General features: G+C 40.4%; 2 protein-coding genes, 1 long non-coding RNA gene and 1 pseudogene across 4 annotated transcripts; 1 reads left to right on the top strand and 3 right to left on the bottom strand.

Annotated features, from left to right (window-relative positions):
* Nucleotides 1-26,193: 26,193 nt before the first annotated feature.
* Nucleotides 26,194-27,342, top strand: LOC134617530 (uncharacterized). 2 transcript variants are annotated; one of them, XR_010091537.1, is made up of 5 exons: nucleotides 26,194-26,434; nucleotides 26,700-26,761; nucleotides 26,837-26,896; nucleotides 26,981-27,040; nucleotides 27,123-27,342. It is a non-coding gene; the product is annotated as an uncharacterized LOC134617530 (long non-coding RNA). The 2 variants fall into 2 exon arrangements; XR_010091538.1 differs by lacking the exon at nucleotides 26,837-26,896.
* Nucleotides 27,343-27,411: 69 nt separating this feature from the next.
* Nucleotides 27,412-28,803, bottom strand: LOC134616182 (putative nuclease HARBI1). The gene is made up of 4 exons (XM_063460913.1): nucleotides 28,261-28,803; nucleotides 28,072-28,184; nucleotides 27,875-27,986; nucleotides 27,412-27,794 (listed from the first exon to the last, which is right to left on the bottom strand). Exons 1-4 carry the CDS (start codon nucleotides 28,691-28,693, stop codon nucleotides 27,412-27,414), a joined length of 1,041 nt encoding a protein of 346 aa, XP_063316983.1. The 5' UTR covers nucleotides 28,694-28,803.
* An 8,926-nt stretch (nucleotides 28,804-37,729) lies between these two features.
* Nucleotides 37,730-39,418, bottom strand: LOC134616526 (tripartite motif-containing protein 16-like). Its single transcript, XM_063461376.2, has one exon. The coding sequence runs from the start codon at nucleotides 39,416-39,418 to the stop codon at nucleotides 37,730-37,732; it is 1,689 nt and encodes a 562-aa protein (XP_063317446.1).
* Nucleotides 39,419-70,136: 30,718 nt separating this feature from the next.
* Nucleotides 70,137-72,044, bottom strand: LOC134617175 (tripartite motif-containing protein 16-like; annotated as a pseudogene).
* Nucleotides 72,045-72,089: the final 45 nt, after the last annotated feature.

Raw genomic sequence — 72,089 nt, 5'->3', positions numbered from 1 at the left:
AGCAAACTAATTCCATTAGTAGAAATATATCTAGCTTATAATTAAAATTGTGGGGAAAAAAACAACAGCCAGTTTCCTAACAAAAACATTTCTGCTCTGAACTGGAAGAAAAAACCCTGAGAAGAAGCTCACATCAAGACAATAGCTCCTTGGTTCACAGTAGCATCGTTCAGCTAGCATGCTAACAGCACATTTGAGTTACTGAGCTGAATCATGGCGTAAGGCGAATCACTCACTCACTCACCCCCTCCCTCCTGGCTCACAGCTTCTTCTTCTTGGTTGGCAACCAATGTTAAGTCGCTTCACCGCCTCCTGGGTCACAGCTCAGTGGACATTTAGATGAGAAAATATATATTTGACACATTTAAGGAAAATACCAATAAAATAAAATAAAAATAAATAAATGTTCCCTTTAGAATTGTTTTGCTCTTTTTTGCTCTAAAAAATAGTTGTTTTCTTTTACAATCATTCATCTTAGCAGTAGGATTTATATTAAAAGAGAAACAAATTAAGTTTGAGTGAAAATATACATTTTTGCACTCTCTGGTCAACTGACTCAGTGACTCAAATGACTCAAGAAACCCGATTCACTTTGGTGAGTGACTCATTAAAACTCGATTCAGTAAAAATAATCGAATTTACCATCACTATTTAATTCAAGGTTTTATTAAAATGTTATATGAATTGTTTAGTAATTTTTTACTAAGTGTCCATGTCAGTAATTCATTTAAATGTATTTTGGTCTTAAACTGATCCAGTAAATTTAATTTTGCCTCACCTTCTTAATCAAGTATTTTAGTAAAGATCAGTATTTTTTTTTTTTTTATTTCGATATGGGTAAAATTCTTAAGAGTACACACTCCAGGACCATTAAAATGAAGGTGGTGAGGAGATGTACTGAAATAATCCCTGGCCAAAGGTATCAATCTTAATTCAGACTACTGGACGAGCTCCATCAGCCTTTTGTGAGGTCTGTTTAAAGTAGACTAAAAAAAAAACTGACTGCAGCTTCCTCAGAAGTGGACTTTATGCACAGAAAGACATGGTCATACATGCAGCTGTAGCAAACTTGCAGTCATTTTAAACAGACTTGTTACTCTAATGTCTGTCTCTCTGTTAGTGCTGCCACAGACTGGCGACCTGTCCAGGTGTACTCTACCTGTAATTACTGGGACAGGCCCTAGCCCCCCACCCACCCACCAACCCTCCCACTGTGACCCTGAATTAAATATAAAGAAGAAAATGGATCGATAGGCTGACGTTTTTTAAAATTGTTCTAGAAATCTGAGCTGTTGCTGTGTCCTTGGATTTTGTGGTATTAATATTAGAGCAACCTTTCTCACAGAATTCCTTTATAAGCCATGTTACCTGAGATTATTCCTGTATTTACCTGAAGGCCCTGACAAATATGCTGTGTACATGAAGGATGGGAATCAAATCACATCTTAACTTCTTACAGTTAAGGAACCTGTTCATATTTATTTGATGAACCAATGATTTTCTATAAGTTTGTGATCCATCTTTTATTACTGATTCCAAGATGGTCTTTATGGAAATCCTATTTGGTTTTTAAAATTTTATTTCCCTTTTTCAGTTTGCCAGGGCAGCTCTCCACAGTCACTGTCCACATGGGTCAGTGGGAACATGAAGCACTCTGCTAATGTGTGTGACCAGCAAAATCCAGCATCCACCCAGTCAGCGTTTTCCATCGCCCTGCTGGAGTTTTTTGTTTGTCTGTGACTGGAGAGTCAGATTTTTGTTGAGGCTGGAGGAACAGCCTCACACTTGCAGAGGTGAGTCAGTTTTCAGAGGTCAACTAAAATCCTCCCACCCTGGTTTTTATGAAGTAGATCTTATTATGTGAAACATTAATATTTCAGTGACTGCTGCTTATACCACAGGTTAATCCACTGCAGGGCCGTGCAGAGACGTTTAAATGGGTGGGTGCTCAAAGTTAAAAAAGGGGCAGATAGCACAGGCTGAATAACAACAACTCACATTCATGGCGAATCTAAAATGGAATTGCATCATACTATATGACTGACATCAGGTGGGGACAATACAAAGTAAATGTAGCCTTTGTTTTACCTGATGGCGTACAATGTTGCTGTTGAGGGATTACCGCTGTTCCTGCTGCTGATAGTGCTGGAGGGCAGGGCTGTGTTGTTTTGAGACTGTAGACATTAAAAAGTCCATAGGTAGCTGATTAAACAAGTGCTTTGAGATAAAAATAAAATGTAAAAAGATTGGTGACAGCGCTTGGAACCATAAGGCAACAGATTTAAAAAACTGGGAAATAAACTGAAACCAGGATATTAATAGTACAAAAGACAGGGGTCATGGTAGGGTGAGAATTTATTAAAAAAAATCTATACAGACAGTGTGTGTGTGTCCTGTTAGCACCTTTTAAACATCAAAGAGCACAAAACATCACAGCATCAACTTTACATGGGAGGGATTAGATTCTAGAACTGTAAAATCTTCTTTCTTTCTTTCAAATATTAAAATACAGTAAAAAAAAATAAACCAATAGGAGCAAACATTTTATTAATCAGAAAACAAAAACAACACAGGGTATGTTTTGGAAAGAGCAGGAAGGAATAAGATGCTCTTCATGTCCTGTCCCTAATTATAACAGTAACTTTCTGTTTGCCATGTCCCGAAAAATGTCAATGACATCACTGTGGTTGACTGGAACATCCTTCTCAACTGCCAATAAAAGAAGGTCTGACAACCTCTCCTCTGAGCAAAGGGTGCGAAGTTTGTTTTTAACTAGTTTTAGTTTTGAGAAAGAACGCTCCACAGTTGCTGTGGACACTGGGAGTGTTCCATATGTCTTCAGCAGCTCAGTCATGTTGGGGAAGATCAGATGTGCATTGTTTTCTTTGACCACTGAAAGAATGGATGCCACACTAACTGGTGGGGGGCATGTGTATGAAGCATGAAAGACCTTAAGTTCTGTCTGTAATTTGTATTCCTCCTCAATGTCATAGAACTGGCAGAGTTTCTTCACAGCTTGGAGTGCCTTTGTTGAGATTATTTTCCAGTTCTCTGGGACTGTCAGGGTATGTAAGGCATTCAAGATTTCCCATGTGGAATTATCTCCTCCTTTAAAGCGTCTCAGAAGCTCCTGTGTCATTGTGTCAACAAAAACATAGAACACTTTAACACGGTAGTATTCTTGGGGAGTTGTGAAAGCATGGTCATCAGCAGTAGCTGTTGTGGCAGCAAACTTAAACTTTGCTGGCACTTTCCCCCTCCGAGCTTGTCCCGGGACCTCAGATGGGGGGTCCAGACCCACTGATGCAGCCTTCTCTCTAGCCTGTTCATAAATTTTTTCAAACTCTTCCTCTGTTCTGGTGTGGTCCAGGCTCTGCAAAACACCATCAACAATCTTGTATGCTGCAGCCAGGTCAATGTCTTTCTTCTGCAATGCATCAGATGCAGTAGCAGTCACTTGGAAGATGGGACAGGTGATCTCCAGACACAGGATGAATTCAAAATTGATGCTTTTCAGAAGGATCATTGCATCACCTGCTGAAGAGTCTGGAGGATCTTGCTGTAGTATTTCCTCCAGAAACTGCATGACAGCTGGAAGGATCTTCCTCATTGTCTTGAGGGCAGCTTCTCTGCAGGCCCACCTAGTGTCTGACAGCTTCTGCAGCTCCAGTGGGCGCTGCTCAGGGTACAACTTCTCCTGCATTTTAATAAATGCAGAGTGTCGTTTAGATGAATTGGCCACAAAAGTGTAAAGCTTTTCGATTAGGTTGAAAAAGCTGACAAAACACATGTTTGACTTTGCGCTCTCTACTAAAACCAGATTAAGGCAATGTGCCTGACAGTGGACATATAAGGTCTTTGGATTTTTTTTTTGTATTCTTGACTGAAGTCCCTTAAAGCGTCGGCTCATGTTTGCAGCCCCATCATAACCTTGACCCCGGATGTTGTCAATCTTCAGATTATTTTCTTTCAGTAGAGCTATTACTAGCTTTTCAAGAGCATCTCCAGTTGTTGACTCCACATTACACACCTGAAGGAAGCGCTCCTTGATTTCCATGTTGTGCACATATCTGACAACAAAGGAAACCTGCTCTGTGTGCGACACATCTGTGGTTTCATCCATCATGATAGAAAAGGTTTCACATTCTTGAATTTCTGCTTGGATGACACGTCTTACTGATGTGGCCAAAGCTTTAATTATGTTGTTCTGACTTCTGTTTGAGAGGAGCGAGACGAGAGGTCTTTTTCCAGGTCCCTGTCGCTCTTTTATGGCATCAAGGTGTAATTTAATTACGCTGTCATACTTGCTGAACAACTCAACTAACTCTAAAAAATTTCCTCGATTTTGGCTAGACAAGGTCTCATCATCTCCCCTGAAAGGCATACCCTGTCTTGCCAGGTAAAGAGTGATGTCTATCAAACGAGACAAAATTTCTCTGTTTCTCTCTCTTTCTTTGTCTTTTGCAGCTTGTGACACTTGGTCAGCTACTTCAAAAGCTGCCTCCAAGGTTTTTTTTTTAAATGAGTTCCACCTCACCATACCACACATGTGAGACTCTGATGAACTGTGCTCTTTAATCTTTTCTAGAGCCGTTCTCCACCGACTGAACCCTTCCGTTTTCCAGGTTTTGCGACTTGTGTACTTTTCATCATTTAAGAAAAGACGGCAGCTGAAACAAAACATGGCATCAGCAGTTGGAGAATACTCTAGCCATGGATTTTTCTCATACCACTTCTTTTGAAATGATCGTCCCTCTTCATTCTTTGGATATGATGACAGTACTGGTTGGCAGGGTCCAATATTATCACACATTTGAATAAAGGCCTGATCATATTGTATGTGGAATTGCATGACATGGGCAGGATCAGTTGGGTGTGCAAGTCCAAGTAGGTTTGAGAATGTCCTCTCTATGGCTTCACTAGCTTCACTCACCTCCTCTCTGGGCTCTGACTCACTCTCTGACTTTCTCACTCCAGTCTCTTTCTCCTGGCTTGTCCTTTCCTCTACATTCTCTCTAGGCTCTGCCTGTGACTCAGTCTTTGCCTCGCTTCCTCCTTCCATCTCCTCATCTGAACTATCACCCTCCACTTGCTGTTTATCTGAGAACAACGCACAATTTTATATCTCATTAATCTATTACTTAATTATCTACACTTAACAACTTTTGCACCTAGTCCATGATAAAGTCATGATAGAAAATGTTATAGAACCAAAACATTGCAACTGTTTTAATTACTGTTATTATCCTTGAATACCTCTACAATGCAACAACTGGTACATGTGCTATTGTTACCTGTGCTCTTTTTAATCCAGCTGGTGAGGGATCCACTGCCATTAGCAGCCTCACACAGCTCCTTTTGTAGCCGTTTCTTCCTCCTCTCCTTACGAGGCATTTCTGGAATATTTGTTATATTATTAGTAATAATTTTTAAAAATCTATACACATAAAACACACACACACATGCTGTGCTTATTTAATGTTTAAACTGTAGAGATACAATAATTTTACTGCCGTAAAATCAGCATTTTATCTAATTTGATATATAAACCTAATATCATCTGTTACTTAATATATTTTCTTTAAAAACAGTGGGGGGAGGGGGAGGGGGGGTGAATATCATAAATATAATAATCCATAATTATGTGGATATCCATATTAGATCGTTTTTAGTGAAATAAAAGCCCTCCAGAAAAGAAGGGAAAAGTCCTGTAACTTACTTTAAAACAAAACATGTTCCCTAAAACTGTGGACAGAGCTACAGGCCCCCTTGTAACACCCTTACCCAGTTAGCTAGCAGTTAATGACCACCACTACTTGTGCAGTTCATAAAAGGACATGTAATGTTTGTCGCGCTGTTGCACAAACAGCACGTTCATTTATTTCAATTTATTTGTTGCTATAGACTATAGTGTGCGCTGTACACCCTACTTACTGTTTTGTTGCAGTCAGCAGCACCTTCCAATTAATTTGCCTCGTCCAGCTCCGCACCAACCAGCTTGCAGAAAATGCGCGTGCACTTTGCAAGCTCGTACCCGGCTCGTAACGAGCGCGCTCTGCCCTCAATGGCGACCATTGGTCAATGGTAGTCATGTGACTGATGCAAGCCAGATTATTTAGCAAAATTGAGATTAACAGTTACATTTTATTGTTGAGGGGCAAAGACAGGGCTCCATACGCACATAAACATAAAAAAAAAAAAAAAAAAAAAAAACCCTTCAAGGAAGGGGCACTTGAGGCATCCTGGAGGAAAGGGGCAGGTGCTCAAGCACCCTCCGCCCCCCCCTCTGCACGTGCCTGATCCACTGTACAGATCCCTGATGGGAGAATCAGCCCTATTTTAGGCATTACCTGTAGTATCAGGTAAATGTTAAGAGGTAGGAACGTTCTGCTGGGTTGTTGTTGTGGGGGGGGGGATGAAAAATAATAAAGGACACTCATTGGAGTAATGGCGCGTCTCGTGTGTCTGTGAGTTATGCCTCCAGTCAAATAACATCCATAACCTCAAATAACGGAACATGGTGTCAGAAGACAACTGGAAACGTTAGTTGGGCATAAGTGAAAGGTTTCGGCGTCGGTGCCAGGTTAAAGGTCAGCCACAGAGGAGCTGCGCGAACAGAGACGTGACGTCATGAGTCAGTTTCAAGTCACCCCGCCGGAGAAGTTCACTTTTCGGTCCGACGACTGGACCAAATGGATAAAGCGTTTTGACAGATTTCGCATCACGTCTGGATTGGAGACACAAGCGGACGAAAATCAAGTGAACGCCCTTATCTACACTATGGGCGAGGAGGCAGAGGACATATTGGTATCCCTGCACCTGACTCCCGAAGAGGCGAGCGATTATGAGACCGTTAAAAGGAGGTTGGATGCTCACTTCGTAGCCCGCAGAAACATCATATTTGAGCGAGCGAAGTTTAACCAGCATCAACAAAAGACGGGTGAGCCAGTCGACAGCTTCCATACTGCACTGCATTGTCTGGCAAAACATTGTGGATACGGGACTTTGCATGACGAAATGGTGCGAGACAGATTTGTAGTAGGTCTGAAAGACAAACGATTGTCAGAACTGCTACAAATGGATCCAGAACTAACGCTAGAGAAAGCGCTTAACAGAGCCCGACAAAGTGAGCTTGTAAAGAAGCAACAAGAGATGCTAAACACTAACTTTAAAATGGATATTACCAACTCACAACTGAACCGCGTCCATGCTAAACGGCAAGAAGGGGCACGTCCCAAGCAGCTGACACCGCTACATAAACAAACCACCGCCAAAACACAGAAAGAAAAAAAGACACAATGCAGAAGATGTGGAGACATAAAAGGTCACAATCTTCAACAATGCCCCGCGAGAGAAGCTGCATGTAATTACTGTAAGAAAAAAGGACATTTTGCCAGGATGTGCAGAAACAAAAAACTGTGTGTGGTCAATGCTGCAACAGTTTCAGAGAACAGCGATACAGATGATGAGGTCGCTTTCTTGGGTTCCCTCTCTGCGGAAACGAAAGAGAGTCCATGGGTAACAGAGATAAATGTGGACAAATGCAACACACTCTTTAAAATCGACACCGGAGCAGATGTCACAGCAGTCCCAGAGACTTTCTACACACAGCATCAGTTGGGGAGATTGGATAAGCCCAAGAGGGTTCTGCAGGGCCCAGGAGGAACACGTCTGAAGGTAAAAGGCATGTTCACAGCCACTCTCAGCAAGAACAACCACAAAACCAAAGAAGACATTTATGTCGTACAGGGTTTATGCACACCACTGCTGAGCGGGCATGCTGCAGTGGCACTACAGCTGGTTGCCAGAGTGAATCATATTAGCTTAGACTCTATTGATGCTGTCAAACAAGAATTCCCCAAGCTTTTCAGCGGCTTAGGCAAAATGGAAGGGGAGTACAATATTGTTCTGAAGCCAGGGGCACAGCCGTTTTCCTTCTCGACCCCTAGGCGAATCTCTCTTCCACTCTTACCAAAGGTTAAAGAAGAGCTGAACCGGATGGAGCAGCAGGGAGTCATTTCCAAGGTGGAGGAGCCCACTGATTGGTGCGCGCCTATGGTGGTGGTTCCTAAGCGCACAGGCAAGGTGAGAATTTGCAGCGATCTCACTGAACTAAACAAATATGTCATGAGAGAGAAACATCCACTCCCTTCAGTCGAACACACACTAGGACAGCTTGCAGGAGCAAAAGTGTTTTCAAAGCTGGATGCCAATGCAGGATTTTGGCAGATTCCCTTATCCAGGGACTCTTCTTTGCTCACGACCTTTATTACACCTTTTGGTCAGTATTGTTATAATTGTCTGTGCTTTGGAATCTCATCAGCCCCAGAACACTTCCAGAAACGGATGGCACGCATTCTTGAGGGCTTAGAAGGAGTCCTCTGCCAGATGGATGATGTGCTCATCTGGGGGACGTCACAGGCAGAGCATGATGAGAGACTGCGGAAAGCACTGGTTCGACTGCAGGAGGCTGGAGTAACATTGAACGACAAGTGTGAGTTCTCCAAGAACAGGATAAAGTTCCTGGGGCAGGTCATTGAGGCATCGGGGGTTAGCGCAGATCCTGACAAGGTCCATGCCGTGAGTTCCATGGATGAGCCCAGCAACATAAGTGAGGTGAGACGCTTCCTGGGCATGGTGAATCACCTAGGAAAGTTCCTTCCTCACCTGGCGGAAAAAACGCGCCCCCTAAGAGATCTGCTGAAGAAGTCCAACCTGTGGTCATGGGGGCCACAGCAGCAGCAGGCTTTCGACGGCATCAAAAAAGAACTGACAACACCCCCAGTGCTTGCCCTGTATGATCCAAATGCTGAAACGTGCGTATCAGCTGATTCATCTTCGTATGGCTTAGGAGCAGTGCTTCTCCAGCGGCACGCTGATTTAGGGTGGAAACCAGTAGCATACGCTTCAAGAGCTCTCAGCGCGACAGAGCAGCGATATGCTCAAATTGAGAAAGAGGCCCTCGCTTCAACATGGGCCTGTGAGAGGTTTGCAGAGTTCCTAATTGGGAAAACATTCCACATTGAAACAGACCACAAACCTCTGGTCTCGTTGCTTGGCTCCAAGGGCCTGGACGAGCTTCCACCTCGTATACAACGTCTACGCATGCGATTGATGAGGTTCTCTTATGCCATATCTCATGTTCCTGGTAGAGACATTGCAACAGCAGATGTACTGTCCAGAGCTCCTGTAGGTGACACAACTGAGGGTTTGCCGGAGGAAGAAATCAACTTGTATGTGGAGTCCGTCATAGCCAGTCTGCCAGCCACAGAGCCACGACTCAGAGAAATCCAGACACATCAGGACAATGGCAGCATTCTAAGCCAGCTGAAGAAGTTCTGTGTGGAAGGATGGCCAGATAAGTATTCCATTGAAAGGGTTTTCCAGCCTTATCTGCCATTTTCAGGTGACCTCACAGTCACAGTGGTTTGCTTCTTTATGGGAGCAGAATAGTGATTCCCACATCACTCTAGACATTCTGTCTAAACTACATGAGGGACACCTAGGAATAACGAAATGCAGAGAGAGAGCTAAACAATCTGTTTGGTGGCCAGGCCGGAGCAGTGAGCTGATAAAAGTGATCGAGACCTGTGGCACTTGCTGCCGTGAGCGGACTAACCACAAAGAAACCATGCTACCTACCGAGTTCCCACAAAGACCGTGGGCCATGGTTGGAACTGATCTGTTCCAGATAGAGAATAAACAGTACCTGGTGTAATATTTAAAGAAATTAGGTCACTGCTGAACTGTATCTAACCATCATCCTTAACATTACATTAATTATCATTTCATCAAAGTGTTTATTGAAGCTGCTGGCATTATGTTATAAGTTATATTATAGGGGTTATCATAATCAAATATTAACATGTTTATTACAGGTGCAGTTATAACTACTTTAAAATGATTGAGTTAATATATATATATATCATAACTCAGAGCCTGAGTATATTGTTACAGTAAAATAGTAGCTGAGCAAAGGCCTGAATGTATTCAGCTTCTTGTGGTATTTGAGTTTGCTTAGTTACAGGTGACGAAAGGATGTCCAGTCCATGGGGACCTCAAAGGCCTGTGATCTTCACCATATTTGGATGGATGGGGAACTTCTGTGTCTGCAGTTATCTCTTAAAATACATGAATGTTCTGTACATGCAAATTATGTGCTTGTAAACGCAAGAGGGGGCGTTACAATACCCTGATGTTATAAAAGCAATCTAGAGTGTATTTTGGGTAGAGATGTACAACTGATGTTTTGCAGTTTGCACCTCTCCACGCTGCGTGCATTCATTAAAATCAATTGTTTGACCGACCTCTTCTGGACCATCATTGTTTTACTCTCGTCCTCAATTTCGAACCCGTAACATTTGGTGCATTGGCCGAGGGTTGAGAGAGGGAGAAAGTTGGAGATTGAGACCGAGAGGGTCCGAGGTACTCAAACAGGCAGACACGAGTCAGTGGTCGAAGTGAGTTGACATAAGCCGGCTTATCTAAAGGTAAGGCACTACCTGTTGAATTATTTCCAAACTGTGCCAGATTGACGATTACAAAATTGAAAGTCTACTCACTGAAAATTACTGGTAAAGGTCTGTTTTGATTTTGGTGAAAATCTCATGAGAATGGAAGTTGAAGTAATGATAATGAAGAATAAAATAAGTAAAGAGTAAAGAGAATAAGAGAAAATAGGATTAAGTGTAGTTGAAATGGTTGTGAAGAAGTAATAAGTGTATGGAAAAGTGAATTGAAATAAGGTTAAGGAATTACAGTGGTAAGTGAATATAGTAGGACAGGGAATTAGTGAATTTTGTGACATTAATGTCTCCATTGATTATAAAGCCGGGCTTGGACACCGATTTGGTTGGTTTTGTGGTTTTGTGGGGTGTCTTCAAAAGTAATTAAATTTCTGTAGAACGGAACTCTGGGAGTTCTAAGAAGTGCATTTCTCGGAGGTGACGCTCCAAATTTCCTGGGGACGCTTGGGATTTTCCTTTGGAAGGGATAGTCCGATTAGCGATCGTGGAGAACTTGGGAACCTCCAAAATAGCTAGTGGTTGGACCACTTTACCGTCCGGGACGGTACTTTGCACTTTTTTGGTCGATAGAAACCGGGTTTCGGGCGTGTAACATTACAATTATAACTTCGGGGAGGCCTACCATAGCTTTCCGACAGGGGTTTAGTTGGTTGCCGCTTTTAAATTGTGATAGGGTCTTAGCTATTTTGACCACGGCCCGGGGCCGAGACTGGTTATAATTGGTTACAAAAAACTCAGGGAGTTTATCGGTTGGACCGTTAAGGTTAAATTTTTTCTAAATTCGGTAGGTTGTTCGCTTTGAGGCCTTGTACATATTTGTATATTTTATAAGACGTCTCGGTGTTATAATTGGTTGTTATAATTTCTATGTTTGTATATAGGCTCTGTCTGCCACGGGTACTGCAGCAAGCCGGTTATTTTGAGAGTGTGTGTCTGTGTGTATGTAAATGAGATGCCTGTGACTTATTTAGAGTGACGTTTCCTGTTTACTAATGAGTGACTAACGACTGACTGCCGGGACTGGGTTCTGGGTGACTTACGTGTGTGTTTTAAGGCAAGAAATGTGTTTGTGCATATTAAATTTGCATTATTGTTGTTGATTATGAGGTTAAGTACATGAAAAACGTAAGTTGGAAGTAAGATTATTGTTTTATACATCTGCGAAATACGTAATAATTGTTGAAATTGATAGGAATCCTGTTTTACTGACGACTTGAACTGACATGGTGTTTGTGCATGAAGTTTGGTATTGATTTGCGTACGTACAAATGTTTGATAACGGTTCGTGTGTAGTTGAATATACATGGACAGGAGATGTTTATGATGTAACCTGTCGATGTCACGCTGTGGTTTCAGATACTCATTACGGCTTTTTAGTAACTTCAGTAATAAGGCGATCAGAAGAAGCATTATTAGATTTTGCATGGAGTAGTATTGTTATATTTCGGGCCCTGGAATTATACTGTAGGCAGGATAGAAATCTAAATCCCACTGACGCTGATTGAAAACACATAAGTATATGCACTTAGTACACCCACTCAAGAAATGATTGTGTGACTGATGCTGCAAAACTGACCTAAAGAATGGTGATGTGTGTGGATAATGTTAGTTGTCCTGATGTGTGAAAGAGCGCTATTAAAATGTGTGTGAGTGAAATGAAGGCATATTGCTTTTAAATAAAGATTTAGTAGAATTACTGATTATTTGTAGACTGTGAAATTAAAAGAAGTCTCTGCAGAAGCTGTAGGAACAGGAAACCGTGTGTGTGTCTGGGACAGGAAATGCATGCCCATAAAAGGGAAGCTCACGGTGACAAGTGTGCACCCAGAGTCGAGAGAGAGAGTTAACTGTGGGCAGATGAAGCAAAAGGGAGGTTTTAAGATAAATAATGATTATGATACTAATTATATGCTTTAGTGTGTTAATACAGGTGAACGTCTCTAAACCTGGAACCCTTGAGCACAGCAGCAAAAGCATACATTAACACAATTGGGAAAAACAGGCCACTCTTTGGCTTCAAATTATAGCTTCACCTGGCACTTTGTCCTTGACTCTGAGAAGAAGCTCAAAGGCCAGCTAATCTCCTGATGAAGACCGACAGAACATCGTGGATCAACAGCAGACAAAAGGAACCGAACTATTAACACCGACGACGCCAGCAGCAGCATGTATGCAACATGTACTGTGAATTACAGGCTGGGCAGTTGAACAGTGGGATAAAGAACTGTGGAAAAGCATTGGGCACTGAGTTTCATGTTTGCCATGCTTGAAAGAGAAGACTGAAAGATGGCTGGAGAAGAGCAAGACAGCATATGAAAATAAGATTGACTGACGACTCCAGAAACAGAAGGGAGGAAACCCCATGATAAAATATGCAGGGGGAACTGGAGGCTGGTCAAGAACAGTGTCAAATGACTGGGGGGCACTGAGGCGAAGGAACTGAATGTGGTATTTTGCCAGACTGGAACTTAACGTAAAAGAAGACGACGGAAAGATCAAGACAGAGAAGAAACAGACTGTGTTTGCTTTGAAGGCCGAACAGGACAGTGGGAAGAGAGGGACCAAGGTCAGGTGAACCAGGACAAGTTTGACTGCGAGCATATAGGATATGATTGGGCTGAAGTTGAACGCTGGACTCTTGAGGTTTAGGGATGTCCACCACATCACAACAAAGAGGTAAACAATACAAAAGGTAAAGATAATCAAAATAACTGACAATTATATTAATGAATAGAAAACACACATATACAAACTGTTACATGTGAGATTATTTTCGAAACGAATCAGAAGTGAGATAGCTTGAATGTAGAGCTCAGTGAAAAGATGCATAAATTAAATATGAATACATGAAAATGCAATGAATACATAAGGATGCAATGAAGAAGCAGCTTACACTCATGCAATGAAGAAACTGCTTACACTTAATTAAGATGATCACCTGGCATGCAATGAAGAAAACAGCTTACACTGCATTTACATGACAACATAACGCAAGGAAGAACACGCTTACATACATGACATAATTGGTATTTTTGACTAGAAAAAGAGAAATGGGTGGTTTAGTGGGTCGTTTAGGCACCCGTGATAATAATGCAAATGTCTTAGTTTGTTATTTTTAGGAGCAAAGCAGACCCGGACCAACTCTCCAGATCCAGCAGTTGGAAGAAAATTGTAGGTTAACGCCAATGGATATGTTAAGGCAAGTCTCTGGTTGAATTGTTCACAAAATCATGTGTCCATGAACCTGGAAAACAGGCCCTAGCTCCTGGCTGAAGATTAGGAGTGCTTATTTAAGGTGGGAAATTAAAATAGAGGGTTAGTAATTCGGGGAAAGAAAAAACGGACTGCTTAACTGGAGAATTGGGAAGGAGTTTGAAAGACTGCGAAGCCATAGATGCATAAATAACACACACAAACAGAAAATGCATTAACTCTAAAAAAAATAAGCTCATGAAGTTTAATGCATAGAGACATTGAATAAGCCTGACTAAGAACATAAGCATATGCAATGAAGATCTGCTTGCTGCTTGTATGAGTGAGAGAATGGTGTGAATGGTTAATAAAATTGATGGAAAGATTTAAAAAGATGGAAAAACACAAGAAAAGTATTAAAGCAGTTTTAAAAGGGTGACTTAGGAGCGCTGTTGCACTGATTGATAAAAACAAGCGATTAGTATAGAAAGAAAATGAAAATAATTGAATAATGTGATAAGGTTTAAACATGCATTTATCTTGTGACTGAGTATGAAAATTAGTTGGAGAGCTAATGTGAGTGATGACAGAGGAGCTTGCTGTGTGTGTGATTAAGGCCTTGAGGAAAGGAAGCAAAGTAGACAGTTGAGAGGTGAAAATTTGATTAAGAGGTTTATAAATTAGTGTTGACATATTGTGAGAACGTGCTTATATGTTAGGTTGAATGTGAGTTTGGTAAAGTGCTTAAAGGGGGATATTGTGTACGAAACGGTGTAGCTTTTTACGTTTTGGGTGTGTTCTATGGGTGAAATTTAAGATTGTTGAAGATTTTTGAGGTTGTTGTTTTATTTTTAAAGAGGGAGTTTTAATAAACATGGACATGTTTAAGGGGTTTTGTAACAGTGCACTTATAAAGAAAAAACCTGTCAGGTGATTTTGTTTTGTACTTTGATGAGCTAATACTCAGCTCTCTTTTTTCTCATTTTTGTTCTAAGCAGGCCTGCAAAAGACAACAATGAATAACGGCGCCGACAATAGTCTCAGGAAAACAAAAAGTAAGGTGACCTTTTCCGAATTACAATGGGTCAGATTGTGGGTCCCTGTCTAAGAGGATTGCAGCGAGCCAATCCAGTCTAAAAGTATAAAGAACTATTTTCTTAAGAAACGAGTAAAAAGAAAATAAATGATTATATAAATAAACTGAGTTTGCTGAAGGTGGTAAATCTGATTATTTGTGTGGAAGTCTACCAACACCCGATGTTAATGCGTGTGAGTGAATGTGTGGGTGAATGGACGGACCAGGAAGACCATAGGTTGGACCGACTGGACACTGACAAAAGACTGGACTAAGGTTGGACACATGACTGATAATTGTTCTGTTTTAACTTTTCCTTTATAACACAGGTTGGATCATAAGTGGAGAAAGTGAGTATAAAAGGTGATGTTCTAGTTAACATACAGGCTTTTGTTTATAGGACGTTTCAAGGATGCAGGCTGTGGATGGAGCCAAGAAGGGATTTTGACATGATGATTAATTTGATTTCATTCCTTAAACACAGGTTTGAAGGCCCGGAGCAACTATACCTAATATGATATGATTAACTTTTCTTTTAATTCCCTAACCTGAGTGAAGGATTTTGAGTTTGTAACACATGAGATGTGTCACAAAAAGGGGGGTCTTAATATATGCGATTAGCTACATGAAATGTGCTCTTTTAGGGTTACTAAGCAAATGTCTACGTGACCTTTACCTAATAACCTTTGTGATGATAAACTTGTTTACCGACTTGCTCTCTTGTAGAACATACAGACTTAGGAAAGGGGAACCTTAGCTCTGAGTGTATTAGAGCTTGTAATTAAATGTGGGACTTGAAAAGAGGAAGCAAATTTGGTACAGGACGTACTTGAGATGATTAGATGAGAGAAGGAGAAGGTCAGGAATAGTTTAAAGTAAGATTGAGAAATTAAATGGGGTAAAAGGGGGTGTAGCTTCAGGGCAGCTCACAGCCTGGCGTAAACGCACGGTGCTGTCGCACAGCTTAAGTTATTTGGTTGATTTATTTTATGACAAAATAATAAGGAAACATTAAAAATATACAACACGTTGAGGAGATCTCTTTTGTTATATTTTAGTGTTTAACATGGAAGATGCCTCTCTGGAGCTTCTCTCCTGATGCTACTCCACCAAAAGACGCTTATCCATAGAGACTATGTCAGCTCCCAAACAGACAACAACAAACCAAGACTAGCAAAAAACAATCTGAATATAAATAATAACAAATAAAGAACAATACAGAATAAAAATTTGAACCGAAGAATAAAATAGTGAAATGTGGATTATTAAATATTAAGTATTTCTCTTCAAAAGTCTCTGTTAGCTGACGCCGAGCGGTCGCAGCAGATGGCTGCCCGTACCTGAGCATGGTTCTGCTGGAGGTTTCTTCCTGTTAAAAGGGAGTTTTTCCTTCACACTGTTGCCAAAGTGCTGGCTCAATAGGGGGTCACAAGATTGTTGGGTTTTTTTTCTGTATATATGAAGCACCTTGAGGCAATTTTTGTTGTGATTTGGCGCTATATAAATAAAATTAAATGGGAATGTATTGAAGTAAAGTTAAATGTGATAAAGTAGGAATTAGTTCATTTCTCAGGGGAGAAATGAAAAAACGGGGACTGGTGTTAGGAATAAAAGCTATATTTTTAATATGAACCTGCCCATTATCTTGTTTTATGTACTTTAATAATGAAGGCTGGCTTGTAGAGCAAGGCCACCTTTTACTCACAAACAAGTGCTCAGCCAGACTGAAAAACAGGAAGTTTTAGTGCACAAGGCATATTAATAAATATAGACACAAAAAGAGGAACTCCCCATATAAACAACATTCAAAATGTGTGAAGTATAAAGTACCGAAATAACACTATATAAGTCACAGCTGATGATTCTAATGTTAGAGAGCTCTTGCAACTGGCGTCTGAGCTGTGCAGAGGTCGCTCTTAAGACAGGTACTTATGTAGGTTAACATAAGGTTGAGTCCAACAGAAGCAAGGCACCCTAAATGTGCACAGCATACAGCAGGGGTGGCCAAAATAATATAGGAAACAGCACATGTAGGGAGAGAACACTCACTAAAAGTTCTGACTACACATAGTGTGGTGGCTTATGTGAACTTGCAGGCGTTCACTATGACATCATTAGCACAACAGAGACTGAGTAAAGTTTTAGATGCTCGAAATCTGACACTTACACATGAAGGAATGAATATGGCAGATTTAATGGGATTAGGAGGACCTAATTACTGTACTAAGAAAGCAGAACTTGAAGGGAAGGTCAGGGAAGATTTAAAAACAGGACCTGTTGGGATTTGGGATTTAGAGATTCTTTTATTGCTATTATATAATCTGTCTTATGATGACTGCATTAATAACATGTTGTATAGTATTATTTTAATAGTATTGAATATGTTGGTCATAACAGTGATGTCTCTATTTACAGGTTGAGTTTATTTCAGACACAATGCATAACTGTGCTTGTTTAGAGTTGATGTTCCGTCCAAAGGGTTTTAAGCTTCACGGGTGAGAGTGTCCAGGTGATACATGTTGAGGGAAGATGAGAACATAGTAGGTTAATTGCATGCACGCTTACAAACACACATGATTTAAATATAGGCCAGGCCGAAGGCCTGGACTTTATGTAGCTTTTAAATTTACAGCTCCTAACTTGCAGGAATGGCGTGGAGTGTAATGAATGAATGGAAAACATGTTTACAGACACAAACATGAAATAGATTTATTTTGGAGGGTAAAGGTGGAATACATGGTGCTTTGTTTCTGCTTAGCCAGTATTGAGGTAAAAGGTGTTAAAGATACATATGCAATAAGTGAACAGGAAATGTGTGAGGGTGAGCCGGGTGAAACAAAATGTTGTAGATAATAGAAACTTGTCTAACTGGTATTAACAGTAACTTTTGCATGTTATGTATATGCTTGAAGCAAAAAGAGGAGTAAATGATGATAGAAAATTTTGAAGTGTGTTTTCTAGCAGAGATTTAGGCTGACATAGGGCTGGTGTATATTTTACCCGGGGTGTTTTTTAATAAAGCTAAAAGCGTTGCTCACACACATAAAGAGTATTGAGATTAGGTAAAGTTAATATAATGGATAGAGCCCAGAACATGATATTGTCAACCAACTTTGAATAATTAAAGGAACATTAGATGAACAAAGTAGGTTAGTGAGGTGTAGCAGAGAAAGGCTGTTTGTTTTTATCCCTTACAGGAGAAGATTTCCACTAGAGAGGGACCCAGGAAAGGAGCAGAGACCACTTAAGCATGAAGTGTTTTCAAGTGGGAGCTGGTGTTTTATTACTGGACCACCTAGAGGATATGAGGTGGTTTTCTGATTTGCTGAGTCAGAGGACGGCTAGAGAGGGTCAGAGCGAAGGAAGTGGACCTGGGAATGGTGGTTTTGGGGCCCATGATGCCATTAATGGATGTAGAGGTGACAGAGTGGGTCGAGGAGTGACCCAAGGAAATGGTGTGGTGATGTCTCTGGAGAGACATCAAGAGAGGGAATTGTAATATTTAAAGAAATTAGGTCACTGCTGAACTGTATCTAACCATCATCCTTAACATTACATTAATTATCATTTCATCAAAGTGTTTATTGAAGCTGCTGGCATTATGTTATAAGTTATATTATAGGGGTTATCATAATCAAATATTAACATGTTTATTACAGGTGCAGTTATAACTACTTTAAAATGATTGAGTTAATATATATATATATCATAACTCAGAGCCTGAGTATATTGTTACAGTAAAATAGTAGCTGAGCAAAGGCCTGAATGTATTCAGCTTCTTGTGGTATTTGAGTTTGCTTAGTTACAGGTGACGAAAGGATGTCCAGTCCATGGGGACCTCAAAGGCCTGAGATCTTTACCATATTTGGATGGATGGGGAACTTCTGTGTCTGCAGTTATCTCTTAAAATACATGAATGTTCTGTACATGCAAATTATGTGCTTGTAAACGCAAGAGGGGGCGTTACAATACCCTGATGTTATAAAAGCAATCTAGAGTGTATTTTGGGTAGAGATGTACAACTGATGTTTTGCAGTTTGCACCTCTCCACGCTGCGTGCATTCATTAAAATCAATTGTTTGACCGACCTCTTCTGGACCATCATTGTTTTACTCTCGTCCTCAATTTCGAACCCGTAACACTGGTCATTGTGGATTACTTTTCCAGATTCTTCGAAGTTGCCAAACTGACATCTACAACATCAGAGGCAGTGATCGAGCACTGTAAATCAATCTTTGCACGTCATGGCATACCAGAGCAGGTTCGCTCTGATAATGGACCTCAGTTTTCGTCTGATTCCTTCAAAAGATTTGCACAAGAATGGGGTTTTAGCCATGAGACATCCAGTCCCCACTTCCCTCAGAGCAACGGGGAGGCCGAGAGGGCAGTCAGGACCATCAAAAGTCTTCTTAAAAAGTCTGGCGATCCCTATCTCGCCCTTATGGCATACCGGGCCACTCCATTGGCAAATGGCTACAGCCCGACTGAGCTTCTCATGGGTAGAAGGATAAGGACAACTATTCCTGTCATCCCATCACAGCTAAATCCAAGAGGTGCGGACACAGACAAGCTCAAAGCTATAGAACAATTGTACAGACAAAAACAAAGACAAAACTACAACCGCAGACACAGAGCACATGATATGCTACAGCTCAATCCCGGAGACAAAGTGTGGGTCTCAGACATGGATACTAGAGGGACAGTCGTGTCCATGGCAGGCTCACCAAGGTCCTACATCGTAGAGACAGCAAAGGGCACGCTGAGAAGAAACCGTTACCATCTTACACGGACACCTGGGGCACCGGAGATTTCTGTCGGTCCACCAGAGGCTTCACCTGAGAACTCTGTTCCAGCTGCACACAGTGTGTCGGTTCCAGACACTATCTCACAGGAGGCCAGCCAGCAGACTCCTGAACCTGGGAGCCAAATCCCACCCAGGTCTAGGAGGCCTCCAGCATATCTGAAAGACTATGTTTGCTCATAGGGCTAGGAACTGAGTGAGCTATGGGGCAGAATAATCCCCACACTCAGGTAGAGGGTTGGGTAGTCTACCCCATCCCTCATAGAGACAATGAGAAATAAAGCAAATGGTTGCACTGTTTAAACATGTTGTTTGTAGCTGCACCAAATAGTTCAGAAATGTGCACTTATGCTTAGTGTTCAGAGTTGTATACTTTGAGAGGTTATTTTTGGACATTCTGAGTAGTCTGGGTTTGAAACCAAACGAGTTTAGTAAACAGGTTGTTACCAGATAAAACACAAGGAAATAGTATACTTTAAAGCACGCAGGTCTAATCTGTTTTCTTAGTTATATCCCAGCATCACATCCTATTTAGTAGGGGGGACGTAGTATCAGGTAAATGTTAAGAGGTAGGAACGTTCTGCTGGGTTGTTGTTGTGGGGGGGGGGGATGAAAAATAATAAAGGACACTCATTGGAGTAATGGCGCGTCTCGTGTGTCTGTGAGTTATGCCTCCAGTCAAATAACATCCATAACCTCAAATAACGGAACATTACCTGTTCCAACAAAGAAGTCTGGTAGATGTTTGTTTGCAGTCTGATGATGGGACCAGTGGCGGAGCGGGGGGTGGCTTACTGGGCTTAAGCCCGGGTTGTTTTTTCAGAAGCCCGGGGTCTTTTGGAGTGTAATTTTTTTTATAGTTAGTTGCCTGGCTGACAACTGTATAAAACAAAAAACTACACACAATATTCGAAGCACATAGTGCACACTGTGGGGAATTTACGACTGTGCGTAAATCCCCCCTAATATTGGTATGATCCGAGCTCAGACACTGAGCAAGGGGGCGGGGCAGCTGCTGCCTGAGCCAGTGCGCTGTTGGAGAAACGGAGCCAGGCAGACAGAGGAGACTGAAGTTCGACCAGGTACCAAAGCAAATCATTCTTACTGTACAAATAATGTAAATATGAGGGTGTATCACGAAAGATTGATGTCAAACTGATCACTTGACCCATGTTACGTTACTTGCTCTTCAAGTGAATCAACAAATGGCGAAATGAAAAGCCAAACAACAACAATGCTGTTTCTTTAGAGAGTCTTAGCTTACATGTGTGTTTATTTCATATTTTCAGTTGTTACCCTCCACGGCTAAATAAATCGGTTTCAGTAATGTACTGATATACAAGAATGGACATAAGGAGCTTCTTCCAAAGAAAAAACTCAGGTAGATGTTATTTTGTATATTATGCTTTGTATGTTGCTCAGTATATTTCTATGCAAAACAAGAGGAATTTCAATACACAGCAGTATATTCACAGTTTAAACCAGATATTTACATACACTTTATGGAAAACATAAGAACATTTTTTTTTACTGTACAACATCAATTTAGAGTAAACTTGTTTTGTTTTGGATAAATAAATATTGAAATATCGTTTGAATTAGTTAAATGTCAGAATAAAGAGAGACAGAGCTGTCTATTTTTTATCACTTTCATCAAATGTAGGAGTACATATACACTAAGTTTATTGTTAATTAATAAGAAAACTCCAGACGATTCCATTCTGAGCTGAAGAAGCTTCTGATAGGTTAGTAGAGTCCATGTGAGTAAATTGGTGGCACAGCTGTGGATGCATATAAGGCACCCCCAAAACACAGAGCCTGTTTCTTTGACATGGGAAAATCAAGAGATGTCAACCAAAACACCAGGAAAAGAATTGTGGAGCTCCATAAGTGTGGCTCAATTTTGAATACAATTTGGTGCCATTTACAATTAAGAAATACAGATAGTTTCTCTCTTTACTCTTAAAGTTAACAAATATGTTTTTATATTTATCAATCTAAAAAAAATAAACATTTAGTCTGATTTGATGTTACAATTAAAAAAGTGTTTGTGTTTTTATCTGAAGAGTATGTAAATATCTGGTTTCAACTGTATATTTGATGATTGTCAGCACAAAGAGGGAGAGAGAGGAGCAGAGATGGAGAGAGAGGAGCAGAGAGGGAGAGAGAGGAGCAGAGAGGGGGAGAGAGGAACAGAGAGGGAGAGAGAGGAGCAGAGAGGGGGAGAGAGGAGCAGAGAGGGGGAGAGAGGAGCAGAGAGGGGGAGAGAGGAACAGAGAGGGAGAGAGAGGAGCAGAGAGGGGGAGAGAGGAACAGAGAGGGAGAGAGAGGAGCAGAGAGGGGGAGAGAGGAACAGAGAGGGAGAGAGAGGAGCAGAGAGGGGGAGAGAGGAGCAGAGAGGGAGAGAGAGGAACAGAGAGAGAGAAGGAGAATGAGGACAGAACAGAGATGGAACAAGAGCAGGTGAGACAGACATGTTAGTCAAATGGTTGTTTACCAAAAGTATCACCGTATCAGAGGTACTCATGTATCTCGTACCTAGTGTTTCTTTTTAGGTTTGTTATTTTTCAAGTTATATATTTATTAAGTTATTCAGGCTTGTTTGCACAACAAGGCTAAATAATTATATAAACTTTTCTGAATCTAAATAGTGGACTTTGGTAGAATTAAAAAATAAGTGTAGTGCAGGTCTGTGATGATTTTTAGTGCTACTATCATCTAGTTCTGATTCTGGTTCTGTCTTGGTTAAGTCCTAAGTAGTCCTGATTTTGAACTGTTGTAGTCCTGTTTTAATTCTGGATCAGTTCTGGGTCTGGTTGAATTGGGGTTTAGTCTTCGTGTCTTGATACAGCTCCGACTTTGTTCTGCCTCGCTGCTTAATTAAAAAACTAGTTTAAGGTGTCCTGCAGATGTGATGTATATTTTTCCCTATATGAAGTCATTCTTTTTTGAACAAAACTCAAAACAGAGCCAATTAATCTTTCAGTCATTTAACCCCCCCCACCCCCACCCCCCCCACCCAAAAAAAAAAAAATCCCACATGCATACTACCCTTTAGGGATAAGCCCCGGGTGTTTCAAATGTCTGGCTCCGCCTCTGGATGGGACCACATGCTCAGCATCTCAGTTTGTTTCTTGGTTATTATTCATACACAGTCATGTGATGTATGGTGATATCTATAATTGGACCAACCTGGTGCTCTTCATTGATGAAGGCTGTTTGAGTCTGAATGTTTGACCTTGTGTGTCTTGTGTTCTCTGGGCTTTGCTGACCTCAGTCTTTTTACAAGATCAGAAAACAAAACCAGGATTACTGTAAATGTTTCTTCTCCAGGTGGATGATGATAAAGCTGTGTGACACGGGATGCCACCTTTAGTCTTGTGGAAAGCAAAGCTCAGAAACAAGTGTGATTGAGATGTTATATGGTACCCAAATGTGTGCTGCTGAGAAGGATATTCAGGGACACCTGCAGCCAAATCCAAGCCTCCTCAGGTTAATCATAGTTGCTATAGAAGGACTCAGACAGCTGAGGATTAAAATGTTTGATTAACGGATGAAAAAGAGAATTTCTTCACTATAATTATCACTTTTTAAATTTTGGCAACTTCAACTTTGCCAAATTACTTTGACACCTGAATTGAAAATGATATCATACTGTATTCATTAAGAATCAGGAGATGCTCCACCATGAATCATCTCATTGGCTGTAATTTTGAAATATAACACCAACCTGTCCTCTAATCTCCTGTCTGTTCACTGGATTGCTGAAATTAAGAGCGAGTTTGATCTTTTTAGATCTAAATGATCCAAACTTGAGCTGTAGTGTTTAATAGTAGTAATACTCTTAACCTCTGTATGTGGTTTTCACTATTAGGATATCACTATTAGACTTTTCAATCAGCCAACTTCAACAAAAGAACACAGCAGCACTCAGTGATCACCACAGATGAGTGTGTTTCTGTAACATTCATCATCTGATCCCTGTTGGTCTGTGTGCTTCTGCTTTTGGTAACTATAGTAACCATAACGCAGTCACTCTAAACATATAGCATCCACTTTCCAATTACTGGTTACTGGTTACTTCCTGTCAGTGTATTGGGATGTTTCACCAACATGTGGCAAACGATGTTCCTGCCATTCATGGTGACATCACCAGAGAAAGCCCCGCCCACCTCAGGACCTCCCCCTGTCATATGTTGATCATGATGATTATGAAGATGACAGCGAGCGCAACTCAGACTGTAAAAATCCACGACCAGGATGTTTAGATGTTTTCTAATTATTAATGAATATTAAGAGCCTGTTCGTGTTGTTTATCTTTGTTTTTGTGTCATTTGTTAATAACAAAGTTCACAAATTCAGACAGTTTACATTCTGCATGTGTTTTCATCTTTACCAGCTACACTCTAACTGCAATTAAGAAAACAAACATTAGAAACTGCTGACTCAGTGACTTTGTAAAATATTTAAGTGGGTCAGGTAGAGCCAGCTGTTGAATTCCCATGAACACTTACCATATTGTACCTGTACAGCATGTTTTTGTATGAGACAGATTAGTAACAGAGGCCTTGTTCTCAGTAAGTTTGAAGTCATTTCCTGATTTGTTTGGTAATCTCTGCTCTTTCTGTATTCTGCTCAGTTTGAATGCTTTGTCAACAAAACAGACAACAACGGAACAATTTTGAATAACAAACTGTAACATGCGCTAATATTACACATCTCCAAACAACTATCCATATTTCAAAGTTTTTCATCAGTGTCTTGATTGTTGCTGTGAAGAGACATGTTGCTTTTAAAACCACATGCAGTGTGTGACCATGACTGGCACACGGTCCACTGAGACCATGAACGCCACTTCTTTGAAGCGTTCTTCTTCTTCTTGGCATCAAAAAGAAAGCAGAAACAGCACGAGCTGCTTTGATCTACCAAAAGGAAAAAACAAGATATCTGAGGTGAAATCAATCAGGTGAAATAATTAAGATATAAACAATAATTCAATGCAATGTCTCAGGTAGCTTAGTCTGCTACAACTGTTCATAAAAACTAAACAAATGAACACTGTGTCAGGGAACTCTTGTGTGGGAACTAGTGGCTTTTATGTTTTTATGTTTGTAGTCATTTAATTTCCATCTATTCATTTAACTTAGGGGGAAGAAATGTCAGGTTGGTGCTCTGTTGTTGTAACTAAATGAGTTGGTTCACTTTGTGGCTCAGCTGTATGTGGGGTTATATCTCGAGCTGGGTATCGATTTTGATTTTTACAATCGATTTGATTCCAGTTCACAAGGTCCTGATTCGACTCGATCCAATTTTGACTCAGACAGTCAGAAATATTATAATTCTGATCATTTATCAGTACATTTCCATATTTTAATATCTATGTATAAAAACAAAGCTGACACTTGTGAGGCTTTATCAAAGGTGTAAGCATCACATCCAGGGCTGGACTGGGACAAAAAATCGGGCATTTTGACTAGAGACCGGCCCACCAGGTATTAAAGCCATAAAGCCTTTGAATGAAAATGAACGCTGTTGTGACAGTGATGTACACTGTCTTGTTGGTATATGTATGATTTCCATACATTTTACGTCAGATAAAAACTTTGGTTGTAAGATTCAGATAATTATTTAATAAAAGCTGGACATTTTAAATGACAATAAGAAAGTATTTCTTTGTGCCCCCCTTTCCCTGTTAATGCCCTACCTGGCCCCCTGGCATAACTTTGCTAGACCCGCCCCTGCACAGTTACCAGCTGTCAGCTACTTAGAAAAGGATCCTGGTGTTATTTGTCTCTCAGAAACAGTTCATAACTTCCCTTCAACTCATTCATGTCACCTAAAAGGTAAACCTGTTTCTCCATCACCTGTTCAACTCTGATACTAGAAGTTAATATTAAATAAATTCTAATAACAGCTGGGCCCTGTTTCAGAAAGCCGGTTTAGAAAACTCAGAGTTAAAAATGATACTCAGGGTTGAGTAACCCCGAACTGTCCAACTCGGAATATTCGGTTTCAGAAAGGCTGATAACAATTAGTTCAATCAACGCGGAGTTGCTTTAACCCCAAGTTAAGCGCGCGCACGAGGATACATAAAGCCCTGATTAGTGGAGCACAGATTAAGCGAGTCACCATGGAGACAGAGGGAAAGAAGGCGCGGTCAATGTATTTTACAGCGCTTGAGGCCGAAATTCTGATGGCAGCATATGCCGATAACATGCATATTTTGCAGAAAAAAAGTAACACAGCCTCAGCTGCAAAAGAAAGGGAGCATGCATGGCAAAACATAGCCGACAGAGTCAATGCGTGAGTGTTAATTTAAATATTGATCTAGGGATTTCCACCCATTTAACACGTTATTTTATTATATTTAATTTTAGTGTTTATTTCATACATTTTATTTTGTGATGTGATGTGAGCGCAGGTGCAACCCAACAGGCCCCAAACGTTCCTGGCAGCAAGTAAAAATGAAATATAAAAATATAGTCCAAACAGGTAAGGTGTAATTGTATTATGAGCCATAGTGCTTGGTCTGTTTGTCCTATGTAGATCAATTGCAGTTAGAGGCTACATTATTTTTCTTTCTGTAAGCACTTATTGAAATTATCTGAGCACATTACAAGTACATATTTGCTTACTCAGTATGCTCAAATGTGACCCGTTATAGCCAACAGAAAAAAAGCGGAGGCCCGAAAAACAGGTGGGGGTCCTCCACCACCACCACTCACAGAGGCTGAGCAGTTGGCCCCAGCCAAAACAGTGGGCGCCCTGTGGCTGAAGGCATCTCTGCGGGGACATCCTCTGAGTCAATAACCCCGCAAGACACAAGTGCCTACATAAGAGGTAAATTCAAAATAATACATGATGTGCATACATCCTTTCTTCACAGTCACCTTTGCAGTGCTACTCATTCATTTGATAAACTCTTTACCATAATGAATTATTTTGTAGTGAAGTTATCTTCCTACTGATTTTGCCTTCCCTCAGTCTTGGTTGTCTTTGAGAGCATAATGACAATGAAGTGTAAGGTGATTGGTATATGTTTGTTAATTGCCATTTGGTTCCTTGTAAGTTATAAGTGACCTGTATAAACCTCATATTTTATCAGTTGATGGTGATGGTGTACTGCATCTGGTGCAGCCTCCTGTTGAGCCAGACCAACATGCAGTTGTGAGTACTCTTAATACTCCACAGATCATATGAGTTTACAGTAGAACAGCAATGTTGTTAATTTCTCTACTACAGGAACTTGAAGAAACATTGACAGCTGTCACAGAGGAGGAAGCAACAGAGACACTTTATGAGGTTTACATCTTACAATGCAAAATATAACAATTGAATAAAATGTGGTACTATAATAAAACCATGGACTTTCTATGTCTCTAACAGAGTGATGATGGAAATGCAGAGGAAGAGGGTCCAGCCACTTCTCCAACAAACCTTTCCTCAGTAAGATGTTCAGCACTGATTTACAACCAACCTAAGTAGGCATGTACTATGAATGTCAATGCTATTTCCCGTGTTTCCATAGCTCCCTGTAAAGCAGCTGTATAAGAAATATTTGATCAAGAAAATAGAAAAATGCGACTTGGAAATGGAACACTTCAAGCAGCAGATCCAAAAGACCAAGATTGAGATTTTACTCCTGGAACATCAGTTAAGGGTGGGTGAAGTGGTCAGAGATGGACGAATTAATTCAGTGTTTGAACAACATACTAATATACTTATTAATACTTTGTGTACAGGAAATACAGGCGACCAATAAAGCCAGTTGAACAAAAAATCTGTTTATTCATCTTTCAACATGTTGAGGTGATGGGTCACAGGAAATGATTGTGACATATGGTGTCTCTGACTGCTCTTCCATCTTGTATGTCCGTGGGAGGGTCAGGATGTTCATGGTTTGGATCACTGCTGATGTTTGGTTCAGAAGGACAGTGTTCTCCTCTAATTGTGGCAATGTTGTGAAGAATCACACATGCCACAATAATGTCACATGCCCTTTCTGGGGTGACCCTGAGTCTTTGAAGGCACTGGAACCGGGCCTTAAGCATTCCGATAGTCATTTCAACTCTGGCTCTTGTCCTGCAATGAGCCAGATTATATCGCTGCTGTGGGCCCGGTTCAGGGTCAGGGTAAGGGGTAAGCAAATAGGGTAAACATGGATACCCCCTATCACCAAGCAAGTAGCCAGTGAACTCTCCTAAGACAGAAGGATACACTTCAGTTCAAATGTCCCTGTAGCAATTGGTCTTTATATATTTTAAAGTGTTTTCAACTCACCATGTCCAAATTTTGTGCTCAGTGTACATTCACGAAAAATTTGTGAGTCATGAACAGAGCCTGGCCACTTGGCTTCCACATTTGTGATAATGTTGGCAGCATCACATATGATCTTCACAGTGCAGAGAACACAAATTAGCATCCATTACTATAATGAAATAATTTGTTAGTTTGAAATGCTACAGGGAACTATGTACCTGTACATTAATGCTGTGGAAAGACTTCCTGTTCACATAGTCTCCTTCATTTACTGAAGGAGCAATGATTGGAATGTGAGTGCCATCTATACAGCCAATCACGCCTGGGAACCCTGAAAATAAATGTAAATTTTAAGTAGTAGTTCAAGTATCACCACATCATGAATTAGGTTTTGTTCATCCTGATACCTGCAATTTTGTGGAATCCCTCTTTGATAAATCTTGTGGGTCTATGACCGGGGAACACCACAAACGAGTACAGGAGACGTTTCAGTGCAACTGTAACATTCCTGACTGCCCGACAGACAGTAGCCTTGGAAACGTGCTCAGCGTCACCAATATTATACAGAAAGCTCCCGTTTGCAAAAAAACGAAGTGCAATACAAATAATATGTACAAAACTGAGAGAATGTCCGCGATGTGTCACATGAGCAATATAAGGCCTGACGATGTTATTCAAATAAATTATAGATTGTGCTGAAAAACGGTAACGTTCACACAGAAAATCATCAGGAAATGATAAAATGTCCAAACGCGCTCTAATCACTCTCTCCCGGCGGAGAGCTCTGCGGAGAATTTGGGCTTCAACATCTACTGGCTCTTCAAGGAAGGGGCACGCCATGTCTGACACTTCCTACAGTCAGATTTCCGACAAAGAGGCGGAGACAGTCAGGGTTAGTTGAAGTAAACCTGCTAGGGGGCAGGTTAGCTTCACGGAGTGTGTCGTCATAGTAACTCACTCAGAATTAATCTAAACTCGTTTTGTGAAACCGAAAACCCAGAGTTTTCGTTAACTCAGGGTATACTTACTCAGAGTTTGCACTAAACCGGCTTTCTGAAACAGGGCCCTGATCAAGCTTAAATGTGCTGCTGTTGTTTAGCGCGACATCCTCCGGTTTCCGCTTTCTGGAGCAAAGTGGGCGATAAACAAACGAGAGAGAAAAGCCAATCAGCTGTATAGAAACTCCGTCATGCTAGCTAGTACGCAGTATGAGTTATTGTAACTGACTGTAAAAAGTCAGCACAACGAAAATAAACTACACCTTAACTTGGTTTATATCTGACCCAGATAGACTGCAGGTCATAACTTCTTACCTGAAGTTCAGTTCACCTGACACTCGGACCGGCGGCCACCTAGGGTCTCTCCCTCATCCACCTGCTGGCCTCTGTGGAAGCTCCGCCATAGCCACCACCAAACAACTGAGTTATTTTTACACATCGGCCAGCATCTGGCCAATCCACCACCTCTCATTGTTCATGCCGTTACAACAAAAAAACAAAAAAAAAGTAATCGGCCCACCTGGTAAATGCCCGGTATGCCCGATGGCCAGTCCAGCTATGATCACAGCAGATGCCTTTGTGTCAAAGTAACTGAGGATAAAACACAGAAAAACATGGAGGAGATTTACCTGGCCTGGCTTTTTATAGCAGATAACCTTAAAAATATTCTGCAGTAGAACAAAAACTGAAGAAAACCATAAATCAGTATATGAAGATTACGTGATGCTGCTGAAGTGAAGCAGAGCAAAGTTACAGAGATTTTATTAGAGACACAGCTAAGTGTTTTGCAATTTGGCATCATTTTAAAAATTTCTTCAGTATTGAACAGCAGAAATGAGGCTTTCTTGTCAGAGGTCACTTAAAAAAAAAAAAAACAGGAGCCGACAGCGCTGTACACAACGTTAGACTGGTGCATAATAAGCAAGTGAATGATGCAGAAAACAAATTTGAGCTGGGAAACTGTTCTTGAAGTACACTGAGAGAGAGAGAGAGAGAGCTGTGCAGGAAGTGAGATTTTAACGTGGTGGAACCAAAACAGCAAAGGTAGGAGGGATTTTATGAGGATGTTTATCAAATGTGAAGCGTAGTTTTGATCTTCTTTTGCTGCTCGTTCAGTGAATTTTGGTCAGAGAGTGACATAAACTGCAGCTTCAGAATATGTGAGATGTCAGCATTCAGTCCCGACAGCGTGTCTGTGTACATGCCATCAGGTGAACGATCCACACTTTGTGTTTACATCTTTGTGTGGAATCTGTTTACCTGCTCTCGCTTGCTGTAGGTTGCCTCCCCAAGTGGCCGGTCTCCACCATCACTGCAGTGAAGCCTGTTCATTTAATTAATGTTTGCTAATAAAGTGTCTTCATTCACGGTTCTGTGTTGACAGCCCTGCTATCTAAGGAGTTTCTTTTCTGCAGTTCTACATTTGCAGTTTGTTTGTCTAAACTTTGTTTTATGAAATTGACCTTCCTCACCTCTGCTTGTTAATCCTTTCACACATAGTGGTCACGACAGTGGACAGCTATTCAAAGGCTGTTTTCTTGTTTTTGTGTCAGTGTTGATGGTATACTTGCACATAAACACAACACACAGTGTCAAATTCATGAGTCATGTAAAAAAACCTCTTTGACAAGTACATGTTTAAAAAAATGAAGTTCAAAAATCTTTTTTTCATGCCTAAAGATGAATAAAAATACTTAAGAAAAAAATCCTGACTGAGGTTGTCATAATTCATGCATGAAAGGGTTAATAATGAGCCCGTGTGCCTTTTGTAACTGTTACATTTGCACTGGCTATTGTAACCTCTCCTGGGGCGTAACTTTCTCCCCAGGTGGCGCTGTCAACACCATCTAGTTGCCTTTACCTGTTTTCCGCCTTTGTGTCGCCACATTTGCATATATCTCTATCAATTAAATCTGGTTTGAGGTCTGCCATATTTAAAATTCAGTTATTTCTCTCAGAAATTTGGGATCTAAATGACAAATCTGTTATACTGTCACTGTTTAGTGTAAATGACTCATTGGGAGAAAATTAAAAATGTTAAAATTTGAATTAAATCCCATCACCTGATATCGTGTGTTAAAGAATATCAAACTTGTAAAAGTTGTTTAGAATTTATAAAAACTAATTGTAAGTAAATTCAAACACGTGAGCTTTTCTTTGTGTTGAATATCAACACTGTGGCTTAAGACTGTGAACTTTACTTCAGCACAACTAACAACTGAGTTGAGTTTGCTTTATGTTACATTGTAAATATGTTAGGTTCTGATGTTTATTATTAGTTAGGGTTTAGTTGAGTTTTAACCTAGTTTATGTTTCTCCTTCGTCTCCTTGTTTGAGTCTCTTTCTGTTTTTTTCCATGTGTTATTGCCTCGTCTGTAGGTTCCCTTTGTGTCTTGCTCCCTCTCTGTCTTGTGTCAAGCTTGTGTGTCCCAGTTCATGTCTCAGTGTTTCCTGTTTTATTGTGGATTACCCTTCTGTGTATTCATGTCCTCTGCCTTCCCCTGTTCTTTGTCAGGTTGTGTGTTTTCTCCATGTCAAGTCACGTCTGGCCACAGCGTTTTATTTCTACTTCTCAGGTTCATGCTCATGTTTTTTTTTTCATTACCTGTTCAGTATAATGTTTCAGTCATCATAGTAATTTAGCTGCTCCCAGTTTACTTTCTAGTTTAGTTTGTCCCAGTACGTTTTGCCTTGTTTTCCAATTTTGACTTCAGCCCAAAATAAACAGCTCACCTTTTTTTCTTACTTTGGTTTTCTCCTTTGTCTGCATTTTCGGTCGGCATGGTCCAAATGTCTTATGATAAGAAGAAAAACTTTTTTTTTACTAAATGACCTAAATTTCTCCCCAACTTCTGAATTCTATCAGCTTTGTCTGCTGGTCTGAAGTTAATAAAGGACAAGAAAGATGATTTTAGTCATTTTATTTGCCTCATGCAGTTTGACTGTGTCGTGTACTGATGTTGAACAGCCATATTTATCCCTCTGCTGTGTCAGTAGGATTGTATTGTACAGCATATGACTGATATGTGAGGACTGCTTATGTAATATGATAACAGACATCTGGTCTTAGATCATTAAACTATAAATAGCAGTACTGATAGATACTGAATTTACTAAATAACTGGATGAACATGAAAAATGTCCGTCGTAAATGATGATAAGAGTAACTAGAATAAATTCAGCTAGTCACTTAAAAGACGTTCTTAAATGTCCTTTAAGAGGTAGAACAAATGAACAAACTGTTAATCACTTACCCGAGATGAAATCTGCTCAGCTACTTTGAAAACAGCTTCTAACTGGTTCCTCCTTTAACAGGATGGCTTCTCGGGGTTAGGCCATCATGCAGTCCAGCAACCTTTATGGTTCTGCTTTGATTCAACAAGAACTGGTAGGAGAGCCTTTCAGTGCCTCCAGCCTCCTCTGACAGACACAGGCATAAACACAAGCATGCATTCACATGTTTATGTCTTCCAGTTTGATCATTTTGATTTTCTCATCCTGTGGACAACAACATACATGGATGCAGGTTTATTGTTAACTTTTAAAGGTTTATTTATTGAACATATCCAGCTGCAGCCACATTGTGATCCTGAACTGGATAAGCACTTAAGAAAATGTGTCAAGAAATGGACATAGATCAACTTACTATATTTCTCCAAACAGACTGGACCAAATATGGTTCACTGAGTTCGAGACTTTAACAATCTCTTCTATGTAAGAATGTCTCGTGCTGATAAACCTGCAAATTTGACAAAACTGCTGTTTCTCAGACTACATGTAGCAGTCCTCGTATGTCAGGTTTATTCAACATATTTACATTTATGTCACACTTTTGTCTGCTTTCTCATTTTCATAATCATTACTTACATTTTGATGATATACTTTGAGTTTGTAAATGATCAGATTACATAATTGGAGTACAGTTTATCCAATTCATGGTCGCAGATGGTTGAAGCCGATCCCAGCTGCCACAGGGCAAAAGCAGGACAGGCTGCCAGTTTATCACAGGGGTAACGCAGTACACGTGACAGAAAATCCACTGAAATGTTTGATATCTATAATAATAATCATAAATATATTATTTCAAAATATTACTAAAAAAACAAAACAAAACACCCATCTCGCCCCTGTGGGCGGTTTATCCTTCAAGCTCGGGTCCTCTACCAGAGGCCTGGGAGCTTGAGGGTCCTGCGCAGTATTTTAGCTGTTCCCAGGACTGCGCTCTTCTGGACAGAGATCTCCGATGTTGTTCACAGGATCTGCTGGAGCCACTCGCCTAGCATGGGAGTTACTGCACCTAGTGCTCCGATTACCACGGGGACCACCGTTACCTTCACCCTCCACATCCTCTGAAGCTCTTCTCTGAGCCCTTGGTATTTCTCCAGCTTCTCGTGTTCCTTCTTCCTGATATTGCTGTCATTCGGAACCGCTACATCAATCACTACGGCCGTCTTCTCCTGTTTGTCTACCACCACTATGTCCGGTTGGTTAGCCACCACCATTTTGTCCGTCTGTATCTGGAAGTCCCACAGGATCTTAGCTCGGTCATTCTCCACCACCCTTGGGGGCGTCTCCCATTTTGACCTCGGATCTTCCAGGCCATACTCGGCACAGATGTTCCTGTTCACTATGTCGGCCACTTGGTTATGGCGTTCCATGTATGCCCTGCCTGCTAGCATCTTGCACCCTGCTGTTATGTGCTGGATTGTTTCTGGGGCATCTTTACACAGCCTGCACCTGGGGTCTTGCCTGGTGTGATAGACCCCAGCCTCTATGGATCTTGTACTCAGAGCTTGTTCATGTGCTGACATGATTCGTGCCTCTGTGCTGTCTTTCAGTCCAGCTTTGTCCAGCCACTGGTAGGATTTCTGGATATCAGCCACCTCCTCTATCTGCCGGTGGTACATACCGTGCAGGGGCCTGTCCTTCCATGATGGTTCCTCGTCTCCCTCCTCTTTCTTGGGTTTCTGCTGCCTGAGGTATTCACGGAGCACTCGATCAGTTGGGGCCATCTTCCCAATGTATTCTTGGATGTTCGTTGTCTCATCCTGGACTGTGGTGCTGACACTCACCAGTCCCCGGCCCCCTTCCTTCCGCTTAGCATACAGCCTCAGGGTGCTGGACTTGGGGTGAAACCCTCCATGCATGGTAAGGAGCTTTCTTGTCTTTATGTCAGTGGCTTCTAGCTCCTCCTTTGGCCAACTTATTATACCAGCTGGGTACCTGATCACGGGCAGGGCGTAGGTGTTGATAGCCTGGATCTTGTTCTTACCGTTCAGCTGACTCCTCAGGACTTGCCTGACCCTCTGCAGGTACTTGGTGGTTGCAGCTTTCCTAGTGGCCTCTTCATGGTTCCCATTCGCCTGCGGGATCCCCAGGTACTTGTAACTGTCCTCTATGTCTGCAATGTTGCCTTCTTGCAGCTCGATCCCCTCAGTTCTGACTACCTTCCCTCTCTTTGTTACCATCCGACTACACTTCTCCAGCCCAAATGACATCCCGATGTCATTGCTGTATAGCCTGGTAGTGTGGATCAGTGAATCGATGTCTCGTTCACTCTTGGCATACAGCTTGATGTCATCCATGTACAGGAGGTGGCTGACAACTGCTCCGTTTCGTAGTCGGTATCCATAGCCAGTCTTGTTAATGATCTCACTGAGGGGGTTCAGGCCTATGCAGAACAGCAGTGGGGACAGAGCATCTCCTTGGTAGATCCCGCACTTGATGGTGACTTGTGCTATGGGCTTGGAGTTGGCCTCTAGTGTTGTACGCCACATCCCCATTGAGTTCCTGATGAAGGCTCTTAGGGTCCTGTTGATCTTGTACAATTCTAGGCATTCCAGTATCCAGCTGTGGGGCATTGAGTCATAGGCCTTCTTGTAATCAATCCAGGCTGTGCACAGGTTGGTCAGTCTGGTCTTGCAGTCTCGGCTGACTGTTCTGTCTACCAGTAGCTGGTGTTTTGCGCCCCTGGTATTCTTGCCAATCCCTTTCTGTGCCCCGCTCATGTATTGACCCATGTGCCTGTTCATCTTAGCCGATATGTTGCCTGACAGGAGCTTCCATGTAGTACTGAGGCAGGTTATTGGTCGGTAGTTGGATGGGACCGGTCCCTTCTTAGGGTCTTTGGGGATCAGGACCGTCCGACCTTTGGTTAGCCATTCCGGGTGTCTCTCGTTAACTAGCAGCTGGTTCATGTGTGCTGCCAGACGCTCGTGGAGTGCAGTCAGCTTCTTCAGCCAGTAGGCGTGAACCATGTTGGGGCCTGTTCTCTTATTGTTCCCTTGCCACTGAGAGTACACCTTTGCTGATTCTGTGGAGAACAGCTGGTTTATTCTCCTGCCTTCTATCTCTCTGGTATACCTCCTCAAGCGGCTGGCCAAGGTTGTCAGTCTTTGCTTGGCAGTTTCCAAAGCCTCAGGTATGGACAGCTTGCTGTATTTCTTATGCACCTTCTTTGTCGCACCTTTCTGCAACTCCGTTAGTTGGCTAACCTCCCTCCGTGCTACTTTGATCTTGCCCTCTAGCCTCCTTCTCCATGGAAGGTACTGCTCCTTGTGGCTGTTCAACTTATAGACAAGGATCTCACTGATCACTGCTGCCGTATTGTAGATCAGCTTGTTAGTCTCGGTAAGTGTGGCTGTAGGTATCATCCGTAGTGCTGCATTAACATCATCTAGCAGACCTTCTGAGGGTACTTCACTGCTACGGGGGATCCAGGTTTCAAGCTTGGCCATGATCCTATTTTTCAGGTCAGTTCCTCTCGCACTCAATGATCCTTCTCCTATCGCACTTGGGGCTTTGTACCCAATCTCGGGTGGGGGTGATGATATCTCCCCCCTGACCTGGCATCCTGGCTCCCCCTTGCCGTAGCATTTATGTTGTACCTCGTCAATCATGCTATATATATATATATTTATATATATATACTTGCTGACTTTTTCTAATCACTCTATAAATGCTCTCCATTATGATGGTCTTACCTGTAAACATTGCTGTATACACCTGAATCTAGCGAGAGTGGATTCTGGAGTCTTCCCATCCTCCTGTTAGTGATCCTCCATCTGAATGGATGATAACAACCTTCTGAACAAATGAGCAGGTGTAGAAGGCTCTACTGGCCCAGATCTATGGACTAATTTCTGCTAATAACACCCATTAAATGGGGATTGTGAATGTATAATAAGTAGTACAGACATCTCAGGACACATCTTACGATTCAGCATATCAGTGATATCAGTATTATAGCAGGAGCAGCTTGGAGTCCAGTCTTCTTCAGGTGATCTACTAAATCTGTAAACATGGTTGTTATTATAGGGCAGCAGGGTGGTTAGCACTGTTGCTTCGCAGCAAGAACGTCCTGAGTTTAATTCCACCACCAGGCCGGGATCTTTCATGTTCTCCAGGTGTTTGCGTGGGTTCTCTGCAGGTATTCCGGCTTCCTCCCACAGTCCAAAAACATGCAGTTAGTGGGGTTAGGTTAATTTGAAAAACTAAACTGCCCATAGGTGTGAATGTGAGTGCGAAAGGTTGTCTGTGTCTATGTGTTAGACCTGCGACAGACTGGCAAACCTGTCCAAGGTGTACACTGACTCTCACCCTAAGAGAGCTGGGATAGGCTCCAGCGCCCCCCACAGCCCTGAAAAGGATAAGAAATAGATGGTTGGTTTTTCTTATATACAAAACTGAGATTCTCCTGTAAGTAATCACCTAAACTACATATGCATGTTTTGTGTGCTTTTAATGAAGGAATGGCCTGTAACTAAACAGAGAAACAGGTTAATAAAGAAAAAGAAATTTTTATGCAAAATTAGGCAAAGTGTTTCTAAAAATACATAAATCAATAAAGGACACACTTCTATGTGAACTAAAAATACGTTTACAAGATTCTTGTCACTTTCATATCACAAAGTTTTTAGATTGTGGACAAACTGAGCTGAGGTGCTTTAACCTCCTCTACATCCCTGTTAGCAGGATGAAGGCGCCCTCTTGTGTTGTGCATCACTTTCAGATTTCACTTGTTAACCTGCAGTAAGACAAAACTTCACTGAGCCTTCAGCAGCTTCAACATCATCAGTAAAGACAAATTTAAATATGTGTAATATCACACTGTGTCAGTTTGTTCACAGGAGTCACAACCTGTAACACTGATGCTGCATTCAAGGACCATTACAAACATCTGAAAGGACTTAAGAACATCAAGAAAATGTGACTTGTTTCTCTGTAATGAAGCTGTTTTAGTGAAGAAAGTTGAAAGGTCACAGAGCGACTGCTGAATCTTCTGCTCTAAACATGAACTCTGAACTTTGTGATGCTTCAGGAGGAAAACTGCTTCAGTTATTCTCTCAGATTAGTTTCATATTTTCTGCATCAGATTTGAGTGAGATCCTGGAATGAAGACAGAAGAAAAGACTTTGTTCAAAGTTTGATTTATAGTTAAACCTTCCAGTTTATTCACACAATAAAACATCAACACAATATATGAATTCATTCATTAAAATCACAGTTTTTCTCATTTGTTTGATTTTGACAAAAACAAACACAAACACACACACATGGTCTGCCATACTCATAAAGAGAAATGTCGACATTTTTCAATACAAATATTCCAGAAACATTTAGAGGGTAGAGAAGTTTACATTTTCATGTGGAGAAATATTTTAGTAAATGAAAATGATGCTGAGCAGTGATAGCCTCCATAAACAGTCACAGGAAAGATCTCCTTTAAAAACTCAGAAACATGAAGAGAACAACTAGAAGATGTATAGGTACCACCCATAATGTTTGACTGACAGCTGATCTCTGTGCAGAAATGATGGAGAGAAAATAAAATGAAACTAAAATACAGATTTAAACCCACAATATGAAAGACTTCAGTCTATTTCACTTTAATCAACTCAGCAGAGATTCCATTTTGCCAAATCCAAACTCCAGCATGTACAGCATAGTAAACCAAAAGTCCAGCATAGAGCGGCTGAGTGAATGTGGTCTGAACTCTGTGGAGGAGAGTCATGGTTTCAGAGACGCTGTAGAAGGACAAAATACCTGCTCTGTGATCCAGGTACACTCCTACTCTGGAGGAACGAGGACCTGAGACACGAGTTTGGATGTTGTTGTACCGAAATGTATAACTGTTGTTGTTACAATATAATGACCAAGATTTGTCATTATGTCCAAATCCACATTCACTCCCTGCTCTGCTGATATTCTTGTATGCGACTGCTACATAAACTCCTTCCCCTCTCCACTCCACCTCCCAGTAACAACGTCCAGTCAGACTCTCTCTACTCAGGACTTGACACGATCCAGTGAATCTGTCTGGATGATCAGAATAAGACTGTTGTTGATTCATTAATGTTGCTTTTCTGTTCCCCTCTGATAATAACAGCTGTTTGTGTGCTGTCTTTGGATCCAGTGTGATTTCACGTGAATATTTTAAGAATCCAGCTCTGGTCTTTGGCTCTGATGGATCTGACAGTAAAACATCCACTTCAGTGACTGTCAGTGAGATGTTTGTCCATTCCTCTCTCAGAATGTCCTGTAGTTTATCTCTGACCTCTGACACAGCTGCTGTCACATCCTCAAAGTAGCTCAGAGGACGGATATTGATGCTGGATGAGTCTGTAGACTCACTGAGTGCTGACAGTGAGGGGTAGTTGTGTAGAAACTGGATGTGATCCTCTGTGTGTGAGAGCTGCTTCAGCTCAGCATCTTTCCTCTTCAGCTCAGTGATCTCCTGCTCCAGCTTCTCCTCAAGCTCTTTGACTCGACTCACTTCAGTTTCCTGCTGGGATCTGATCTGCTGCTTCACATCAGAGCTTCTTTTCTGGATGAGATGGATCAGCTCAGTGAAGATCTTCTCACTGTGCTCCACTGTTTGATCAGCAGACTGATTGATGGCCTCCACCTCCTGTTGAAGCAGCTTCACATCTTTCTCTCTGTCCTGGATTCTCTGCTGGATGTTTTGTCGACTCACCTCCAGCTCTCTCTGCCTCTCAGTCCTTTCTGCTGCAGCTGAGACTGTGTCGTGGCCTTTATGTTCATCCACAGGGCAGAGATAACAGATACTCTGCTGATCAGTACGGCAGAACATCTTCATCACCTCATCATGACGAGAGCAGATGTTCTCCTGGAGCTTCTTGGAGGGCTCCACCAGCTTGTGTTTCTTTAATGGAGCCACATCATAATGAGGCTGAAGGTGTTTCTCACAGTAAGATGCCAGACAGACTAAACAGGACTTGAAGGCTTTCATTTTTCTTCCAGTGCAGACATCACAGGCCACATCTTCAGGTCCAGCATAGCAGTGATCAGCAGGAGCAGCTTGGAGTCCAGTCTTCTTCAGCTCCTCCACTAAATCTGCTAACATGGTGTTTTTCACCAGGACAGGCCTCGCTGTGAAAGTCTGTCTGCACTGAGGGCAGCTGTAGATTTTCTTCTTTTCCTCTTCATCCCAGAAGCTTTTAATACAGTTCATGCAGTAGCTGTGTCCACAGGGAATAGTCACCGGATCCTTCAGTAGATCCAAACAGACTGAACAGCAGAATTTTGTTTGGTCCATTTGATTCATGTGCTGTGCCGTTTCACCGTCTCTCAGTGACTGTCAGACAGTTTCACTTTCTCTGAACAGAAACAACCTCTGTGCTCTGAAGGGAAACAGATCTCTGCTCTTGTTCATCTCCTACAGGAAATGAGGCTCACCAGCAACTGCATTTACACCATGTTGTTTAGACCCATCCTGATACAGACACATCTGTGAAGGGAGGCACCAACGAGTCATAAAATGCTTATTTTATCAGTTCCAGGGTGTGTTATGTTTGATTTACAGTATGCAGTAAAAACTTTGACCTAGCTAACCTTGTTAATTTGTAACTCAGTTTCTACAAAATGCCTTTTATTGACGAGTTAATGAAAGCGTACTTCACGATCAGTTGTATTTATAAGGAATTAATTTTTCTTGCAGCACATAGACACAGCATGATGATAAGTACAAGGACCCTGAAAATATGGTGTAAAAAGCTACAACTGTTCAGAAGGAAAAAAAAAAAAAAAAAAAAAAAAAAAAAAAAAAAAAAAAAAAAATCACAAACTTGGAAGAGTTAGCCTGATTCTACAAAATGAAATGATAATGCACATGTGACCCGTGGTAGGTACCTATTTAAAATAGGACAGAGCCGTAGGCGCACAGTCAGTTAAAAAGAATTAAATTTTTAATACAAAATAAAAGTAACAATGTAACAGCGGCACTTAAAAACAATTAAAAACTTTACCTTATTTAAAAACGATAAAACTGTATGATTGCCCGTTTGACAGGACAAGCGCTGCGGGGAACCATTTAAGAACAAATCAACATAACAGGTTAAAAAGGGACGGCAACTGACACACGACCCCAAATGGGCAAAACGCTATGGAGAAAAACAAAAGCTTCAGTGCCGTCTTCACTCAGGCCCACCGCTGTGCATGCAGAAGCGGTGAGGAAAAAAAGGATTTGTTTTCCCTGCAGCGCCTTCACCGTTCGCGACAATATATATACATTTAAGAAAAGGGTTAAAATACTAAAAGAATCAAGATTTGTGGTGCCTACTGATACAGAAAAAATAAAACAAAAACAAAACAAAACAATCGACAGCCGCAACAGTCAGTCTGTCGACTTACACCAGTTTAAAACAAATTAAAACACACTGATGTGTCGGGTCCTTTGCCCGCAACCAGAAATCCACCGGGCAAAGCAGCAGCTCGGTACTCTGTGAATAAAAGGCAGGAGATCACTTATGCTGGACAATAAAACACAGGAATATTCCTCAACTGAATTGTTTTGTTACCTGTCCACAAGTTCGTGTCACACCCTAATAAATGTGGGTCAGTGGCGATGAAGTCCACTATACCGTTCTCACGGGAGCAATGTTTCCCACCTACAAGGGTGCACATAACTATAAACCTCTGCCAACAGCCAGAGCTCAAGTGGTACATTTTTGTGTACCTACCGTTCTAACAGAAGTTTAGGGGAGGACCCATATCAGACTTTCATAGACAGAAGTTAACACCAACTTGCCCAACTTGGACCACACACTTGCAGCTTCAGGTTTGCTGAGGAATACCTAATTGCCCACACCTGCGCTTATGAAAGGAGCACAGACCAGCTCCGCCCACCAGGGGCGGTTCCAAGTCTCCAGGTCTCACCTGTCACACACAGATGCAAGCATAACCATGTCTACATCCTTCTGGATTAAAGAGAATTTTGTGTTTTGTATCACAAAACCGGATAAGACGGCTGATCAACTCTTCTAAACTAGGCATTTTGTAGAGGGTTTAACTCTCAGTTCACTCCAAACTCCTCAGTCACCTCTCTGTCTGGACGCTGGTCATCACTAAAAAGTTTGCATTCTCCTCCTACAACCATCTCTTTGGATTCAGTCATCACTCTGCTCCTACCTGCCTGTCCTTCTGCCCGCTGTTCTGGAGATCAGCACAGACAAATCTGTGAAGGGAGGCACTAAAGAAATATTCTGGATGTGAGAAGAGCGAGGGTGTTTTTTTTTTTTTTGTTTGTTTGTTTTTTTTACAAGGTTTTAGAGCCTCCTTAAGATAGAACTATTTATTTTGAGGTTAAAGTTCTTTTTTTTTCTAGGAAAAAGTTGAAATATATGGAGATTACAGTTGTTGTTTCGAGATAAACTACCACGGCTGCTGTACCCTCAACAAAATGCTTTGTATAGATGAGTTAATGAAAGCGTACTTCTCGATCTATTTTAGTTATAAGAAAATCATTTTTCTTTCGCCAGATGAACGTGTAAAGAGTTTAAAATAGCTTCTCTCAAAATATAATATTGAAAATAATCAGAGAAAAATAGTCACCTCCAAGAATTTTTTCGTTATGTTTGTATTTGTTAACCTGTCATTTAAACATTCCTGTTGAATTATGGCAGTTTCAGGTAATGCTATTACACATGCGAACACTAGAGGGCACACAGCGCACTGGTGGTATCGAGCAGTGTTTTGGGGCACAGAGGAAGAATAAACCTTCCTGCTGTGAAGCTAACTCTAGCTTAACGTTCATGTCTTTTCTATTCTTTACCACAGGTTAGTAAATATGCATTAAAATAAATGTTCACTGCACCCCTTATGAATAGAAAAATGTTGTTTATTTGGTAATTTGCACAACTTGATAAAGGAAGTGGGTTGTTATGAGAATTGTGTGTAAATTGTGAGTTAAAGCTGCAGGTGAGATGATGCTAATGCTAGCTTAGTGGCTAATGTGGAATAGTGTTTGTGTTTGTGTGCGTGTGTTTGTGTGTGTGTGTGTGTGTGTGGCAGTTAACCTAAACCACATGAGAGACTGTGTTTGTTTTATACCAAAACCATTATTTTTGTAAGAAGTGAAACCATTAAAAAAAGAAGTTACATTGTCAGTACATTAGAAACACATGTCACAAATAATTTAGTGCTGTAACAAGTATTAAAATGATTAAAAACAGATTCATTTAATATGCTTTATAAATGTATTTAAAAAGGAAGTACAGGGAGCACAAGTGTGTTTGTGTGTCTGTCTTTATAAAGAATGCTATATTTTTATATATGATAAAGTTTAATGTTAGATATTGTAGTTGTAATATTTTGAATGGACTCAAGCAGCATGTTTTGTCAGAGTTGTGCTGAGAGATTTATATAGACTCTAGCAAAGGAAACTGTGGCCATGTATTGTAAATGGGACTGAAGCAGAAGGTCTTTCCTTTGCATTGAATGTAATGATTCCTGAAGCTGTTCAAAGACACTATTGTGAAGAACAAACCTTCCTGTGAAGATAACAGCAGCTCAATCTGTGTGCCTTCTCTATTCTTTACCACAGCACCACACGTTGTTGGCACAGGAAACCAGTTGCATCTGGTCAAAAAAAAACAAAAAAAACAATCTTGGCTGACAATGCACAGATTCAAGGATAACAATGGTTACACCCTTGTGGATTACAGAGGATGTATTTTGTATCACAAGACAGGATAAGATGGCTGATCAGTTTGTTTCACTAACTTATCTAAACATGGCATTTTGTAGAGGGTCACAGTGTCACAGTGCCTTCGCCCTGCAACTCCCTCGTTCCCCAAGTCTGTCTCATTGTTGATTACCTGTTTGCCACAGACCAAGTATTTCCTGTTTGCAAATAAAGTTTGTGAAATTCAAGAGAGTGCTTCGCATTGTGTCTGCATCTGGGTTCACGTTAACACAAAATGATCAATACCTTTTTTTTTGTCCTATCTGGCACTGTAGCAATCAGAATTATTGTCTGAAGGCCAAGAAAAATGCCCAACAGATTTACTTTCCCAAGTGGGCCTTTTGCTATACTGGTCCACTTGATTGTCATAGTTTGTTTGATCTTTATTAGTTATTTTTGTTCTAAATTATTGTAATCAGGCCAGACTGGACTCGGGGACGGGAAAGAAAAACGAGAAGGAAAGTTCGGAAGAAAGTTAACAGAAGGAGAGGGAAAGAAAAAGGAGAAAAGAGATGGAGAGAAAAGACAATGAAAATCTGCTTCATCACCTGCTGAAGGAAAGAAAAACAAAAACAACAAACAAAAAGAAAACAACATAGTAGCAAAATTAGAGCAACATCCAACATATGCATAGGTAACAGTAAATAATAAATGCTGAATCTTTTTAAGCAGTACACAAAATCGATAATGCTTGATATGTTGAGGCAGCAGCCACCCAAGATAGTGTGAGTCTGTAAGTACCTGCGTGCACACGTGAGTGTGTGAGCGCTGGTATTCATAAGGTTTCTCCATGCAAGTGTCTAATAGTACATATTCTGTCTCACGGGTATTTCTGAGGCATGTTTTTATAAGTTTGTTATATGACAGGTCAGAGTCATTTGTTCTGTAAGTAATGGGATCAATGTTTCAATGAGGTCTATTCCTGATCTTCTAATGGCAAACCTGCCATCTAGTGGGTTAATGGGGAAGCGCCAAGTGAGGGGATGAGATGAGTTTTTCTCCCAGCGCTCGACAGGGAAGGTCCATTTCTCCGTGTCTCTGAGAGTTCCTGCATCTGTTGCTCTTGAAAAGGCATCATCTGTAAGTGTCATCATCTATAAGTGTCATCATCTGTAAGTGTCATCATCTGTAAGTGTCATCATCTATAAGTGTCATCATCTGTAAGTGTCATCATCTGTAAGTGTCATCATCTATAAGTGTCATCATCTGTAAGTGTCATCATCTGTAAGTGTCATCATCTATAAGTGTCATCATCTGTAAGTGTCATCATCTGTAAGTGTCATCATCTATAAGTGTCATCATCTGTAAGTGTCATCATCTGTAAGTGTCATCATCTGTAAGTGTCATCATCTGTAAGTGTCATGGGCCTGGCTCTGCCACCCAGGGATCATGTGTTGTTTTTGGGTTTGATGTATATTTATTAGTTTCATTTGTCTTCTGGAATGCTTATGGTTGTTTGTTTGTGTGATCTGCTCCTGGTCCCTCGTTTCCCCGTGTACGAGTTGGAGTGAGTGTGTGTTTGTGTGTGTGCTGTGGTATGTTGGTTTTGCTGCCACACCAGGCTTGGAGAGTCTCCCGTCTTTGAGCCAGCCACACCTGGGATTAATCACTCACATGTTGCCGATGTGCCTAATCAAGGAGCCCTACTTAACAGAGCAGTGGAGCAGCAGTTGATGTGGGATTGTTATGCTAGGATCACAGTTAGTTCTTCAGCGCGTTGATCGCGGTTTCTGTTGTCTCCTGTGGAATAGTTTAAGTTTTTGTTGGACAGTGGATAGGACTGTATTAACTGTGGCGTCTCTCGCTCCTAGGTCAAATGCAGAAACGTGTGGAGGGAGCAGCACACTGTGTACATAGGCACCAAGGAGGACAAAACTTCACCACATATCAAGGAGAGGAATCACGGCCTGGGAATTGGGAACACACTGTGGATTGTTGGCACAGTTTCATAGCTTCTTGTAAATAAACGCTTTTTCCATTCAGAACGTTTCGCATTTGGGTCCTCCTTCAACCAACCCTGACGGTAAGTGTGGCGAAATGATTGATCTGACGTGGTTTGACGTGGGGTCACCCAGCAGCCATGGTGCAGAAGCCTGAAAGCCCTGCCCTCAGCCAGCCGCGCCAGAGCGAACCAGGCCCAGACGCCCGAGTTCCGAGGGCACACCACCGCCTGGAAGGGGCATGACCGGGCCACGGGCGCCAGGCCCCGTCAAGCAGCTGCGAGGATCGAGACGGGTACATATCTGAGCACCCAACAAACTGCCTGAGGCCCTGCAGCCACAGGGAGGCCCAGCGTCCCAGACCCTGACCAGCCCTCTGTCCCTGATAAATGATCAATACTTTTGGTGTCTTAATGTGGCTCTAATGCTCATTTGTATGTTTGATTACAGCATTCAGTAACAAGTCTGACCCACTTAAACTTTAATAGTTTAACTTTACTTTGACTCTTGTACACGTCCACATGTACACGGGTATTTTTGAAAACTGAGATTTTTCCATTTTATTTTATTTTTTTTTTAAAATCCCGTCCACATGTAAACATCATAAACGAAGGCAAACGCTTTTAGGAACATGCCAAAGCAACAGGTGGCGATATAATCCTAACTGTGTAGAAATGCTGGCCAATCAGAAGTCTAGAAGCTAGGGTGGGAAAGAGTAAACAATGATGGCGCATAGAAGCAGAACTGAGTCGTACCTGTAGACAGACAGCGAGGTGGAATTATTCCTCACTCGAATATAAAACAGCAAAAACACAAGAAAACGTGGACTGGGAGACTTGTCAGGGGAAATACGCCGACATTCACCATCTTTTTTTTAGAGCCATACCGTCTGAAATGTCACAAGAATTTTCTCATCGCAAGGAGGACATAACCAGGGCCATCATCACCACCAAGCTGAAGGCTAAAAATGGGGAAATGTAGGCAAGCGGTAGACTCCGGTCGAAAACGCCAGTTGGCAGAGTGGTCCTACTGTACTTCGAGCTGTGTGAACAGATATGGGGTGGCTCGCCAGCGATGACTGCCATTCAGTCAGCTATAGAAACAGCAGATGTTGACACAGCTTCTCATCATTTGGATTCTGCATCCACTTCATCTGCACCTGACATCTCGACTGTGGAAGTGTCAGATGTGTCTGATCACAGTCTGAGGACAGAGATTTGTCCACTTCTGTGGTGAAGGAGCGAAGACATCTACTTCATGTAAGTATGGCGTAAATATCGCTTTTTAAAATTGATTATGATAATAAGGTTAGCCTACCATACATGTATAAATGAATGTCCTACTTTATTTCAGTAGCCCAATTATAGATGCCTTTAGCACCTTTAAGTTTGACCTGGTAAAGATGCAGCTCAGCTTCATTTCTTTAACTACTGTGTAGCTTAACCTATGCAGAGTCATCATAATGACAGATTAATATTCATCTGAATCTGCAGTATAACTGTGTTGGTGTTGAATCCCTCCCTCAAAAATGTTGTGGAGTTGAAAGTAAAGGGAAAGAGAACACTTAAAATATTTAAGTACAACACTTCAGTAAATAATAATCTTGGTTTTCCACCACTGATCTATTTTAACATTTATTGTGGTTAATTTGTTTTTCATTATTTTATTCTACCACAGACAGGACAGCCTTAAAAGAAGACTTTCAACTGAGACACAGCTGCTGAATGTTGCAGAGGTGGACACACAGATGAAGAAAAGATGAAGGATATAATGGAGACATCTGAGAGGCGAGTTTCTGAACATTACAGTAAATTATCAGTCACTCTTGATAGACTTACAAGTTCAATTGCAGATGGATTTTTAATGCTAAGACGAGTCATCCACCACCACAGCCTTTCAACCTGCCACCATACCATGGTGGGCACATGTGGTGTACACACTGTACCTGGCACATTTCCACCCAACATATTATAATAACTGAGCAGCCAAGCAGCACACCTAGCCCAACCTTACCTTTGCAGGGAACAGGGCAGTTTTCCTTCACATGAGCACGAGCAGGATGATATTTGAAACAATCTGCATCATTACTTATGCTGGGCAATAAATAACTTATGTTGGAGGCTGTGTGGGCCGCATCTGTATGTTTTATTTATCATTTGAATTTATTTTCATTATGCTCCATGTTAAAACAGTGAAAATATGTTGTTGTTGTTGTTGTTGTTGTTGTTGTTGTTGTTTTTTTTTGTTCTTTTTTTGCATTTTAAGAATGCTCAACTGTTGGCATGTTAAATGTTTTCCATTAGCTGTTGTGCAACTCCAATGTTTTCTGTTCAAAACAGCACTTAAGTGTAAGAGGCCGTCCTTGTGCCCTCACAAAACCTTCTTTTATCCTACTTCTGAGAAGTTTGTTTCTTTATTGAAAGGCAGCTACTTTTGTATTCAAGTGGCTTCTTCTTTAAAAATGTTAATAACTAAAGACAGTATTTTGGATTTTGTCTCACTGGCTCTCTCCAGAGTTTATTCAGTAAAGAAATGAACTGAAATTTTTTACATGGGTGACAAAATGCATACAACATGTTAATAAAAGGTCTTATTCTCTGTAAACAACATTTAACTTAAGGTAAGGAGCCACTTTCTTTTTGAACATGTTCAGGATCACAGTGCACAGATTGTGAAGTGTCACACTCCCTGACTTACAATTTCTGTAGATATGACGGTGTCCTACAATAGAAGAGAAATCCTTTTTTATGGATCGAGGAATTGAGTAAGGACTCTCCTGACCCTCTTCCCTTCTGATGTCATGCAGTCAGCTCTGTGGTAAGTCTGTGTGGCTGGCTGCTTGTCCTTGTCCTGCTGAATTACTTCAGTGACTATATTCTCATCCATCATGTCCTTGTTGGCCTCACAGTAGTTATGGAGCACAAAACAGGCATAAATGACAAGGAGAAGTTCATTTAGATTAATGTCCATTGACCTTTGCAATGCTCCAAACCGTGCTTTCAGTCTGCCAAAAGCACATTCAATGACCATTCGAGCTCGACATAAGCATAGTCCAACATACTGTTCCTGAGCAGTGCTTCCCCGTTTGCGTATTCTTTCATTAGGTAAGGAAGCAATGGGTATGCTGGATCCCCAATAAGAAAAACTGGAATTGCCTCCTCATGTTCCACAATTTGTTTTTTTGGAAGAAGGAATCATGCCACTTTTCAAATGTGTGTTCAGCATGGAATTTGCAAAAATACATGTGTCGTGTACACTGCCTGGCTATTTCACCACAACATTAATAAATTAACTACCTGTAGTCACCGTTGGCTTGTATGTTCATAGAAAACCTCCCCTTCCTGTTAATATAGTCCATAGAATTTGTGGATGGTTGCTTTATTTCCACATGGGTCCCATCCACAGCACCAATACACTGAAGAATTCCATAGGCTCGGTTAAACCCGCTACAAGTTCCTCTACTTTGGACTCGGTGAGTGGTAACTGTATAAACACAGGGCCCAATGAACAGTAACTGCTGTACATACTTGTCTTACTATTTTTGACACCCCTTGCCTTGATAGACGAAAGCGTTTGCAGTCTTTCGTAACCTCCCCTCATCAGCTAAATAATAAAGTGTGCATTCAACTTCTTTTACAACACTAACGGTCAAACTCATTTCGGTTGTTTGGCCTTCGATGTGTGGATGAAGTGGCTGACAGAGAGCCAAAAGTGAAGTGCTCGACATGCAAAAATGTTCTCTCTCCATTCTTCTGGAAGAACCGTCTCACTTTCAAAGTTGTCCCACCAAGCGGTGGTCCGACCCGGTCTAGTCCAAAACCGACGACGTGGTTGGCGTCGGGATTTAGGTTGTGAGAGCGTCTGTGTAGAATTTAGAAGCCACGTCCAGAGTTCACTGTGACAACTGTCTTTCGAAATGGAGGGACAGTAACTGTGTGTATATGTAGCCTGTTAAAACTTCAGAGAGTAAAATTATCAGTAACTTTTGTCTAATTGTACAAATTCATCTTCCCGAAACAATAACGTGGCGCACAGCGTGATGTCAAAAAAGGCGCACACCTTTAACGTTGCATTTTCTCAGTTTTTCTCGTCCACACCTAAACGCTAAAACTGAGTTTTTGAAAATCTCCACTCTGGCAGGACTTTTTAAAAATCTCCTTTTTCAGTGACCCAAAACGCAGTTTAGTGTGGAGGAAAGGCCCAAACGCACAGAAAAATCTGTGTTTTCAAAAATACCCATGTACGTGTGGACGTAGCCTGTGATATTTGGCAGTCAACACCCAGGAATGTCAAACACTTCAGCAAAATATATGGAATTATAATGAATAAACTTTGTACTTAATATCACAATATTTTGTAATCTTACTTCCTTCAGCGAGGCTTCAAAACAATCTGACACCATCTCCACAGCGACACCTGCTGGCCAATTTGGTTATCGCCACATCTTGATAATGCTGTGAAACAGTGACACAGACGAGCCCTGCACAATTAAAACAAAGCTACTTATTATATCAGACAGTCAATAACTGTGATCAACACATTTTGGAGAAATTCTCACAGAACGAAGGAAAGAAAAATGATGAGACTGTTAAAGACAGCAATCTGTGAATGTAGTGATCAGTGTGCTTCAGCAAAGATCTCCATCTGTTAACATTCGTGTTGCTCACAATAAATCTATTTATAAAGTAACACATACAGAGAAAAGACTGCAGTGTTTACTATAATAACCACACAGGTTTACAGCTGTTTTTGGGCTCAAAGTTTGGATGTGTTTGGTTGACTTTTCAGTTTTCTGGGAGTTCGTGTCTGTCATCAGGTTTTTTCTACACCTGTCAAGCAAAGCTAGAAGCTGGCATAGTGTTAGCTTTGATTTTTAATCAACTTAATATTTATATATTTAAATGAAAAGACTAAATGTGTTGTCCTTCTTTATAAAAAGTTAACATTCATCACATTTTCTGACCAATCATAACACTCCATCTCACACACATCTTTAAATCATCCTCTGCTGAGCAGCCTGTGAAGCATGAAGAAACCTTCCTGAACTTTCCACTGCTGTGGATTTTCCATTTTCTAACATCATGTTTTGCTGTCAGTCTGGAGTTTTGGTTATAATGAACCTGCATTACTTCAGTTGTTTTTGAGTTATTCACAAAGAAGCATCAGTGAGAAAATAAACAGGAAAAAACTCTGTCGTGAAAAGAAGAAACAGATCACGTGTAATTAATGAAAGTGTTTTTCTAGCTTTTCTTTTTTACAGTATAAATATATTCTTCATGGTGACACAGTGAGTAACAGATTATAGTGAGGATGACGTCACATAATACTGAAAATAACATTTTCTGTTAACAACAGTAGAGGCAACAGAAGATTCACACTGATGGATGAAGCCCATCAGTGTGAATCTTCTCTTCTGCTACAACGTCACCTGCTGTCTTCAATCCTCCATACCCGACAGTAACAGCTGACTGTTGTGTTGAGCTTCTTTGTGAGATCTGTTAAATGTAAAGTTCATAAATCCACTACAATTTTTGTGAATGTATGTTTTTTTGTTCTCATTCCTGGAGCTACCAAAAAGCAGAGGTGGCAAAAGTGCAGACATTCTGTATTTAAGTAGAAGTACAAATACTCGTGTTACTCAACTAAGAGTAAAAAAGTTCAGGCTCTGAAATAAAGCTTCTGTGTAAGTTCAGTAAGAAAGATCTATGGTCTCACATCTGTCCGCTCCCAGGTGCTGCCGGCTGAATCTAAGCTTTATCACTTCCACTGTCAAGCTGTTTGTGTCATCACTGGTCTGGTCCAATCACATTCTCCCAGGCTTCTCCAGGCCAATCACCATTCATGCTGCGTACTTTAAATCTCACTGTGCATCTGTCATTCTCCTTCATAGACGCCTTTGTACAAAGCACCTCCTCCCCATTTCCACCTCTCATCACTCAAGCTTCATTCAAGTCACCTTCATCTTCATCAGCGAAGGCGGTCGCACTTCTCTCCTCTCCTCTCCCTTATCTTCCCTGCTTAGCTTCTTATGTCCTTGTCTTGTCTTGTGCTTTTTACTACCCTGGAACACTCTCTCACAGTCTGTGTCTAAAACCTAAAGAGAACTATGGACACACACAAACACATACACTTACACTGATAAGCATTCACTGTCCCCCCTCCCCTTCCAACGCCTTCGATGCTTACCTCCCCCATGATGTGGACATCGGGTCAACTGGCGGCGCAGTCGATAGGTTGCAGCAGTCCTAGATCAGATGTGCACACTGTGTTTATTGTGTTATGATATCCCCCCTACCCTACCCTGTGGCTTGTCATGTCTTTCATAATGTTGTGCTGTGGACATTCATGTGCTTTTTTTTTTTTTTGTGCAGAGGAGTTTTTTTGTTTCCTGCTCTCGTGCTGTCCTGCCATGGAAGCACAGCATGAGAGGAGGTCTCTTTTTTTCCTCTTGTATCGTCCCGTTGTTGTGTACATTTCGGTGTTCTTTTCTGTAACGCTACCGATCTCCGACTTGTAACCCCATGTGATGTCTGTGTTATGTGTGTAAGGTCGGGGGGGGGGGGGGGGTCCCATCTCACTGCAGGGCAACCTGCTTGTGACAAATAAAGCTGATTCTGATTCTGATTCTGATCTCCATCACCAGCATCTAGGCTCTGGGGGGTCCTGCTCTAATCCGTTTCACAGCTGGAGCTCCGTTCTGCAGAGAGACAGACCACCAAACACCTTGTATATTCTGTTCATCAATAAATCATGTTCCTTCTTTCTGATGATCTCTCCTTATTGAAATGTACTTAAAGTAAAAAAGTAAAAAGTTGCTCCTTAAAGGAAAATTCTACCATCAATTTTATGTAAAGGTAACTGAACCTGGTGCTATATTAATATTATAATAACAAATATTAGTACATTAAAATACAAATGTTGTTCAAATCTAAATTCCAATTCTAATAACTGTTAAATATCTCATCTGTAAAAAGCCTGTATTGAAAACAGTACAGCACTAAGGGTCCAGCAGAGCAGTGATATCAGTTTTACAGCAGGAGCAGTTTGGAGTCCAGTCTTCTTCAGCTGATTCAAGAAATCTGCAAACGTCATGTTTGTCATATTTGTACACAAAACTGAGTTTGTTGTGTAAATTATCAGCTAAACTAAATGCGAATTTTTGTGTTTCTAATGAATGAATGGCCTGAAACTAAACAGAGAAACAGTTTAATACAAAAAAAGTAATTTTAACACAATATTATGCAAAGTGTTTCTAAAATTATATAACTCAATGAAGGACACAGTTCTATGTAAAAATGATCTATGACACAATGCACTTTATGATAAAGGCTTTATTGAGCCTAAAAACATGGCAGAATGTAAAACATGTGGACAAACTGAGCTGAGGTGCTTTAACCTCCTCTACATCCCTGTTAGCAGGATGAAGGCGCCCTCTTGTGTTGTGCATCACTTTCAGATTTCACTTGTTAACCTGCAGGAAGACAAAACTTCACTGAGCCTTCAGCAACTTCAACATCATCAGTAAAGAGAGATTTAAATATGTGTAATATCACACTGTGTCAGTTTGTTCACAGGAGTCACAACCTGTAACACTGATGCTGCATTCAAGGACCATTACAAACATCTGAAAGGACTTAAGAACATCAAGAACATGTGACTTGTTTCTCTGTAATGAAGCTGTTTTAGTGAAGAAAGTTGAAAGGTCACAGAGCGACTGCTGAATCTTCTGCTCTAAACATGAACTCTGAACTTTGTGATGCTTCAGGAGGAAAACTGCTTCAGTTATTCTCTCAGATTAGTTTCATATTTTCTGCATCAGATTTGAGTGAGATCCTGGAATGAAGACAGAAGAAAAGACTTTGTTCAAAGTTTGATTTATAGTTAAACCTTCCAGTTTATTCACACAATAAAACATCAACACAATATATGAATTCATTCATTAAAATCACAGTTTTTCCTCATTTGTTTGATTTTGACAAAAACAAACACAAACACACACACATGGTCTGCCATACTCATAAAGAGAAATGTCGACATTTTTCAATCCAAATATTCCAGAAACATTTAGAGGATAGAGAAGTTTACATTTTCATGTGGAGAAATATTTTAGTAAATCAAAATGGTGATGAGCAGTGATAGCCTCCATAAACAGTCACAGGAAAGATCTCCTTTAAAAACTCAGAAACATCAAGAGAAGAACTAGAAGATGTGGAGGTACCACCCATAATGTTTGACTGACAGCTGATCTCTGTGCAGAAATGATGGAGAGAAAATAAAATGAAACTAAAATACAGATTTAAACCCACAATATGAAAGACTTCAGTCTATTTCAGTTTAATCATCTCAGCAGTGTCTCCAGGACCAACTAAATTATCGTAAAGCCAGAGTCCAGCATAGAGCGGCTAGAGCGGTATTTGATTGTTTATTACTGGTGCAAACAATTCATTTATTCATGGTGCAAATATATAGTAGACTCAGGAGTTTAACTCAGTTTTCTTGGCCTTTGTTTATCGTTTCATTTAAAATCTTAATGGGTAAAGATCATCATAATTACATATGAAATTATATGTACAAATTATATGTTCCATTACACTATTAACAGCACAGATTATACAGCAAACATCAGATTCATGGATGGAGCCAGAGGCTAAATGACTGTTCAGTCCTCTTTAGGAAACGATCTTCATATGACGACAAACACGACAACAATCAGCTGTCAAACTGTACAAGAAGTTCACAGTAATGTAAAAGAAGTTATATCACTTTATTTTTAAATGTACGCACTCAGGGTCAGGACTGAAGACGCTGATCGAGAAAATACTCTAAATATAAATATTCACCTAAACATTCAAAATTATTCAATTGCATGAAAAGAAATATGAACTCTCTACAATACTGGCTTCTGATTGGTTGAAAAAGCAGGTGCTGAACTTCAGAAGAGCTAAACCTGCAAAACTGTGTAAAACCAGAGTGGATGCTGCCCTCTGACCTTTCAGAAGTACGATCTTTTTATGAAGACACAGAGGCAGAGTTATTATTCATCACTTTAAAGATGATATTCGTTATATGTTCTTCACTCGTTGTCTAGTAAAGTCCAGAGAATGAGACACATCATTTCAAAACATACAGCTGCATGTTAGAGATCACAGAGTTCTTCAGTCTTATGAGAACTCATGGAGACTAAATGTCAGACACATCAACAGTAAATGTCGTTCCTCCCCCCGTGAGTTTGTGTCCTCCACACTTGTTTACACCAACATCTGAGGTTTGAACAGTGAGCAAAACCACATGTTACAAAGCTGCTGAGCTACTGAATACTGGAATATTTCATTCAATATCACCATCTGACCAAAGGACAAACACAGAGAGGATTAGAGCGCCAAACTTTGTTTCAAACTGTTTCAGATTTTAGAGGCAAAAAGCAGAATTTCTACCTGGACAAAGAAATCAAAGCAGGAGAAAAACAAGCTTTTTACATTTATTCAAAGGCATTATGTGAATGTACTCTGAGCCACAGCCTCCTAAAGTAAAGACATTTTATCATCTAAACCAGACAGAGTCATGTTTTCAGCAGTGTCTGTATCCTCCATATAGACCATGCCATGGTCCACCTCGGGTGACCAGGTGTCTGACTTTATGTGGGACTACACAGCGCTCAGTCCTTGTTTCCCTGTGCCACACACACATTGAGCCAATGTCCAGTTTTTTTATTGACTCTAGTTTCTGTCGATCGGTAGGCCCACAAAAAATCCCTGTACAGGAAGTAGATTTCATCTCTCTGATAAAAGGAGTTCTAATCCCTGATCCTGTGAGTCTGACCCAGTAGATAATATTTATATGATCATATTTATGCCTTTGTTGTTTCACAAAGGGTTAAAAACATTCACAGGTTGGACTGTGGTTCTCCTTTTAGCGTCTCTGCTGGAATTTTAACTGTGAACCTCTTAGATCCAAACTTCTGAACTGCTCATCTCACAGAGGACAAAAGGGAAGAACCCCGAATCTCTTCTTCACCTCACTTTTATACCTGCTCACCCTTTCTCCCCCCTTCCCTCACTGGACGTCACATCTTCACACTTGGGCCAATCAAGTTGTTAATCATCCGATGTCCACCCACACCTCATCTCTCTCTCTCTCTGATTTACAAGATTTACCACAAAGTTTAAACTTTAAAATCACTTCATTACTTTTTCTTTCTTATTCTTAACATAGAAAATTCACATTCAAAAACTTAACACAGAATAAAACAGAGTAGCCCAGTAGTGGGACATGGTTCCAGCAACTCTGATGGTGACGGCCCGTTTGAAGCTGAAGCTCCGGCACGTGTGTCAAAAAAATCAACACACTGCTTCAGAAACACTGTGCTGAGGCTTGGTTTGACTGAACAGAGTCACGTGATCAATGACGTCTGAAGCTTCATTCAGCACGTCACTGCTTCAGTACCTGATTCAATGATTTATAAGGAATTGAATCATTGGTGGGATTTGTGCTGTGTTTTGGTGATTTTGTGAGAGTGAATCAGTGTGCGACATAATTATAGACATGGAGCCAGGAAGAGAGGACGCTCTGCCTGTTCCTAAATAAAAAACAGTTCATCAGCAATTCTGCTCCCAGGTCTAAAATGTACATAAGAAATATGATGTACACATAATCGTAATTATATAACTTATAGTATGTTATATATAAACGTACCAGTCTGCTGGTTAATTACATAATCAGGTGGAGGCAGTGACCTCACAACCTCCTATAAGCTTTAAGTTAAGGTTACTTTATTTATACCCATAGGTAAATTTGCTTTACAGAACAATGACAGCATTTGACCTCCCTTCACAAACACACACACCTAATGAAACCTGACAAAACACATATTTAGTAATTAAACAAAATGAATCAAATCAAAAACAGTTCTTATTGAGTTCAGTGACAGCAGCAGGGACAAAGCTGTTTTTATAATGCTTTGTCCTGCATCTTGGAACTAGAAACCTCTGTCCTGAAGAAAGAAGCTAAATCCACCCGTAGAGGATGGGAACCATTTTTAAGGATTGATTAAGCCATCTGTGGTACCTGTTTAGAGTACAGGGAGTCTAAACAGGCCTGTGACTCATCTATCAGACGACTGGACCATCTCACTAACTGATTCAGTGAATGTTTCTCTGTGACAGAGGTCTGACTGAACCATGCCACCAAACAAAAACATAAAACAGACTCAATAAAAGTATAATAAAACTATTTTAGAAAATTAAAACCTGTTTTGTCCCTAATCTCAGGAATCACTGTAAAACAAAGTTAAAATCTTTCAGTCAATGTGGAAATGAACAAGTTTCCTGAGGCAGTAAAGGCACTGGTGACCCTTTTTACAGACCGATTTGCAATAAAAGTTCAGTTTTTCATTGATTATGGTCCCAAGATATTTATATGATTGCACTTGCTCTATTTTCTGACCTTTAATTAAAGTGACTCTGAGCCCATTTTGTTGTTTCCTAAAATCAATAACCATATCTTTTGTTTTAGAAATGTTCAATTGGAGATAAGACTCCTCCCACCACTGAACAAAGTCATCAATGATTGGACCGTGGTGAGTTTCACCCTCTTTCAGTAAGCTGACAATAACAGAGTCATCTGTAAATTTAATGATGGCCCTGTTTTCATATCTGCTCTGACACATGTTTGTAAAGAGAATGAATAATAAGGGCGATAAGAGACACCCTGGAGGAGAAGCTGTGGAGGAGAACACTGGGTCAGACAGAACCCCGTTTATTCTCACTCTTTGTGACCTGTCAGTTAAAAGATCTAAAATCCAGCAAACCAGGTTTTTCCTGATTTCAAACTGTTCTAAAAGTCTTTTAATTAAAATATGGGGCTGTATTGTATTAAAAGCCAAAGAAAAATCAATGAAAAGAAGTCTTGCAAAAGTCCCTTTACTCTCTACATGTTTAAGAATCAGATTAGAGTCAAAAGCGCGTCCTGCACTCCTCTGTTGGGCCTGTACGCAAATTGCATTGGATCCAGCTGATATTCAATCTCTTCCATAATCACATTTCTGATGATTTTTTCAAAGACTTTCATGACAACTCAGGTGAGGCAACAGGCCTGAAGTCATTCAGGACGTTTGGACGACTAGATTTAGGGACATGAACGACGACAGCTTCCTTCCAAAGCGAGGGCACATTTTGTATTTGAAAGGATTTATTAAAAATAACCTGAAATTTAGGACTGAGCTCTTTAGCACAAGATTAAATTAGGCAGCACTAATGTTATCAGGGCCCTGGCTCTTGTTCACATTAACTGTATGAAAGGCCTTTTGGACATCGCTGAGTTCAGTGATGAAGTGTTGAGTATCTTTCAGTTTCTGTTTCAGTTCAGAAGAACTAAAACGAGCATAAAGCAAATTCAAATCTCTGTCTGACTTAAAACCGTCTAAAATGATCTGACTGCTGCTCTGGGGATTTTGAAACACTGATATAGTTTTTTATACAAGTCCAGGCAGACCCAACATTTTTTGCAGCAAATTTGCTTTCAAGAAGGTTTTTGTAGATCTGTTTTGCTTTCAAGATCTCGATTTTCAAGTCTTTGGTGACTGCCTGAAAGTCAGTAACAGCCCCCTCTTTAAAAGCCTGTCTCTTTTTCCTTAAACAGGATTTGATGCATTTGGTGACCCATGGCTTATTGTTAGGGTACACTTTAGCACGCTTAAGGGGTATAATCATGTCTTTACAAAAAACTGCATATGAGCTAACATCCACCAAAGCATCAAGACTGAATAAAAACTTCCCAATCTGTAAATTTAAAACATTCCTGCAAGGTAAGCACAGATTCTTCTGACCACATGATTGATTGATGATAACATAATTTTTTCACCCCCCAAAAATTCATGTTCAAAGCAACATATCAGCCCGATATCACACAGAACTGTCACATGACATCAAACACAAGCTGTCAGCTCTGCAGAGTGGGCAATCATAATGAAGCAGTTCATTATAAGCTGCAGACTCAAGCTGCTCTTCATATATTTGTCCACCAGATGTCACCAAACAGGACTGTGATGAAAGCTTCGAGTAATGAACCGTTTTTCATTACAAGCTTGGCCAACTGACTACAATCTACAATAAACTAATATGACTTTTCAATCCTCTCTTCAATCACTTGGTACCACCAGGAACCTTTAAATGGGCCCTCAAGCTGCCTGGAGACTGTTTTGTCGTGCACATCAGAGAAACCACAGGTAAGACAATCTTATCCAAAAGGTCAGTGTAACAGTGTTGTTTTCCACCAGCTTAACCAGACTGCCCATACTAACTGAAATTTCTTTTCCCAGGCAGACATTAAACAGCAGCAGCTGGAAAACTGGAAAACCTAAAGCCAAATAATCAATAAAATATAAACTTTTGTATGAGTGAGTATTGATAAACTGAGCATAATTAAATCTCAGTGAAACCACATATAAGTTCTGGTAACTGGCACATATTTATGTTTAATATGTTGTTTTATATTTTGATCAGTTTCAGGTGTTTGTGCGACTGTGTTAACCATCAGTAAAACCACATATAAATCACACTTCTGTGTTTAACAATTACAACACTTGATGCTGTTTTTCTGATTCAGGATTATGTGTGTGATGAGTTGGCCACACAGTTCTTATCTTTCTGCTTCACACACACACAAAACTGCCGAGGTTGAAGCTTCAGTCTCTTTCTACCCCAGGTCTCACCACATTTCCAAAATGTAAACTCTGAGTCTCATAAGAAATGTGGTTCAAAAAGATGTGCTGATCTATGAATGCATCCTTACTGAAAGCTAAAGATGTCCAGCAGACAAAAACAGCAGCTGAATGAACAGTTATCATGAGCGAGTGTACAAACACTATCACAGGAAATAACAGAAATAAACTGTAGTTTCCATTTATACCTGTAGTGTTTTTTCAGCTCGATGTCATCTTCCAATATGTAAAAATATGATTTCATTGTATCTTAAACAAATACAAACTTTTTTCTTTCCCCCAGAATTTAGACAAATGAACAAAAAATAAATGATTATTTATTTAGGTATTAAAATAGGAAAAATCAGTTTAAATTAGAGTACCATTAAAACAAGAAATTAGCACAGAAATGCCAAAACACAAAAACAGAACAATAAAGTGTCTTTAAAGATGATTCAAAAACAGTTGTAGGAGCAGTTTTATGAACCATGTTCTGTTAATATACTGACTAACCAGCAGCAACACTCTGACTCAGTGTTTCCATCTGTGTTTATTTCCATCTTTACAGTCAGGCATAAACATCTCACAGCAGCTGGAAAAACCAGTGAGCACACTTTAGAGGAAAACAGTGAAAGTTTCTGTTCAACTGTAAAATATTCTCTGTAATGTAAATTGTTCTGCTCTCTGACAAACCATCAGAGGTGCAGCACGTGTATCATTTGGTGTTTGAAGCAGAAACAAAAGCAAAGAGTTAAAGGAAGACACATTTGAAGAAGAAGGAAAATGAAAACAAGACGTCACTGAGCAACAACCTGACAGAACGAGAGCCAACAGTTTACTATCAGAACTGAGGCTGATCATTAACAGGGAGCAGCAGGTAACAAGGTCATCAGCAGTGGAGGAAAGTATGGAAGTAATACTCAGCTTCATATTTGAAGATACTCGAGTATCTTAGCTGCAGGTCTGGAACAATGGTTTTATTTCCTTTCCCATTAAACATCTCACACAGCCCCTCATCTGTGACCCTTAGCAAACCCACTGGATATCTACCTGTACATAAAGGAGATCAGATCAGTTCCATCTAGACCAGCTGTAACAGGAAAATGCTGCTTACACTTTGATGCATCAGTTTCAGTTTGTCATATAAGACAATATATCAGATTGAGGCATTATTTTCCTGCAGTGAGTAAATCTACTTTGTACTTTACTCTTTTCTTTTAGGTAAAGGGTCTAAACAGTACTTGTACACTGTGGAAATCCCATAAGAACGTCTCCTGAACTCTGAAAAATAACAAAACAAAGACTAAAAAGAGGTCATGGGTGCTGATGATGATGATGATGAAGACGAGGAGTAGCATGCATTTAAAAAGTGACTGATGTCCTAGAATACAACAGAACAGTGTCTCTACAAACTTATGAAAACATGACAGTCTTGCATTAGTTTGTATTCTTATGATTTCAAAAAAAGAGGGAAAAATCTCCTTGAAATCCACAATTCCTTTTTGTTGTTTCTTAGTGTGTGACGTATTTTATTGCCTTTATGATTGGTGCAAACAGTTTCCTGATTCATAATGGAAATAGATTTTAGACACAGGAGGAGCACGCAGTGATCAGCAGGAGCAGCTTGGAGTCCAGTCTTCTTCACCCTGAGGAGGGACATATATGCAGGAACAGTTGTCATAACTGTTACAACCACCAGATGGCGAAAGAGTCCCACTGCAACTTTAAGCCATGAAGGATGTGTCTTGATGTTTGCTTGTGATAAATCTGCTTTATGTGAGTCTTTTTCAGAAAGTAACAGTAATATGTCTGATTATATGTCTTTAATCAGTAAAGTCTCGCTTTGCTAGAAATCAATGAATAAATAATAAAATTGTAAACATGCAGCTGTATGTTAGAAGTCAAAGGGTCCTTAAGTCTTCTGTAAATTGACGGGGATCAAATGAAGGACACAAGTATCTGTTCTTACTCTAATAAATGCTGCTTTAATATCCAACAGACTATTTTCCTTCCTCATCAGCAGTAAACAGCTCGACTCCGTCTGTGCATTTGTGTCCTCCATACTTGTTCACACAGACATCTCAGGCTTGATGCCACGATGGAGTGTAGAAACCTGACAACCCTCTGACTCATGTTCAAATGTTCAAGGACATTTCTCAGGATCATGTATGACCCCTTTTGGAAACTTGGACTTTCATTAATAATATTTGTGTTTCTGAGTCATTTTTGTGGAGACTTCTGTCCAACGTCGTGTCCAAATGAAGCCTGAAGCTTTTCTTCAGCCTCTTGTCAGATGGTCAGCAACAAAACTCTGTTCCAACCAATGTCTGATAAGAGATGAGACACAGCAGCTGAGCAAATGATCATTTCATGCTGAAGACATCCTCAGACAGAATTAAATACATACATAAACACAGCCTGGTGCCAATAACACAGCTAATGACACTGCTGTATCACTGGCTTTACTGATTAAAGACCATATCTGAAGGAAATCTTTGAACACAACAGAAAGTGACCTTTTAAACCTGCGACACTGATGCTGCATTCAAGGACCATTACAAACATCTGAAAGGACTTAAGAACATGAAGAAAATGTGACTTGTTTCTCTGTAATGAAGCTGTTTTAGTGAAGAAAGTTGAAAGGTCACAGAGCGACTGCTGAATCTTCTGCTCTAAACATGAACTCTGAACTTTGTGATGCTTCAGGAGGAAAACTGCTTCAGTTATTCTCTCAGATTAGTTTCATATTTTCTGCATCAGATTTGAGTGAGATCCTGGAATGAAGACAGAAGAAAAGACTTTGTTCAAAGTTTGATTTATAGTTAAACCTTCCAGTTTATTCACACAATAAAACATCAACACAATATATGAATTCATTCATTAAAATCACAGTTTTTCCTCATTTGTTTGATTTTGACAAAAACAAACACAAACACACACACATGGTCTGCCATACTCATAAAGAGAAATGTCGACATTTTTCAATCCAAATATTCCAGAAACATTTAGAGGATAGAGAAGTTTACATTTTCATGTGGAGAAATATTTTAGTAAATCAAAATGATGATGAGCAGTGATAGCCTCCATAAACAGTCACAGGAAAGATCTCCTTTAAAAACTCAGAAACATCAAGAGAAGAACTAGAAGATGTGGAGGTACCACCCATAATGTTTGACTGACAGCTGATCTCTGTGCAGAAATGATGGAGAGAAAATAAAATGAAACTAAAATACAGATTTAAACCCACAATATGAAAGACTTCAGTCTATTTCAGTTTAATCATCTCAGCAGTGTCTCCAGGACCAACTAAATTATCGTAAAGCCAGAGTCCAGCATAGAGCGGCTAGAGCGGTATTTGATTGTTTATTACTGGTGCAAACAATTCATTTATTCATGGTGCAAATATATAGTAGACTCAGGAGTTTAACTCAGTTTTCTTGGCCTTTGTTTATCGTTTCATTTAAAATCTTAATGGGTAAAGATCATCATAATTACATATGAAATTATATGTACAAATTATATGTTCCATTACACTATTAACAGCACAGATTATACAGCAAACATCAGATTCATGGATGGAGCCAGAGGCTAAATGACTGTTCAGTCCTCTTTAGGAAACGATCTTCATATGACGACAAACACGACAACAATCAGCTGTCAAACTGTACAAGAAGTTCACAGTAATGTAAAAGAAGTTATATCACTTTATTTTTAAATGTACGCACTCAGGGTCAGGACTGAAGACGCTGATCGAGAAAATACTCTAAATATAAATATTCACCTAAACATTCAAAATTATTCAATTGCATGAAAAGAAATATGAACTCTCTACAATACTGGCTTCTGATTGGTTGAAAAAGCAGGTGCTGAACTTCAGAAGAGCTAAACCTGCAAAACTGTGTAAAACCAGAGTGGATGCTGCCCTCTGACCTTTCAGAAGTACGATCTTTTTATGAAGACACAGAGGCAGAGTTATTATTCATCACTTTAAAGATGATATTCGTTATATGTTCTTCACTCGTTGTCTAGTAAAGTCCAGAGAATGAGACACATCATTTCAAAACATACAGCTGCATGTTAGAGATCACAGAGTTCTTCAGTCTTATGAGAACTCATGGAGACTAAATGTCAGACACATCAACAGTAAATGTCGTTCCTCCCCCCGTGAGTTTGTGTCCTCCACACTTGTTTACACCAACATCTGAGGTTTGAACAGTGAGCAAAACCACATGTTACAAAGCTGCTGAGCTACTGAATACTGGAATATTTCATTCAATATCACCATCTGACCAAAGGACAAACACAGAGAGGATTAGAGCGCCAAACTTTGTTTCAAACTGTTTCAGATTTTAGAGGCAAAAAGCAGAATTTCTACCTGGACAAAGAAATCAAAGCAGGAGAAAAACAAGCTTTTTACATTTATTCAAAGGCATTATGTGAATGTACTCTGAGCCACAGCCTCCTAAAGTAAAGACATTTTATCATCTAAACCAGACAGAGTCATGTTTTCAGCAGTGTCTGTATCCTCCATATAGACCATGCCATGGTCCACCTCGGGTGACCAGGTGTCTGACTTTATGTGGGACTACACAGCGCTCAGTCCTTGTTTCCCTGTGCCACACACACATTGAGCCAATGTCCAGTTTTTTTATTGACTCTAGTTTCTGTCGATCGGTAGGCCCACAAAAAAACCTGTACAGGAAGTAGATTTCATCTCTCTGATAAAAGGAGTTCTAATCCCTGATCCTATGAGTCTGACCCAGTAGATAATATTTATATGATCATATTTATGCCTTTGTTGTTTCACAAAGGGTTAAAAACATTCACAGGTTGGACTGTGGTTCTCCTTTTAGCGTCTCTGCTGGAATTTTAACTGTGAACCTCTTAGATCCAAACTTCTGAACTGCTCATCTCACAGAGGACAAAAGGGAAGAACCCCGAATCTCTTCTTCACCTCACTTTTATACCTGCTCACCCTTTCTCCCCCCTTCCCTCACTGGACGTCACATCTTCACACTTGGGCCAATCAAGTTGTTAATCATCCGATGTCCACCCACACCTCATCTCTCTCTCTCTCTGATTTACAAGATTTACCACAAAGTTTAAACTTTAAAATCACTTCATTACTTTTTCTTTCTTATTCTTAACATAGAAAATTCACATTCAAAAACTTAACACAGAATAAAACAGAGTAGCCCAGTAGTGGGACATGGTTCCAGCAACTCTGATGGTGACGGCCCGTTTGAAGCTGAAGCTCCGGCACGTGTGTCAAAAAAATCAACACACTGCTTCAGAAACACTGTGCTGAGGCTTGGTTTGACTGAACAGAGTCACGTGATCAATGACGTCTGAAGCTTCATTCAGCACGTCACTGCTTCAGTACCTGATTCAATGATTTATAAGGAATTGAATCATTGGTGGGATTTGTGCTGTGTTTTGGTGATTTTGTGAGAGTGAATCAGTGTGCGACATAATTATAGACATGGAGCCAGGAAGAGAGGACGCTCTGCCTGTTCCTAAATAAAAAACAGTTCATCAGCAATTCTGCTCCCAGGTCTAAAATGTACATAAGAAATATGATGTACACATAATCGTAATTATATAACTTATAGTATGTTATATATAAACGTACCAGTCTGCTGGTTAATTACATAATCAGGTGGAGGCAGTGACCTCACAACCTCCTATAAGCTTTAAGTTAAGGTTACTTTATTTATACCCACAGGTAAATTTGCTTTACAGAACAATGACAGCATTTGACCTCCCTTCACAAACACACACACCTAATGAAACCTGACAAAACACATATTTAGTAATTAAACAAAATGAATCAAATCAAAAACAGTTCTTATTGAGTTCAGTGACAGCAGCAGGGACAAAGCTGTTTTTATAATGCTTTGTCCTGCATCTTGGAACTAGAAACCTCTGTCCTGAAGAAAGAAGCTAAATCCACCCGTAGAGGATGGGAACCATTTTTAAGGATTGATTAAGCCATCTGTGGTACCTGTTTAGAGTACAGGGAGTCTAAACAGGCCTGTGACTCATCTATCAGACGACTGGACCATCTCACTAACTGATTCAGTGAATGTTTCTCTGTGACAGAGGTCTGACTGAACCATGCCACCAAACAAAAACATAAAACAGACTCAATAAAAGTATAATAAAACTATTTTAGAAAATTAAAACCTGTTTTGTCCCTAATCTCAGGAATCACTGTAAAACAAAGTTAAAATCTTTCAGTCAATGTGGAAATGAACAAGTTTCCTGAGGCAGTAAAGGCACTGGTGACCCTTTTTACAGACCGATTTGCAATAAAAGTTCAGTTTTTCATTGATTATGGTCCCAAGATATTTATATGATTGCACTTGCTCTATTTTCTGACCTTTAATTAAAGTGACTCTGAGCCCATTTTGTTGTTTCCTAAAATCAATAACCATATCTTTTGTTTTAGAAATGTTCAATTGGAGATAAGACTCCTCCCACCACTGAACAAAGTCATCAATGATTGGACCGTGGTGAGTTTCACCCTCTTTCAGTAAGCTGACAATAACAGAGTCATCTGTAAATTTAATGATGGCCCTGTTTTCATATCTGCTCTGACACATGTTTGTAAAGAGAATGAATAATAAGGGCGATAAGAGACACCCTGGAGGAGAAGCTGTGGAGGAGAACACTGGGTCAGACAGAACCCCGTTTATTCTCACTCTTTGTGACCTGTCAGTTAAAAGATCTAAAATCCAGCAAACCAGGTTTTTCCTGATTTCAAACTGTTCTAAAAGTCTTTTAATTAAAATATGGGGCTGTATTGTATTAAAAGCCAAAGAAAAATCAATGAAAAGAAGTCTTGCAAAAGTCCCTTTACTCTCTACATGTTTAAGAATCAGATTAGAGTCAAAAGCGCGTCCTGCACTCCTCTGTTGGGCCTGTACGCAAATTGCATTGGATCCAGCTGATATTCAATCTCTTCCATAATCACATTTCTGATGATTTTTTCAAAGACTTTCATGACAACTCAGGTGAGGCAACAGGCCTGAAGTCATTCAGGACGTTTGGACGACTAGATTTAGGGACATGAACGACGACAGCTTCCTTCCAAAGCGAGGGCACATTTTGTATTTGAAAGGATTTATTAAAAATAACCTGAAATTTAGGACTGAGCTCTTTAGCACAAGATTAAATTAGGCAGCACTAATGTTATCAGGGCCCTGGCTCTTGTTCACATTAACTGTATGAAAGGCCTTTTGGACATCGCTGAGTTCAGTGATGAAGTGTTGAGTATCTTTCAGTTTCTGTTTCAGTTCAGAAGAACTAAAACGAGCATAAAGCAAATTCAAATCTCTGTCTGACTTAAAACCGTCTAAAATGATCTGACTGCTGCTCTGGGGATTTTGAAACACTGATATAGTTTTTTATACAAGTCCAGGCAGACCCAACATTTTTTGCAGCAAATTTGCTTTCAAGAAGGTTTTTGTAGATCTGTTTTGCTTTCAAGATCTCGATTTTCAAGTCTTTGGTGACTGCCTGAAAGTCAGTAACAGCCCCCTCTTTAAAAGCCTGTCTCTTTTTCCTTAAACAGGATTTGATGCATTTGGTGACCCATGGCTTATTGTTAGGGTACACTTTAGCACGCTTAAGGGGTATAATCATGTCTTTACAAAAAACTGCATATGAGCTAACATCCACCAAAGCATCAAGACTGAATAAAAACTTCCCAATCTGTAAATTTAAAACATTCCTGCAAGGTAAGCACAGATTCTTCTGACCACATGATTGATTGATGATAACATAATTTTTTCACCCCCCAAAAATTCATGTTCAAAGCAACATATCAGCCCGATATCACACAGAACTGTCACATGACATCAAACACAAGCTGTCAGCTCTGCAGAGTGGGCAATCATAATGAAGCAGTTCATTATAAGCTGCAGACTCAAGCTGCTCTTCATATATTTGTCCACCAGATGTCACCAAACAGGACTGTGATGAAAGCTTCGAGTAATGAACCGTTTTTCATTACAAGCTTGGCCAACTGACTACAATCTACAATAAACTAATATGACTTTTCAATCCTCTCTTCAATCACTTGGTACCACCAGGAACCTTTAAATGGGCCCTCAAGCTGCCTGGAGACTGTTTTGTCGTGCACATCAGAGAAACCACAGGTAAGACAATCTTATCCAAAAGGTCAGTGTAACAGTGTTGTTTTCCACCAGCTTAACCAGACTGCCCATACTAACTGAAATTTCTTTTCCCAGGCAGACATTAAACAGCAGCAGCTGGAAAACTGGAAAACCTAAAGCCAAATAATCAATAAAATATAAACTTTTGTATGAGTGAGTATTGATAAACTGAGCATAATTAAATCTCAGTGAAACCACATATAAGTTCTGGTAACTGGCACATATTTATGTTTAATATGTTGTTTTATATTTTGATCAGTTTCAGGTGTTTGTGCGACTGTGTTAACCATCAGTAAAACCACATATAAATCACACTTCTGTGTTTAACAATTACAACACTTGATGCTGTTTTTCTGATTCAGGATTATGTGTGTGATGAGTTGGCCACACAGTTCTTATCTTTCTGCTTCACACACACACAAAACTGCCGAGGTTGAAGCTTCAGTCTCTTTCTACCCCAGGTCTCACCACATTTCCAAAATGTAAACTCTGAGTCTCATAAGAAATGTGGTTCAAAAAGATGTGCTGATCTATGAATGCATCCTTACTGAAAGCTAAAGATGTCCAGCAGACAAAAACAGCAGCTGAATGAACAGTTATCATGAGCGAGTGTACAAACACTATCACAGGAAATAACAGAAATAAACTGTAGTTTCCATTTATACCTGTAGTGTTTTTTCAGCTCGATGTCATCTTCCAATATGTAAAAATATGATTTCATTGTATCTTAAACAAATACAAACTTTTTTCTTTCCCCCAGAATTTAGACAAATGAACAAAAAATAAATGATTATTTATTTAGGTATTAAAATAGGAAAAATCAGTTTAAATTAGAGTACCATTAAAACAAGAAATTAGCACAGAAATGCCAAAACACAAAAACAGAACAATAAAGTGTCTTTAAAGATGATTCAAAAACAGTTGTAGGAGCAGTTTTATGAACCATGTTCTGTTAATATACTGACTAACCAGCAGCAACACTCTGACTCAGTGTTTCCATCTGTGTTTATTTCCATCTTTACAGTCAGGCATAAACATCTCACAGCAGCTGGAAAAACCAGTGAGCACACTTTAGAGGAAAACAGTGAAAGTTTCTGTTCAACTGTAAAATATTCTCTGTAATGTAAATTGTTCTGCTCTCTGACAAACCATCAGAGGTGCAGCACGTGTATCATTTGGTGTTTGAAGCAGAAACAAAAGCAAAGAGTTAAAGGAAGACACATTTGAAGAAGAAGGAAAATGAAAACAAGACGTCACTGAGCAACAACCTGACAGAACGAGAGCCAACAGTTTACTATCAGAACTGAGGCTGATCATTAACAGGGAGCAGCAGGTAACAAGGTCATCAGCAGTGGAGGAAAGTATGGAAGTAATACTCAGCTTCATATTTGAAGATACTCGAGTATCTTAGCTGCAGGTCTGGAACAATGGTTTTATTTCCTTTCCCATTAAACATCTCACACAGCCCCTCATCTGTGACCCTTAGCAAACCCACTGGATATCTACCTGTACATAAAGGAGATCAGATCAGTTCCATCTAGACCAGCTGTAACAGGAAAATGCTGCTTACACTTTGATGCATCAGTTTCAGTTTGTCATATAAGACAATATATCAGATTGAGGCATTATTTTCCTGCAGTGAGTAAATCTACTTTGTACTTTACTCTTTTCTTTTAGGTAAAGGGTCTAAACAGTACTTGTACACTGTGGAAATCCCATAAGAACGTCTCCTGAACTCTGAAAAATAACAAAACAAAGACTAAAAAGAGGTCATGGGTGCTGATGATGATGATGATGAAGACGAGGAGTAGCATGCATTTAAAAAGTGACTGATGTCCTAGAATACAACAGAACAGTGTCTCTACAAACTTATGAAAACATGACAGTCTTGCATTAGTTTGTATTCTTATGATTTCAAAAAAAGAGGGAAAAATCTCCTTGAAATCCACAATTCCTTTTTGTTGTTTCTTAGTGTGTGACGTATTTTATTGCCTTTATGATTGGTGCAAACAGTTTCCTGATTCATAATGGAAATAGATTTTAGACACAGGAGGAGCACGCAGTGATCAGCAGGAGCAGCTTGGAGTCCAGTCTTCTTCACCCTGAGGAGGGACATATATGCAGGAACAGTTGTCATAACTGTTACAACCACCAGATGGCGAAAGAGTCCCACTGCAACTTTAAGCCATGAAGGATGTGTCTTGATGTTTGCTTGTGATAAATCTGCTTTATGTGAGTCTTTTTCAGAAAGTAACAGTAATATGTCTGATTATATGTCTTTAATCAGTAAAGTCTCGCTTTGCTAGAAATCAATGAATAAATAATAAAATTGTAAACATGCAGCTGTATGTTAGAAGTCAAAGGGTCCTTAAGTCTTCTGTAAATTGACGGGGATCAAATGAAGGACACAAGTATCTGTTCTTACTCTAATAAATGCTGCTTTAATATCCAACAGACTATTTTCCTTCCTCATCAGCAGTAAACAGCTCGACTCCGTCTGTGCATTTGTGTCCTCCATACTTGTTCACACAGACATCTCAGGCTTGATGCCACGATGCAGTGTAGAAACCTGACAACCCTCTGACTCATGTTCAAATGTTCAAGGACATTTCTCAGGATCATGTATGACCCCTTTTGGAAACTTGGACTTTCATTAATAATATTTGTGTTTCTGAGTCATTTTTGTGGAGACTTCTGTCCAACGTCGTGTCCAAATGAAGCCTGAAGCTTTTCTTCAGCCTCTTGTCAGATGGTCAGCAACAAAACTCTGTTCCAACCAATGTCTGATAAGAGATGAGACACAGCAGCTGAGCAAATGATCATTTCATGCTGAAGACATCCTCAGACAGAATTAAATACATACATAAACACAGCCTGGTGCCAATAACACAGCTAATGACACTGCTGTATCACTGGCTTTACTGATTAAAGACCATATCTGAAGGAAATCTTTGAACACAACAGAAAGTGACCTTTTAAACCTGCAACACTGATGCTGCATTCAAGGACCATTACAAACATCTGAAAGGACTTAAGAACATCAAGAAAATGTGACTTGTTTCTCTGTAATGAAGCTGTTTTAGTGAAGAAAGTTGAAAGGTCACAGAGCGACTGCTGAATCTTCTGCTCTAAACATGAACTCTGAACTTTGTGATGCTTCAGGAGGAAAACTGCTTCAGTTATTCTCTCAGATTAGTTTCATATTTTCTGCATCAGATTTGAGTGAGATCCTGGAATGAAGACAGAAGAAAAGACTTTGTTCAAAGTTTGATTTATAGTCAAACCTTCCAGTTTATTCACACAATAAAACATCAACACAATATATGAATTCATTCATTAAAATCACAGTTTTCCCTCATTTGTTTGATGATTTTGACAAAAACAAACACAAACACACACACATGGTCTGCCATACTCATAAAGAGAAATGTCGACATTTTTCAATACAAATATTCCAGAAACATTTAGAGGATAGAGAAGTTTACATTTTCATGTGGAGAAATATTTTAGTAAATCAAAATGATGATGAGCAGTGATAGCCTCCATAAACAGTCACAGGAAAGATCTCCTTTAAAAACTCAGAAACATCAAGAGAAGAACTAGAAGATGTGGAGGTACCACCCATAATGTTTGACTGACAGCTGATCTCTGTGCAGAAATGATGGAGAGAAAATAAAATGAAACTAAAATACAGATTTAAACCCACAATATGAAAGACTTCAGTCTATTTCACTTTCATCAACTCAGCAGTGGCTCCATATTTATAGTAAACCCTCAGTCCAGCATAGAGCGGCTGAGTGAATGTGGTCTGGACTCTGGAGGAGAGTCATGGTTTCAGAGACGCTGTAGAAGGACAAAATACCTGCTCTGTGATCCAGGTACACTCCTACTCTGGAGGAACGAGGACCTGAGACACGAGTTTGGATGTTGTTGTACCGAAATGTATAACTGTTGTTGTTACAATCTAATGACCAAGATTTATCATTATGTCCAAATCCACATTCTTTACCCCGTCCTTTTCTGCTGATATTCTTGTATGCGACTGCTACATAAACTTTTCCCCCTCTCCACTCCACCTCCCAGTAACAACGTCCAGTCAGACTCTCTCTACTCAGGACCTGACACCTGTCAGTGAATCTGTCTGGATGATCAGAATAAGACTGTTGTTGATTCATTACTGTTGCTTTTCTGTTCCCCTCTGATAATAACAGCTGTTTGTGTGCTGTGTTTGGATCCAGTGTGATTTCACATGAATATTTTAAGAATTCAGCTCTGGTCTTTGGCTCTGGCTCCACTTCAGTGACTGTCAGTGAGATGTTTGTCCATTCCTCTCTCAGAATGTCCTGTAGTTTATCTCTGACCTCTGACACAGCTGCTGTCACATCCTCAAAGTAGCTCAGAGGACGGATATTGATGCTGGATGAGTCTGTAGACTCACTGAGTGCTGACAGTGAGGGGCAGTTGTGTAGAAACTGGATGTGATCCTCTGTGTGTGAGAGCTGCTTCAGCTCAGCATCTTTCCTCTTCAGCTCAGTGATCTCCTGCTCCAGCTTCTCCTCAAGCTCTTTGACTCGACTCACTTCAGTTTCCTGCTGGGATCTGATCTGCTGCTTCACATCAGAGCTTCTTTTCTGGATGAGATGGATCAGCTCAGTGAAGATCTTCTCACTGTGCTCCACTGTTTGATCAGCAGACTGATTGATGGCCTCCACCTCCTGTTGAAGCAGCTTCACATCTTTCTCTCTGTCCTGGATTCTCTGCTGCATGTTTTGTCGACTCACCTCCAGCTCTCTCTGCCTCTCAGTCCTTTCTGCTGCAGCTGAGACTGTGTCGTGGCCTTTATGTTCATCCACAGAGCAGAGATAACAGATACTCTGCTGATCAGTACGACAGAACATCTTCATCACCTCATCATGACGAGAGCAGATGTTCTCCTGGAGCTTCTTGGAGGGCTCCACCAGCTTGTGTTTCTTTAATGGAGCCACATCATAATGAGGCTGAAGGTGTTTCTCACAGTAAGATGCCAGACAGACTAAACAGGACTTGAAGGCTTTCATTTTTCTTCCAGTGCAGACATCACAGGCCACATCTTCAGGTCCAGCATAGCAGTGATCAGCAGGAGCAGCTTGGAGTCCAGTCTTCTTCAGCTCTTCCACTAAATCTGCTAACATGGTGTTTTTCTCCAGGACAGGCCTGGCTGTGAAAGTCCTCCGGCACTGAGGGCAGCTGTAGATTTTCTTCTCTTCCTCTTCATCCTAGAAGCTTTTAATACAGTTCATGCAGTAGCTGTGTCCACAGGGAATAGCCACCGGATCCTTCAGTAGATCCAAACAGACTGAACAGCAGAATTTTGTTTGGTCCATTTGATTCATGTGCTGTGCCGTTTCACCGTCTCTCAGTGACTGTCAGACAGTTTCACTTCCTCTGAACAGAAACAA

Source organism: Pelmatolapia mariae, linkage group LG18, assembly GCF_036321145.2.
Source record: "Pelmatolapia mariae isolate MD_Pm_ZW linkage group LG18, Pm_UMD_F_2, whole genome shotgun sequence".
Classification (NCBI taxonomy): domain Eukaryota; kingdom Metazoa; phylum Chordata; class Actinopteri; order Cichliformes; family Cichlidae; genus Pelmatolapia; species Pelmatolapia mariae.
This window is presented reverse-complemented; position numbering and strand designations above follow the sequence as displayed.

Bases quoted from the DNA above. Each gene is read 5' to 3' on its own strand.
- LOC134616182 (XM_063460913.1), bottom strand. From the start codon at position 28,693: ATGGCGTGCCCCTTCCTTGAAGAGCCAGTAGATGTTGAAGCCCAAATT. The intron at 27,987-28,071 runs GTACATAGTTCC...TGCACTGTGAAG, and splicing joins TCCACAGCATTAATGTACAG to ATCATATGTGATGCTGCCAA. The intron at 27,795-27,874 runs GTGAGTTGAAAA...CTTCTGTCTTAG, and splicing joins GAGCACAAAATTTGGACATG to GAGAGTTCACTGGCTACTTG.
- LOC134616526 (XM_063461376.2), bottom strand. From the start codon at position 39,418: ATGAATCAAATGGACCAAACAAAATTCTGCTGTTCAGTCTGTTTGGAT.